Below are 72,089 nucleotides of genomic sequence, written 5' to 3'. Positions count from 1 at the left end.
TTGTTGTTCTCGATATGAAATATTGTACTATGTTTGATTTATTTATGTTGTGAATATATAGGATGTTGTGGTTAATAATGCATTTTTTGGTTTAGGTTACATTGGAGGATAAGTTGCTATATTTGTTATGTTTTTTTTAAGCATCTACTTTACTCCACAAAATAGGATGCTTAGTTGTCATTTCACTGTATTGATCTATTATAGCATCTCTAATTTAATGAATCAACCATTCAGTTTGTTGGATATTCAAAGTGTTTTTCTATTAATTTATCATGTACAATTATTGGTTGCTCTCACATGATATTGATATTCCTTTTTGATTTAGCTTTAGAAAATTCTAGAGGAATATTTAATCTCTATTTTGTTGTTATTTAAGTTGTTATGACATGTTTTCAATTGATTGTGTTTCTTAGGTGTTAAAGTCAGGCCTCGAGATAACCAAAAGGTTTCAGCTACTATAGAAGAAATCGTGCATGTTTCGCAGGTTGCATTATAGAATTGAGCGGGTTATGATTATTTTCTTTATTTTGCTTTGGTTTCCATAAATTTCTCTAATATTTCTGTAATTAATGATTTAGGCATGTCTCGGCGAGGTGAACATAGGAATGGATAAATCAGTGATGGTGTACGTCAAGGTTGATAGTCAAAATTATATCTTATAATTTTGTGTTTAAGAAGGACTTCGAGCTATCCCAAAGCCCGGAGGATGTAAGAATCTGCTTCTATGGACATGTGACTACACTGCCAGAAGCTAAAAAGAAAAGATCCTCTTCTTCGAATTTTTCTTCCTCATATTCTGATCCTGACGAGGATGAGGTATTTCTATCTCACAAACCCAATTATTTTCTAATTCATGATTTATGTACATGTCCAAATGTGTTTGATCTTCTTGTAATTTTCCTTTTGAAGGTTTAGATAATTATGAAAATGTATTCCAAACTTACAATCCAATTATCTTTTAATGTATTATTAATGTACATGTGCGAATGTGTTTCATCTAGTTGGGGTTCCTATTTGTACTTTTGAATAGTTTGTCTCTCCAGGAGGCCACTCTATTATAAAACTCCAGAATAACATGCAGAGCATGAATCAAATCATTAAGAACTTTACTTGTGGAGCATCTTATGAGCCATGTCATGATATAAGAAAAGGGAAGAACATGAAAATTAATAAAAAACCTAATCATCATAAAAATACAACTGACCTTGTTGTATCATCTAATGATACTAGTGGCAAGTCTTAAACTCATACCACCACTACTTAAGTGTAGTAATGTGCGTAACCTCAAATATTGACTTGAGAATATGAAGTTTTGATGCGTGTCTTGAGTGCAATAAATTAAATCACTTATTTCCACAAAATTAAATGGTAATATAATGGAAACAAGGATCGTTCCCACGAAGAGTAGGGAGTTTTCAGTTGTCAAATGTCACAACTGGGGGGGTGGGGGGGGGGGGGGGGGGGGGGGGGGGGGGGGGGGGGGGGGGGGGCAAGGGTTTCGTTTGTAGGTTTCAAACAAAGCAAAGTAAATAACAAAGCAAATAAATCAAGATGTAATGAAAGATGAGGATTATGATCGAGGAATACTTATTATTTATTAAACATTCATCAAAGTGATATAATTATCTATTCATCATTAATCGTAGATTATCATCAACCGTAGGGTAACAGGTATGCTTAGCTACCCCTAAGACTCCTAATATCACCGGATAACATGTATTCTTAGCTATCGGATTTTATCCGTCTGAGCCACCTTGAGGTACGCTTACAAGATGTAACTCAATCGAATTCTTTAGGATTTATGAATCTAGGTTCGGTCATAATAGTTAAACTCGGTACGATCGGTTCACTTACTAGTATTTTTCCTACACGCAATTTCTCCACAGAATCCCTATGCAAGGTCTCACATTTTCTACTTGTGTAAGGTTTATTCAACAATTACGGATATCCTAACCCATTACTAGAAATATATCAATTAAGGGATCAGTTTAGTAGGACTCCTAAATCAATCAATCAATCAATCAATCATAAATATTCTTCATAGTAGAAACAAACGATAATCATATGAAGAAATTAAAAAAGAATCATATATTAAATCAAATCGTGTTTAGAACTTATAATTCATCCTCAATAAAATAGGGGTTTAGATAATCATGAATTTAGTAAAATCCATGATATACATCAGACATAATCAAAGAAAAATAGATTTGGTAACGGAAGAACCTGAAACCCTAGCTTTCGCTCATTTCTTCTTGTCTCCACTTCGGTATCTTCTTCCCTAATCTTTGTCCGGAACTTGCAACTCTTTTTTTGAAAATATATTTAAGTATCCTTTTGTATACCAAATGTTAGAGCATTGCTCGCTCGAACTCGCAAAGGTTTCTATTTCAAGCTTGTTTTTCAAGTTTAGTTGATCAAAACTATAGTCTTGATTTCTAGTCTACCTATAGCAGTTTCGGACTAGGATAAATTGTATAGTTGAGCTTTAGACTTCACGGTGCTTACAACTGAAGATGAATATATACTGAAGAACTCAGAGGAACTTCATCAACAAAAGGTATGTGCAAACTAAAACTTATCTATCCTCAGAATTCTATTCTATTCTTACTTATCTCCTATTGAGACAAAAGTAGTATACGATATAGTCTTTCGTATCATACACATTTGATATTTCAAGTTGAGTATAACTCGCTTATCTATTTCTCGAAATACGTATTGGTAGATTTTTGTCTTAGCTACGTTCATCATTATTCTTGAATTTATTTCAAAAGATGATCATGTGGAAATTGCTTGAAACATCTTATTTGTGTGAGACAGACATTTGATGTCGACTTGGAAAGTTTCGTATTGATCATTCGATCACTTGAAAATTGCTTATTAGCTAATGGTGTATGTGAGACATCCATTGTCGCCTTCTAAGAATGTTTCAATGATTAAAATGGGAGCGAAGAGCTAAAATCCATGTCTGGATACATTAAAGTTTGTGTACTTAGTGTACGAACTGTTTTGATAGAATTCAGGACCGGAAGTTCGCATACATGTTCGCAAACTTATTCAATTGTTTAAGTCAGGGTACTTAACTTTACATACCCGTTAGAAAACTGATTTAACTGTTGAAATCCGCGAACCAAGTTTGCATACCCGTTCGCAAATGGTTTCAACTGAGTTAGGTCCATTGCTAAAGTTTGCGTTCCCGTTTGCAAACTGTTGGCTTGTGACCAATGTCTGGAACTTAACTTTGTACACCCGTTCGCAAACTTAAGTGGCTCAATCGAAAAAATATGATTTCATACTCATGAAAAATACATTTATATAATAAGGAATGCAATCTTTACAAACCATGGCTTAAATGTTCATGAATTGATTTTTTCGAATCAATCCGATTTTGCTTCGATTCGTTCATGTATTTTACTATAAGATAATGAACAATTGAACAACTCTATGAAGAATACAATTAGATCCTTTGATTATCTTTGATCATCATAGTTTATCTAGATGTGTTATATGAATGTGAATTAGACAAAAGTGTTCATCTGTCTAACTTTGGTTAACTATTATTGAATCATCCTCATGTACAAATTTTGGTACGGTTAACCATATCTAAATGAAGTATATTTCATTTGTGTGTGACAAGCTAAGTCCATCTAACAGTGGAGAGATATTTCTTTAGTTTCAATCAAAACTTAGCTGGCATCTTAAATTAGGATTTCATCTAACAGTGAATAATGAATGCTTTGTTTCTAAGCTAACTAAGCAAACCCTGATTTGAAAGTTATATAAAGGATAACTCTAGAAATTGGGAACATAAATCCTACACCTCTTGTGTGATACTAGTTGCGTACTAGAGCCGATTCTCCTTTAGCCTAGGTTTTTCCAAAACCATGTAGGTTAACGAATTGAAGACTTCATTGGGATTCTGAAGCCAGATCCAAATATTTTCTCTATGGTTGCGTATTCTGATTGTAATTGTTATATCATATTGAATACTATCTTCTATAATATTGACTCGAGATTTATCTTCGATAGGTAAGGTATAAAAAGCAGTCACAAAACTCTTTGTCTCATTCTTTCTGATTCCATAATAACTTGTTCTACTGCCATATAGTTAAGTTATTGTGAGGTGATTGATATTTCTAGGCCGTTCTTTGGGAATATAAGACCGGATTATCGATTGGTTCCTGTGCACCTTGATTTATCATAAGACGGAAAAAACTTCATGGGTATTTATGTGGTATACATATTATCTATCTAAATAGACTTATCAGTAGGAGACAGATTGGTTTATAAGTCTTCGACTTTGGGTCATATCAACTCTTGGTTATGGGTGAGAACAGCTGAGGGAATCAAGTGTGCAGAGTCTTGATGGGATTCAGAGGCGTAAGGAACGCGACTGTACCTTGATCAGTGTGAGATTGGTTAGAGATCAACTAAATTCAAGTCCGAAGTTAATCTTGTAGTAGGCTAGTGTCTGTAGCGGCTCAATACAGTATGGTGTTCAATCTGGACTAGGTCCCGGGGTTTTTCTGCATTTGCGTTTTCCTTGTTAACAAAATTTTTGGTGTCTCTGTTATTTCTTTTCCGCATTATATTTGTTTATATAATTGAAATATCACGGGTTGTGTGTATTTCAGTCAATTGGTAAATACGACCTTACTTATTGGATAGGAATTGATTGACGCTTGGAAATTGGTCTTTGGTACCATCCAAGTTATTTCTTATATCGATTCGGCTCACAGATTTATTTATGTTCGATTGCAGATTGATTTGAGAAATTGAGATATAACTCTTGGATATTTTTCCGTGATTGAGTCTGATTGTCTAGTTGATTCTCTTGGAATTGTATTGGAGTTGTCCATACAGACTTCCGAACGAAATATTTGGTGTGGTTGTTAGACCCCCGCTTTTTCAATTGGTATCAGATAAGGCAAATACGCTAAGACCTCATAAGTATGTGATTGTAGCAATCTGAATCTATTGACAAAAGTGTTATCTTTATAAACGTACCGCCAGTCTTCGATGGCTTGAATTACTTATGGTGGAAAATTGCTATGCGTGCCTTTCTCCAAGCACGTGATTTTCAATCATGGATTCGTGTAGTTAATGGCTATAATCCTCCAATGAACACAGTTGACAATGTCACTGTTGCAAAGGATATTGGTAGATATGAACCTGACAAGATTCTTGCTGCAAAGAAAAATTTTGACTGCTTAATTGTTATCATACATGCCATTACCCCAGATCTTCAACACCATCTGACTATGTGCACTCAGTCTAAAGATGCTTGGGATATGTTAGAAACCGTATTTTAAGAGAATACCTATGATAAAGAAGCTAGGCTTCAAAACCTAAATTTTGATTGGGAAAACCTTCGTATGACCGACGAAGAGTCATTTGACGAGTTTAATCACAAAGTGTCTGAAATTGTTAATGCATCTTTTGCATTAGGGAAGACTATTCCTGAAATAACATTGTGATGAAAATTTTCAGATCGTTACCATCTAGATACAAATCTAAGAGAAATGCCATTGTAGAAGGAAATAACCTTGATACACTTTCCAGGAATACACTTGTTGGAAATATAAAGATTTTTAATCATGATCTTACATCCAAAACTGGCAGGGATATTGCTTTTAAAGCACAAAAGAACACTAAATTACTTGATAAAAGTAAAAGTGTTGGCAACTCGGTGGATGATCCGATTGAAACTGATTCTTCAGATGAAGATCTTGATAACTCAGCTTCTCTGATCACAAGAAATTTTAAAGATCTTCTGTTAAAGAGGAGTAAACTTTTCACCAGAGATATGCCTAGGTCATCCGTTAAGCCTCGCGACCGTGTTTCTCCTAAAAACAGAAATACTATTGAATCTAATGATGACGATATGCCACAATACGTCAAGTGTAAAGGCTTTGGTAATTTTGCGAATGAACGCCCAAATCGTAGAAAATATATTGGAAAAGAAGGTCTTGCTGTAACTCTTGATGAAATGTTTGATCACTATGATTCAAATGAAGACGAAAAATCAAGTATAGAACTCCTTTATGAAAATATCAATTTTGATGACTGTAGCAATACTCATATCAATCTTGGTGTCCTTTCCGGAAAATCTTCTTCGAGAGCGTTGGAAGATGAAATGGATTTTACTCTGTCTAACAAAAACTATTTCACACAGGTTTCAAGCACTTCATCATGCCTATCAATGTTCATCCACGGTACATGAACCGTCCTCTACTTTGACATGTTCTTATTGTACTTTAAATGGTCATGATCTCTCTAAGTGTTTTAAGTACAAGCATAAAGTAAAATATGTCAACAAGCTGCAACGAAGAGCAAATCGTCTAGCAAACAAGCTCAAATTTGTTCTAATAAAAAATCCGTCAGAGGTAAGTAAATTTAACTCATATCCAAATAAGTTAATTTATAAAGAAAAAGTTAGACCTTTGTAGAAAAGAACTAGGTCTAAGAAATCTATGAAACATGGAATAGAGATTTCCGTTCAGGAATCACATGGTGGACAAATTATTGTTCACCCCAACACAATCTAAGTGTGTTGTTGGTTTACCTTGTCTCTCTGCCCGAAATCAAAGAGACAAGTGTGGCTGATCGGGCTTTAGAAAATAAATTTTTAGAGTTTATTTATTTTTCTTTATTTTTGATTTTATGATTAGCTTTTCATATCTACAATTGGTATTGAAAAGATTTTCCCTTTTTGATTATTAAAAGAGGGTTAAATTCGACAATTCTACCTGAATATTCTCTCAATTTCATGGAGACTCCAAGAATCATGTCTTCTGACGGAAAAGATGTCAATATGATTGTTAAGCCATCAATCATGAAGGAAAAAGGTAAATATCATCCCACTACAACTTTAAAGAGAAAAAAATGAAGAATATGAAGAAACCAAGGGCTAAATGATGGTATTCTCAATTGAGTTGTAGTAATAAGTTCATTGAGACTTGTGAAAGCAAAAGATTCTAGACTTAATAAAACTTAAAAATTAAAGAAAACTTAACTCAAAATTTGATTTCAAGATATTAAATATAACCAAGACACTAGAATCCACTATTACACATGAATAAATTATGGTAAATATTCCATAACTCTAATTAGCCTTTCAATCCTTTATTTCTGAATTCACAAATAATCAAACATATTATCAAATATTAATTGTATTCCCTAAGCATAGACTATCAATTGATTAAACAAAGTATAATCTACCGAATTGAATCCCAATTAATGAACAAAATTATGTAAACTCTTAAGAACTCTGCAAAAGCAGTGATTGAATGAATTATAATTAAAAATTAGAGAAAATGAAATAGTTACCCATTATTCATGTGTGAATAGCTTCATCCATTGCCTTGGTTATGCGAGAATTTAGCCTCTCATCATGTTGGAAACACGCTCAAAAGTTGATTTCATTTATGTTCAAATATAGTTTACAAATGATGAAAGTATGAGAATGATTAAAATTATAGAGAATTGATATATGTTAACTGTCGTTGTCATTGTAGCATATAAGACTGTCACCGGACTGTCGATGTCACTGTAGCTCATACGACTGTCCAGAGAGTGCCGCAGAGACTGTAGCTTTTAAGACTGCTGCATGAGGGTCTTATGTTCTTCGTGTTCTTCGTGCAGCAGCAGCAATGGAGTTTCTGCAACTTGATTTTCTCATTTTCTCGACTCTCTGATGCTCTGCAACTCTCCCAAAAATGCTATGTCCTCTCTCTACTACCTCAAGACCCTTTTTATACTCCACAGCGACAAGAATCTTCGCTCATTACTCCGGAAAATCTTTTCATAGCTCGACAGTAAATGAAAAATAATCTCAGACAATTTTCTTTCCTTTCTCGCCTCTTCATGCGTCTGCAGCTGTATGATTCGTGCAAAATATCCTTGATTAAGTGTTGCACGCTTCTTCAGCATGCCAACTCGATCCAAACACAAGCAAAACACGTCTATCCTTGATGTAATCCGAGATTATCTCCTCCGGTCACGTACTCTCCTGTGTAATTTCCAATGATTATACGGCCGAAATAAACACATACGAACACCCATAGAAACTTTGTTTGGACAAATCACGTTCATCCTGGTCGAAACCATTGGTTGAGTCTCACTGAAACTCCTCAAAAATCCAACAGAAAATAACGCAGTGAACTGCATTATTTTCCCGCCAAAACAAACTTCAAAGGAGGAAGGAGATGGGTGCCCTTATCCAACATCCAGGGTGCCGAATAAAACAAATGGTGCTAAAGATGAATATGGGCTACACATAGACGTGGGTGCCCCTTAGAAAAATTAGGGGTCCGTGTCCTCCGGGTTCAATTGAGTACCAACAATACAGAAAATACCTACAAACACACAAAACACCATAATAAGAATGAAATTGAGTACCAACAATACAGAAAATTGAGGACAATTTAGACACATTTTTGTGTCTATCACTAATCCCTCAAATCTTCAGAAGTTTTCTGGTGTTACATTTGTCTTGGCTTGTGCGCTACTTGTCCCGCTTTCCTCCTTCTTTGGTCGACCCCTTTTCGTTGGAACCCGCGCCTCTTCATATTTAGTGTCTTCATACTCATGTTGAGAAAAGTTTGTATTATGACTCAATAATGGGTTTTTTCCGGTACTCATTGCAACCTTAAACTCTTTCCTTTCTTCCCTCCTTTCCATGTTGGTAGGTGGTCTACCCGTCGGCGGTAGCACTGTTGGTTCTCCGAACGCTACCATATGGGGGTTAGCGGCTAGTTTTAAGTCGTCCATCAAAACCTTTCGTCCCAAACCACCCTTCTTTGAGAATTTCTCAATGATTTCTCTTCCAATATCCGTGTCCACAAAGGATTCGAGTGGTTCTTCGGTTGGGGGTGGTTTGAAAGTTAGTTGCTTTCAAAGCAGATCAATGATTTCCAAAGGAATTCCATATTGGTACCTCGAAATCATGTGACGACACGGAAATCCCAAGGCCGTCATCGCCATACCTGAACATACAATTCTCATTCTCCCCATCTCGTTTTCCACATAATATTTGTAATCCTTCATCATAAAAATGATTTCCCAGTGAAGCACCCTATAATTTAAACGGCTAATCAACCAATGGTAATCCTTGTAGATTGTGATGATTTTCATCCTATTCTCTTCCATTTGCGCGGTTATCTTGATGATATCAGCCTTGGTGTATTCATGGATGGCTTGTTGTACCGTAACCACACTATTTTGGCTCCCTCAGAACAAACTCTTCAAACGTCCATGAGATCCTTCCGCGATACTTTTCGCCTCATTCTTGTAATGCATGTGTTGGTAGGTGTAAGCATAGAAAAAAATTTCTTTGTACGGATCCAACAATTCCTTCAAGAAATAAACCACAAATTTCTCGTAATCCTTCTTCCATAGCCCAATAAAACTCTCCAAATAAGATTCAAACTCGCCCACGGAAATTGAGTGTACCATTAAACCCCAATGACGTTGAAAAGCCTTCCACAATAACCCATTTGCTTCATACTCTAATTTTTTTTTCTTCTTGTCCTCCTCTCGTTATTCCGGAGTTAGTTTTTGAAGGTGCTTTCACGAGCGGTACCTTTTTGTGGATTTGTATTTTGGATATGACCCCTACAATTACTTCTAATATTGCATTGTATGTGCCACGTGCAAAGAAAATGCTTAGCGTCCGGAAAAACCACTCATATGGCATTCATTAGTGCCTGGTCCTTATCCATTACTATGATCCTCGTGATTTGATCTCCACGGTATATATCCTTCAAGGTCTCTAACATCCAAGTAAAACTCACATCATTCTCCCGATCCATAAACCCCCATCCTACCGTGAAAGTTTGTTTGCCGGAAGTATGGCAAGCAATGTTTAACAACGACATGTTGTACTTGTTGGTCTTGTACGTACAATATATTAAAAAAATTTGATAGAAGCATTGGGCCAACTTGATCATCTCCACACGCGCAAAGGGAAATATGAGTTACTTTGCCTTCCAATACCTGCTTCCTCATTGTTTATCCGTGTTGATCGGCTAACCACTGAGATTGTTCTATAACCGCTCTACCATCCCATTCCCTCTTCCTAAAGGCTGCTTTTTCCATGTAAATTTTCCTCAAAGTGGACAAGTTATCCTTATCATCCTCCTTAATCTTCCTAAGGATGTCGCTTGGTTTACAGGCTTTCATCGACCTTACCGTTTCCAATTGATGTGGTTTCAATCCACAAACGACCGTGTGTCCTATAAGAGATTCCGGATCATCATGATTATGATAACCATTCATCACTTTAGAGAGATTGTATACCTTACCATTTGGTCTATTAACTATAATCTTAAACGGTCAATCACACTTCTTTGATTTAGTAATATATCCCCTTGTCGTCTTCTTCATGTACATTCCTTCCTTTACCCAGTGTCTTTCTTTCTTTCCACCTCTCTTACAAACTAGTTCCAAACGATCTTGACTTGAACGACGACCTAAAACTAATGCGCATTTGATCTCTATGCCATTGTATATAAACTATTGCTTTGCGTCGTTTCTTTCATTCCATTCCAAATCGGTGAAATGGTGAGCAGAGGTATCAGGACCCAGCAAATATATGGCTTTGGGTTTATCTTCGTCGAACGCCGCAAAAATCTAAAATATATATCGACAAGTTGAGGATTTAGAATCGGTTTATGTGTCACAGTCAAGACAACCGATTGTACGAAATCGGATTATATGAGCGATTATAAAGTCCGATTAAGGACTTGATGATTATACGCATACCAGAGAAAAATTCATATTTAACGATCGGTTCACATTGCATAACATGTAATCTGATTTTGGTCATATTTTTTTCTGTATCATTTCGTCTCCACAATCGGATTACATATATACGTAAATGAACCGATTATGAAATTCGTGTATTCTACTTGAATATCCAAGTGAAGGAATCGGCATATATATATATATATATATATATATATCACCAATAAAAACCGATTTTGGTCATGTACCCATCGCGCCAAAAAATTACTACAATCAGATTATATGGTGATGAACAACAACCGATTATGATACCCAATTTGGGGATTTTACCCAGAATCGGTTTATGTGGTGATGTTGAATAAACCGATTCTGGAAAAAGAATTTGATTTTTTTCCTTTTTGGCGATGGAGACGTGCAAATACATGTTTGTAGATCGTTACAACTCATACCTGTTTATTAGAAGCATTATCGCCTTCTTCTTCCGGAGAAATTGTTCTTGTGCTTGAATAATATCCTCAGGCATCATTTGGTTGACTTCTCTTCTTCATTCAACAAATTATCCAATTCGGTAGGATCGAAATCATGATTGTCATATGCACCCACTTCTTCATCACTACTAGAGTCTTCATCATCACTATAAAGTTTCATTTTCGTTAAGAAAATCACAAACCCTAGTTTTTTTCTTTTTTCCCTCTACTCCTTTTTCCCTCTAAACCTTAAAAGAGGAAATGAATTTCTACTCTAATCCTAACACTATAATCAAACTCAAACACTAATTAATTTTACTAATGCTAACTTAATTAATCATCACTAATGAATAAGGGCATATTATGCATTAACATAAATAGGAGGATTAGAGGGGTCTAGAGATTACTTCTTAATAACCTTTTTTTTTTTAGTCATAGGCCCCAATTAATCCTTATGACCCCAATTTAGCCATGAAAGTTTAGACGCCTGATGGAAGGTATGTGCGTGCCGTGTAGTGTACAAGATGATTTTCTTGCTGGCATCAAAATTTATCTATCCAAGGACGGTCCGCGAGTTATAACCCCAAAGTTGTCGCTATCCATCCACAAAAAACCCATGAAAACAAAAGTAACACAAAAACTCCAAAAAAATCAAAAGTAACACAAAAACCCAAATTTTAATATTGGTTTCATCAAATTGATGAAACCAATATTAAAATTTGGGGGTTTTGTATCAATTTTTAAAAATTTGGAGTTTTTGTATCAGTTTTATTTACGATGGAGTTTTAAAGGATCCCAGCATTTGAGTGGGGTTTTTGTACCACAAGTTTGGTCACTTTGGATTTTCACCACTAGTTTTGATCCGATGACAAAAACGTTTGACCAACGGTCATCTATATCAGCATTCTCTTAAACAACCAACCATGCAAAATAGCTACACACTACTACCAGCAACAACTCCATCACTCTTTTGCCTTCTGCTGAGAAATTTCAGAAGGGGTACGAACCTTTTATTTCTTTAATTTTTATGTCTTACGCCCCTAATTTAATGTGATTTGTGGATTATGGTTATTGAATTCGAAGAAAAAATCTGTAGATTTCAAATTTGTGCGTGAAATTATATTGTAGGTCGACGAATCGAGCCATCGATGATCGATTTGTGTACTGATTAGCTATAGAAATCCAAATAAGACACAACTAATATTCGAAATCACTATTATTATTCTTTCTAGGTTAGTATTCAACCTTATTCCTCTTTGAGCTGCTATTTTGCTTGTCAAGCCATCATTGATTTGTGTTGGACTGTATATACACACCTCAATTCAGAACCTTCACAGCGTAACATTCAGGGAAAATATAGCAACATCATCAACTGCTTATGAAAAGGAAACGCATGTCCACCATTGCTCCAACATTGATGAAGAAGAAAAGAGAATATAGAAAAAAAGTCTGGCGTTTTTAGGGGCCACTCAAAAGGATTTAGGGGCCAACAATAAAACAAAAAAGGTCACCCAAAGGGAAAATGTAGCCAGCCCTTATCTCGCGTAATTCGTAATGGCGAAATTACCCTTATATATTCGGAGGATATGATAACATTGTTACCCTCCGAATGCAATCGGAGGCCAAAATATTTTCCAGACGTCCGATTATACGAGGTGCAGTATTTCTTGGTTCGTGTTTTGGATTCAGCGTTAATCGGGAGTTAAATATATTACAAAACCTACCGATTATAAGTTGCCGCAAATTCAAATTTTGAAAGCTACCATAATCGGTAGATATGCTAAATCCAATACCTACCGATTATTGGTTTCTCCACATTCAACTTTCGTCAAATTAGCCGTTGGAGTTTTTGGGAAAAACAAAAAGAGCCGTTGGACCCTAAACATATATAAAGAAACTCATATCTATCACCCCAATTGCACCAAACTCTTTCCTCTCTTCAGTTTTAATTTTCATAACAAAAAACATGGATATTGCTTTTTTCGAAGAAGAAGATTGTGCTATTTATAGAGCGTGGGTTGTGGTAACTATAAGGAGATTGACAAACTTGAAGATGAGGAACGGTTTGTTAGGAACGCTTTTCCTTGGTGGACGTATGAAAAACGAGTAAGTATCTCTGTAACTCCAATTCACATTAACAAAAGTTAGTACTAACTTTTTACTCATTCGTAATTTCAGAGAAATCTTGCGGATCGCCGGTATGTGGACCTCTACGGGAAACGATTTAAACATGAAGGATGCTACAAAATCAAGAGGGACAATTTCTATGGTCACTGGAAGTTATGATCTGTTTTAATACTTTTATGGTAAATTAGGAGTATGGATTTAGGTGCTTTTGACGAAATTTTAAGGTTAAGGCCGTTTGAACTTTATGCAATGGATGTAATCGGAGTATTATTAATATAAAAACTAGCCGATTATACGAAATCGGTAGATTATTTTGTTAAACAACCTACCGATTGTAATATTCGGTTATTTTATGAGTCAACTTTCTTTCCGATTATGGTGTTGTTTGGTTCCAGGAAACAGTTTTTTTTGAACTTGTAATATTCGGAGGATAATTTTTTTGTAAAGTTCCGAATGTACGATGGCCCAAAAATCAGAATTTGGAAAAACTTATACTTTTCAAATTTTGTCTTTGAAATAATCGGACGTTAAATTAGTTACCAAAACTTCCGAATATGGGATGTCTAACCTTCAATATGGGCCCTTGAAACCACCTGGAGCCATGGCGTGGTTTGTTTTGAACTTGTGATATTCGGAGGATAGGTTTTTTATAAAGTTCCGAATGTACGATGGCCCAAAAATCAGAATTTGGAAAAACTTATACTTTTCAAATTTTGTCTTTGAAATAATCGGACGTTAAATTAGTTACCAAAACTTCCGAATATGGGATGTCTAACCTTCAATATGGGCCCTTGGAACCACCTGGAGCCATGGCGTGGTTTGTTTTGAACTTTTGATATTCGGAGGATAGGTTTTTTATAAAGTTCCGAATGTACGATGGCCCAAAAATCAGAATTTGGAAAAACTTATACTTTTCAAATTTTATCTTTGAAATAATCGGACGTTAAATTAGTTACCAAAACTTCCGAATATGGGATGTCTAACCTTCAATATGGGACCTTGGAACCACCTGGAGCCATGGCGTGGTTTGTTTTGAACTTGTGATATTCGGAGGATAGGTTTTTTATAAAGTTCCGAATGTACGATGGCCCAAAAATCAGAATTTGGAAAAACTTATACTTTTCAAATTTTGTCTTTGAAATAATCGGACGTTAAATTAGTTACCCAAACTTCCGAATATGGGATGTCTAACCTTCAATATGGGCCCTTGGAACCACCTGGAGGCATGGCGTGGTTTGTTTTGAACTTGTGATATTCGGAGGATAGGTTTTTTATAAAGTTCCGAATGTACGATGGCCCAAAAATCAGAATTTGGAAAAACTTATACTTTTCAAATTTTGTCTTTGAAATAATCGGATGTTAAATTAGTTACCAAAACTTCCGAATTTGGGCTGTTTAACCTTCAATATGGGCCCTTGGAACCACCTGGAGCCATGGCGTGGTTTGTTTTGAACTTGTGATATTCGGAGGATAGGTTTTTTATAAAGTTCCGAATGTACGATGGCCCAAAAATCAGAATTTGGAAAAACTTATACTTTTCAAATTTTGTCTTTAAATAATCGGACGTTAAATTAGTTATCAAAACTTCCGAATATGGGATGTCTAACCTTCAATATTGGCCCTTGGAACCACCTGGAGCCATGGCGTGGTTTGTTTTGAACATGTGATATTCGGAGGATAGGTTTTTTATAAAGTTCCGAATGTACGATGGCCCAAAAATCAGAATTTGGAAAAACTTATACTTTTCAAATTTTGTCTTTGAAATAATCGGAAGTTAAATTAGTTACCAAAACTTCCGAATTTGGGCTGTCTAACCTTCAATATTGGCCCTTGGAACCACCTGGAGCCATGGCGTGGTTTGTTTTGAACTTGTGATATTCGGAGGATAGGTTTTTTATAAAGTTCCGAATGTACGATGGCCCAAAAATCAGAATTTGGAAAAACTTATACTTTTCAAATTTTGTCTTTGAAATAATCGGAAGTTAAATTAGTTACCAAAACTTCCGAATTTGGGATGTCTAACCTTCAATATTGGCCCTTGGAACCACCTGGAGCCATGGCGTGGTTTGTTTTGAACTTGTGATATTCGGAGGATAGGTTTTTTATAAAGTTCCGAATGTACGATGGCCCAAAAATCAGAATTTGGAAAAACTTATACTTTTCAAATTTTGTCTTTGAAATAATCGAAGTTAAATTAGTTACCAAAACTTCCGAATTGGGTGTCTAACCTTCAATATGGGCCCTTGGAACCACCTGGAGCCATGGCGTGGTTTGTTTTGAACTTGTGATATTCGAGGATAGGTTTTTTATAAAGTTCCGAATGTACGATGGCCCAAAAATCAGAATTTGGAAAAACTTATACTTTTCAAATTTTGTCTTTGAAATAATCGGAAGTTAAATTAGTTACCAAAACTTCCGAATTTGGGATGTCTAACCTTCAATATTGGCCCTTGGAACCACCTGGAGCCATGGCGTGGTTTGTTTTGAACTTGTGATATTCGGAGATAGGTTTTTTATAAAGTTCCGAATGTACGATGGCCCAAAAATCAGAATTTGGAAAAACTTATACTTTTCAAATTTTGTCTTTGAAATAATCGAAAGTTAAATTAGTTACCAAAACTTCCGAATTGGGCTGTCTAACCTTCAATATGGGCCCTTGGAACCACCTGGAGCCATGGCGTGGTTTGTTTTGAACTTGTGATATTCGGAGGATAGGTTTTTATAAAGTTCCGAATGTACGATGGCCCAAAAATCAGAATTTGGAAAAACTTATACTTTTCAAATTTTGTCTTTGAAATAATCGGAAGTTAAATTAGTTACCAAAACTTCCGAATTGGGATGTCTAACCTTCAATATTGGCCCTTGGAACCACCTGGAGCCATGGCGTGGTTTGTTTTGAACTTGTGATATTCGGAGGATAGGTTTTTTATAAAGTTCCGAATGTACGATGGCCCAAAAATCAGAATTTGGAAAAACTTATACTTTTCAAATTTTGTCTTTGAAATAATCGAAGTTAAATTAGTTACCAAAACTTCCGAATATACCACACAAATCATTGTCATTTGAACTTGTCTAACTTAGTTACCCAAACAAATTTCCGAATGTACAACAAAAATCATTGTCATTTATCTGCTCTTCTTTACTTTACGACCGCGACTACCTCCCAGTCCTGCACGACCACGGGTTTGAGCACCTTCAGTTTGAGCACCTTCAGTTGGAGCAGCTTCAGCGATCGATGAAGCTCGAGTTCTTTACCCGTCTTTGATACTGCCACCTTGGGCTGATGCCTCTTCGTGACTTCTCCCCAAACTGGGCAGCATAATCTTCGTTATCCATATTATCAACTAGATCTCTAGCCTCTTTGATCTTCTCAGCTGGCATGGGATCTCCGCTCTTCAGCATGCAGTTAACATTTTGGAAACACGCTTGAACCTATTCACCTGTTTTTTATACGTAATGACATAACATCAAACGGTAATTACCTAAGATTTATAGGAATAATATAAATGAACAAAAATATAAGAACACGCACCAGTCTATCATAACCAGCTGGTTTGTCTTTGATGATACAATTATAACTTGAACCCGCCGCAGTAGTGTTGGATTTGATTTCACGGATAACCAAAGGATGTGATACCTTGTTATACCAACTCATATAGTCTGGAGAATTTTCATCACCTCGGTGGTTCGTCTACCAGTGTCGATAATGAAGTCATTCCTCTTATCCCAGTTATCAAGAACAGTAGGTGGGCCTGTGTGAACAATCGTGAGATTGTCACCACTAGAAGAACAACTCCAACTCCAATTTGTAGTAATCCCCCATTTTCTCCAGAGGTTGATGTTGTATATACCCGTGTTGTCGCATCACCCTAGAGGGGTTATACATCACATATCCTGTGGGGTGCCACAATGGTCCAAAATAAAGGGACAAGTCCGACCGAACATTTATATGCCCACTGACTCGATCTTCCTTGTATGGATCAAAGCATACGTCCGAGGCCTTCAATTGGTCCAAAATCTCCCTCATGCGAATCAACTGCTGCTCTTTTGTCCTAGAACGGTTGTCTTCAAATATATACTTTGTTCCTCTAGGAGTACCTTTGCACCACCCCGGGTTCTCTCCGGCCAACTTCAGGATAGGGAAGTGGTCATAGATCCATGCCTATATACATAAGAAACCAAGTTTTAGTAAATAGATTGTGTATATTCGGTAGTAATTTCCAAACATAATTTCCGATTATATATAATCGGAAACAAAACTGAGTACTATCCACCGAATACCAACATTCGAAAATATATGGATCATTTCCTACCGAATATGCGTCATTTGGAGTTCAGTAACCTATAGTTTTTGGCCTGTATATTCGGTTCTAATATCAAAAGAATATTTCCGATTGTATATAATCGGAAAACAATAAGTACCTAGCCACCGAATAACCAACATTCGGAAAATAAGATGGATCAATTCCTACCGAATATGCGTCATTTGGAGTTCAGTAACCTATAGTTTTCTGGCCTGTATATTCGGTTCTAATATCAAAAGAATATTTCCGATTGTATATAATCGGAAAACAAAGTAAGTACCTAACCACCGAATAACCAACATTCGGAAAAGAGATGGATAATTTCCTACCAAATATGCGTCATTTGGAGTTATGGATATGCATCATATGTATTGTCTACTGAATAACTATAGAGTGAGTTATAGAGTTAAATAAAAAACCTGCAATAGAGCCACATTCCCGGCAACTTGGAAGGTTCCTAGCCTCGAAGCCTTTCTCAACTCTTCCATCAAGAATGCTAGGCATGCCGTGCCCCAAGAATAGTCACCAACTTCATGGAGAGGATCCAAAAGTTGTATAAGGTTGGCGTCGATCCGGTTGCCAGAAGTATTGGGGAATATGACACATCCCAATACACAAAGGAGATATGCGGTGGCAGCGTGGTTCACTTGCTCATCAGTTAACGTTCCATTATTTTCCTTCTCCAAGGTGCCTCGAAACATATTCATCAAAGCTGTAATGTTGATCTGTCTTGTTCTGTAACTTGCATGCCTCCTAAACTCTGTTGTTGTTGTCTCTTCATCCCAACCTAAGCACTTGTTAGTTAGAGAATAAAGTTGTGCCCAACTTAACTTCTTTGTGTAGTTAAACTTCACAGCTGTGCCTTGGTCGGGAAGGTTAAGAATCTGCACAACATCATCCGGGGTGATCTTCATCTCCCCAAACGGCATATGGAAAGTATCGGTCTCAGGATACATTCTCTCCACGAACGCCGATATGGCCACACGATCATGTTCCAACAATGAATTCTCGGCGGCATTAGCTAACCCCGAGTTGGCAACAATTGTCTTGAACCTTTCACATTCACCGGATAAAGGCCACGCAAGAATTTTTGTTGGTGCGGCGGTAGGTTTGAGTAGACGGACCGCATCTTGATGATCCTATTAATACAAGTATTACGATATAACACATAGACAATACATTAATAAAAAATAGTAATTTTATTACCTCGGTTTCATATATTTCTCTGGCCCATGAGTCTTTGTATCCAAATAGCAATTTTCCTCCATCCGCTGGTAGTCCAAGGATTGTGCCTGCTGGAATACCCTTCTTCTTCAAGTGTTGAGGGACAAGATGTGATGCTTTCTTAGCAATATCCTTCCTTACAACATCTTTTCCTTTTTTGGCTTTTTGGGTACCACTTGGTTGTCCTTCTTCTTCTACTCTTGCCACTGGATCAACTGGTTCAACACTTGGTCCTGCACTTTGTTGAGCGGCTTGTTCAACACTTGGTCGCACCCCTTGTTCACTGCTTTGTTGTTCAACAGTTGGTTGCACTCCTTGTTGACTGCTTTGTTCTTGTTTGCTTTGTTGAGCACCTGAATTATCTTTGGCACTCCTTTCCCTCCTAGCACTAGCTGTCACTTTCTTCCTCCCTTCTCGACTTTGTCTAAACAACAAAGAAAGGAACAATATTTACAAACTATACAATCGGAAGACAAAGTATGGAAATATAACCCGAATGTACACATTCGGACGTAAGAAGACACATATTGTTCCCGAATACAAAACAATCGGAAGCTAACTAAACATATTTGCAATCGAATATACATCAATTGGAGTTCAGAAGCTGTAAATTTTTCATCCTACACAATCGGAAGAAAAAGTGCACCTCTATAACCCGAATGTACAAATTCGGAAGTAAGAAGACACATATTTTTTCCGAATGAAAAACAATCGGAATATAACTAAACACGTTTACAACCGAATATTCGTCAACCGGAGTTCAGAAACTCTAAAATTTTATCCTACACAATCGGAGGTATAAAACATTATATTGTCTTCTGAATAAATACTGGCCCCAAAATGGGATTTTTCCTATATCATAAATTTTGAGATTTTTTCAATATATACATTCGGTAGTGAGTGTTCTTCCGAATACTTTGTGTCTACTTAAATATATTCGGTAGCCAAAAAATTCATTAAACTACCGATTATTAGCAGTTTGTATCCAGGAAAATATGGCCACCAATATTCGGCAGATAATCATCAAATCTTTCTCCCGAATACTGTCGATGTTCTTGAAAAATGAAGAACACGACTACATTCGGAAGTAAATGAGCATGCATATCGTCCGAATCTGGATAAATAACCGAAAACCCTAGAATTTTTTTTTCTCGATTCGACGAATTAAAGCGAAATAAACCCCAAAAATGATAGATTCTTACCTAATTGGGGCCATTTGAAGTTGACGAAGTGTTTGAGTCTCGGAATCGCCACCACCGATTACATTGCCGAGTACTTGTTCTTCGCGTTCTTCTTCATTTGCAGCAAGAATTTCTTTATTTCTTGCTAAAATTCCAATGTTTGGATCGATACCCCGAGCAACATTTTTGGTTCTAGGTCTGTGGGTTTCATTTCTCTTATCCATTGTTTTATAATCGAATCGACGATGTTTTGATTTTACGATTCGCGGCGATGTTTCGGTTGAACGAGGAAATTTTTTTTTCTTCCACAATCGGAAGATAATATGAAACTGGAAGAAGAAGAGCTGAAATGAGTAAAATTGTTTTTGATTTGGTTTTTATACAGTTTTACCAGAAGGGCATTTATGTAACTTCAATATCATATAGGGTACCCCTTAACTAGAGTCTTTGGCTGGGTATAAATTGATGGCCCCTAAATCCTTTGGGATGGCCCCTAAAAACGCCAGGAAAAAAAGAGGACCTTCCTCCAGATTTGGTTATGGAAGAAATATTAACCAGGCTTCCAGTTCCGCCACTGCTCCGTTGTGCTGCGGTCTCAAAAGACTGGTATAGATCGATTCATATTGATAAACGCTTAACTGATGCTCACTTCTTCAAATCTCAGAAAAACCCCAAATTTGTCTTTAGTCTTTTAAATAATGCTAGTGATACACTATTCCGGGGTCATTTGTTTGAATTCCCTACTGACAGTGTTCGCGATACTCTACTCCTTTGGCCTTTAGCTTGTTCTTTTCTCATGGAATCACGTGATGAACTGGTTGGTTACAGTAATGGTTTCCCTTGTATGGCTAATGTGAATTGTTTTGGAACATCTTACACGATTCTGCAGCCAAGCAGGGGTGGTTTTATCCATATTTTTCATCCATCCATCTTAGAGGAACCTATATTTCATGCTAGCACCATCTGTCACGGATTTGGTTTCGATTCCTTAGCGAATGAGTGTTGGAAAACGATTAATAAAATTGATTTTTAAAGGTTTTAATTAATTGTTTATTTTGTGAATGAAAAACTTATTAGTCCCACATCGTGGAGTTTCCACGTTTTAATTGTTTTAAGAGACTATATAAGCATTTTAGTCCCACATCGGGGAGTTTTTCTTCTTAAATGGTATTTGTCAATTATATAAACAAATTCACTACTTTTGTAAAACATTTATGGGATAGGTGTTGCTCTATATTTAGAGGGACCCCCAAGGGAAAAAAATAGTTGCTCTATATTTAGAGGGAACCCCCAAGGAAAAAAATATTTTCTATTATTTTTTTCTTTAGCATTCGAGATTTTCCTTAAGGGTTTTTCGTAGCTGTCAAGCTCAAGTTGAGCATCTACTACGTATGCTATTAGTAGGTGTAGTAGGGTGTTTTATCCTGAAGATATCCGTCCTCTGAGGGCTATAGCATCACTCTTGAGTGTAGTCGGGCGCTAATGTCTTAAGGGCAACGTGTTAAACACGTGACTCACTCTGTTTTTTCAAAGTTTTGCCTTGTTGCTGTTGCGGAGATTTGGGGAGTTCGTCCGTTTCATTAAATCGATCACTTCCATTATAAAGGAGCTAAGTATCAATAAATTTTGCTTATTTGATTTTTCCTTGTTTTTGATTATTGCACCCAACAATCTTAAGACATTTGAATTTGTAATAATCATGGATGTTAATTGTGAAGTGAAAAACAGAAAAATGAATTTTTGGTCATCTGTAGATTTTCGACTTTATCTCTCAACATAAAAGGAATTTTGATGAACTCTTTTGACACAGCGTAGTAGACATCCTGATAGTTACCCACGTAAAATTTCAGAATTTTTGGAGTTGTAAAAGTATTTTTTTGATATTTTACAAAACAGAGAAACGTTTCTGAAAAATTCTGACGAGCAGAAATTTGTTGTTGACTAAATTAGTTTTTGTGGGGTAACCATGAGTTTTTTTTGAAACGCTGATTCAAACGAAGTTTTTATATCTAGATGTTATCTTCAAAACTCATATTTTACTTTCTGATTTGGAATTGTGATTTGTGAATAAAGGTGTCATCTCCGAGGGACATGGATAATAGGCACATGTGGTTGGAAACAAATCTTCCAAAGCTGGAAAAGGTTAGAACATCGAACCCAACTCTAAGCGTGGTCTTCATAAGAAAGGTATGTTTCGTAAACCTGAACTAGCATTACTTTAATTAAGGGTAATTTTTATGTTTGTAAATTCCTGGTCGTATGGCAGTAAATTATAGACAACGTAAAAACCTTAATAAGTTGGAAGTTAATGCTAATTTAGTTGAAACAAACTAGAACGAGTTCAGTGGCATGATGTCGGAAGTTATTTTAATAACCAATGTGAGAGATTTGTGGGTGGACTCTGGAGCCACCAAGCATGTTTGTTGAAACAGAGACCTGTTCACCTTCTATCATAGGATATAGGATGTCGAGAAACTCTATATGAGTAACTCATCTGCAACAGAGGTTGCATAAAAGGGAAACGTCGAGCTCATATCTGTAATATTTCACATTGAATGAAGTTTTCATGTTCCGGGCATATGCAAGAATCTTGTATCTTGTTTATTTATAGATGGTAAAAGATTGAAGATCTTAGAAGACTTGTTGTAACTAAGGGCAGTGATTTTTTAGGCGACGGTTATAGAACTTAGGGTCTTTATAAGCTTAAAGAAAAAATCTGATAAATTGAACATAGTTGATCATGTGCTTTGTTTTGTGTCTTTGAATGTTTTGCATGGTAGACTTGGAACCGTAAACTTATAAGTCAATGCATAAACTGCCTAGCATAGGATGCGTACCCAAATTTAGTTTGGATTTTTGAACACAGAAGTTAAATCTTCGTAGAATCAAATATGCTATAAAGCCTTTTAACTAAATTGTTCAGAGCAATTCTAAGCCTTTAAGATTAATTCAGTTAGACCTAGTTGACATGAAATCAACCCAAACTAAGGTGGTAAAAGGTGGTTTATAACTTTCATAGTTGATTGTACGAGGTACTATCTTGTATACTTGCTTAGGGATAAGGATGATGCCTTAAAAGCCTTAAGAGTGTAAATTTGAAATTGAAAGTGAAGTATATGTTACCATTGAAAGGGTTAGGTCTGAACGTGATGACAAGTATGAAATTCATATAGGAATATCACCTCCTTATTCACCATATTTTAATGGTATAGTTGAACGTAAGAACAGAATCATTAAGGAGATGATATATGCCATGTTCACTAAAGGATTAACTGCCAACTTGTTGGGAAGGTCGTGCTCTAAATTTGTCCTGAATAGAGTACCTTTAAAGGATCAAATAGAAATCCATATGAGTATGGAAAGATATGCAACCTACTTATGCATACGTCAAAGTTTGGGGGTGTTTAGCTAAGATTGTCATTCCTCTTCCTAAAAGAACTAGATAAAAAGAACTAGATAGAAACCAAAAATGCTGATTTTGTCTTCATATAGGGTATGATAAGTATACTTCTAGACATAGTTTTTTGGTTGTATGTCTGATTTTTCAGACTTTGGTGTGATTTTTCTGACTTTGTTGTGAATATTATTAAATAATCTAGGGATGCTGAGTTCTTTGGACATGTTTATTCTTAAACATGTACCTCATTAGATATGTGTCGTTGATCCCCTAGATTTATTTTCAAATAGTCAGAACTTATCTTAAAGGAAGATGAAGTTAAGGTTGAGCCTAAGAGAAGTAAAACAATTAGACTTGAGACTTCTTATGAAGCCGACTTCATAACATGCCTAGATTAGTCTGAGCCCCAGACTTGTAAAGAAGTCTTGATATCTACTGAAACCCCATTCTGGTAAGAAACTTCATTTAGTAAAATGGACTCAGTCTGTCGTAACCAGACTTGGGAGCTTACTACGTTTACCTCCATGGAGTAAGACCATAGGATGTAAATGAGTCTTTAAGAGGAAACGTTAGATAGATTGAATTGTGGAAAATATTAGGCTAAATTGGTAGCTAAAGGCTATAAATTAAAAGAAGGTGTAAATTTCCTTGATTCTTATTCACTTGTGACGAGAATTACTTCTGTTGAGATGCTAATTGATATTGTTGCCATAAAAAACTTGGAGATATATCAGATGGATGTTAAGACAACTTTTCTAAGATCGTGAATTAGATAAAGAAATTTACATAGACCAACCTGAGGACTTTTTAGTGAAAGGTTATGAAGACAAAGTTTGTAAATTGAACGAATCTTTGTATGGTTTTCAAATAAGCACGTAAAAAATTTGAGCATGTAATAATGTGTAGTGGATTTAAGTTAATGAATCTGACAAGTATATTTACAAGTAACTTGTTAAGGATGCCTGTGTGATTGTATGCTTGTATGTTGATGTTATGCTTATACTTGATGCAAACGTAGATGTGATTAATTCCACTAAAAACATGCACTGAATGAGAACGTTGGCTTGAAAGACTTAGGCCCTTTTGATGTAATCTTAGGGATGAGGATTAGAAGATAATCAAACATTTATAGTCTTAGTCATTCTCATCTTGTTGAATTGTGCTTAAGAGATACAATCAGTCTGATTGTAAGTATGCTTGTACTCCGAACGATAATTCTTGTAGACTCAAGAAAAATAAGGGTAATGGAGTTTCTTAACTTGAATACTCAAGATTTATAGGATGGATGATGAATTTAATGAACTGTAAGAGTCCAGACATTGCCTATATTGTGAGTAAGTCAAGTTGATATACTTGTAGTCCAGAGAAAGAGCATTGGAATGCACTTATTAGAGTATTATGGTACCTAAAATACTCTATTACCTTTTGTTTGATTTATGAAAGGTATCTTGTTGTCCTTGAAGGAATTTGTGATGCAAAGTGGATAATTGACTCAGAGGAGTCTAAGTCTACGAGTGGATATGTTTTCACTCTAGCAAGATGCTTTGTTTTTGGAAGATTTTCAAACAAACATATATTGCTCAATTCATTATGGAATCTGGGAGTATTGCGTTAGATAAAGCACGAGAGGGGCCGAGTGCCTAAGATGATTTTTAGAAGACATTCCTCTCTGGCATAGGCCTGTGCCAGCAATATATATACATTGTGTTAGCCAAGCTATAATAGCTAAAGCTAAAAATAACTAATCTCAATCGGCATTATTTCCATTGATTGGATAAAGTCCAAGGAGAATATCGCACAACCTTTGACGAAAGGTTTATCCAAAGAGATTGTTAAAAATACATCGAGAGGTATGGGGCTTAAGCTCATAAATTAAACTTTCCATGAAGGATACTCAACCTTGCTGACTGGAGATCCCAAGATCAAGGTTTCCAATGAGACAACTAATTTTTGGTGGGTAAAGGTAAACACTATTAGAGAATTTCATTCTCTGTCCCTTCCCTATGGTGTAGACGTGATAGTGTGACTGCATGTGGAGGATGACTTTTTAATAAGTCTTAATGAGTTCTATAGTTTCAATTTAAGATTGAAGTGGAGTGTAGAAGTAAACACTCTTGATAGAATTCACCTATCTGAATGAGGAAGTGGGTCGCTTCCTATGAGAATATGAGCTGATTCTCTAGAGCATTCTGAGAAACAGGACACGTCCAGGGCCAAAATGGACACAACGGCACGAGCTTGGCAGTAACCTTGGAGATATCATGCGTGGTTATTATCGCGGATGACACCAAACGCTAGCAGTTCAAGACATCGCCGTTCACTGTCTAGCAAGTAGTTACGGTAATCTCTCACTAAGCAAAGGTTCAAGACCTCATGGACACCTCTGCCTATAATGGTATTTCCTGTTTTTCGTTTTTATCTATTTTTAATTCATTCTGAAAAAATGAGTTTCATGTTGTTTTGATGGTTTTGGTATTATTGGAACTTAGGACCTAAGGGTCGCTAAGGGATCACTAGCTCATTCATTTTCACTTTGGTGAAAGAAACCTTTAGTCTCACCTGTGAGAAACTAAAGATGAAAGCTCTCTATACTACTATGATTGTTTGCAATCCATAGTATGACCCTGGGGTAAACACACTGTTGTGTGAGGTAGAGGACGTTGAAATGGCTAGTATGACTTCAATAAACGCACGACATGTGTGCATGTTCGGTCATGTTAGGTCGTGGGATTGGGGTGTTGATTTACCAAGATCTATCTAAATTTTTCATGTTTTATTGAGTTTTCATTCATGTGGGGGATTGTTGGAAAACGATTAATAAAATTGATTTTTAAAGGTTTTAAGTAATTGTTTATTTTGTGAATGAAAAACTTATTAGTCCCACATTGTGGAGTTTCCACGTTTTAGTTGTTTTAAGAGACTATATAAGCATTTTAGTCCCACATCGGGGAGTTTTTCTTCTTAAGTGGTATTTGTCAATTATATAAACAAATTCACTACTTTTGTAAAACACTTATGGGATAGGGGTTGCTCTATATTTAGAGGGACCCCCAAGGAAAAAAATATTTTCTATTATTTTTTCTTTAGCATTCGCGATTTTCCTTAAGGGTTTTTCGGAGTTGCCAAGCTCAAGTTGAGCATCTACTACGTATGCTAGTAGTAGGTGTAGTAGGGTGTTTTATCCTGGAGATATCCGTCCTCTGAGGGCTATAACATCACTCTTGAGTGTAGCCGGGCGCTAGTGTCTTAAAGACAACGTGTTGAACACGTGACTCACTCAGTTTTTCCAAAATTTTGCCTTGTTGCTGTTGCGGAGATTTGAGGAGTTCGTCAGTTTCATCAAATCGATCACTTCCATTATAAAGGAGCTAAATATCAATAACTTTTGCTTATTTGATTTTTTCATTGTTTTTGATTATTGCACCCAACAACGAGTACAAGTTAGTAAGTGTGTTCCGTACCTCGCACAAGCAGCTTAACATTGTTGTATTTACATTGGGAACTAAATCATGGAGAGATATCACTGCCACAAGCGCACACGTTGCACATGATGGTCAAACTATTAGTTGGATAAGAGCGTCCACCAGTAGTGACAGATCTGCCATCTTTTGTAGTTCTGGTAGTGACTGTTTTGTTTGGAAGATAATAACAACTATTGTGGGAGCGGAAGGAGCTAATGAGAAGGAGATGTTACTCTCGTTCAATCTCCATGATGAGAAGTTTCGGTTCATTCAACTCCCATCTAAAAGTGCAACTGATGAGCAGCAGCAGCACTTATCTGTTACTTATCCCCGTCTTCTGGAGTTCAAAGGATTTCCTTGCATTGCATATTTAGAAAAAAAAATTATGTAATGGAAAAAGTGATTGGTATCATCGACCTCAACATGATCATCATTGTAGTAGTAGCAGTAGTAGTTGCTGTTGGTGCTGCAAAGTTTTGAGGGGTGAAGTCAAGCAAGCCTGGGTTAAGGAGGAGAGTTTTGATGCCCATGTGATTTCTTCTTGGAAATCACAGTACTTTCCACCAGATCCCTGCTGTTTTTGCCTCGGTAGTACTAGTATACCTCCTACTCGTATCTTCAGTTCCTCTGACCAGATTTTTCTGTGCTGGTTTGATGGTTACTATTTGCAAGTTTACAATTTGTGTTCCAAAAAACTTAAGGTTGCAAGGCCCGTGGATCCTTCACCGCGTGCTTTCTTTGAAGCGAAGATGAAACAATCCGCATACATCTTAGATGATGTTGACGATAATATTTATTGCTCTAATATGGATTATCAACTGCACTGTCAAGGGGAGAACTGTCTTTCTCTGCAATCCTTTGTACCTGATGGAGTGGCAGGAATCGATGATGCTGCTTATGTGGAGTTGATATCGCAGAAGGGACACCCACCATATACAGCATGTGTGTTTGTGGAAAGAGGTTCAGGGGTATATTTCCCGTACTTAGAGGACCTATAGTAGATTGCAATGAACTTTGATGTGAATTATATCATATTGTAAAGCACGCAATGTGGTGATTTTTTTTTTTTTGTTCTCTGAGCTTCTGATCCAGATTGCACTTTGCCAGTACTTCTCAAATGCAACAAAAGCATCACATTCTAAGCTATTTGAATGCAAGTGTGAGTGACTAGAAACTTAACTAAAATTGCAGTTGAGAAGTTATTTGTTAGAGTGTCATTTTATCAACATGTGCACAAGTCTATAAGAATGATGAAGTGGCGTGGGAGTGAAAAATAGAATATAAAAAGACTGAAATGAGAACCCGCAGGCAGCTAATTCTACTAGTACTAAAAAATTCGTTGATGAACCAATAAGCGCGCACAGCAGCAACACTACCAGCACCACCAACTCCATCATCACTCTTCTTCTTCTCCTCCTCTCGTCGTCCTACTACTATCCAATACACCAGATCTCATTCTTACTCCACCTCCTCCAACATCACAATGTCCGGAAGCGGAAGTGCAAACCCTGATCTTGATTCTCTCTTCGACAGAAACGAATTCTTAGAACCGAAGTCAAGAAAGATCTCAAATCCATGCCTTCTTCTCAGAAATCTCAAGAAGGTTAGACTTCAATTTTTTTTTATTATGGCCCTAATTATTAATGTAATTTTGTGGATTACGGTTGTTGAATTAGGTGGGTTTTATGTCCTAATTAGAACAAATCTGCTGATTTTCAATCTGTGCTTGAGATTAGATTTAACTGAATCAGATTTGTAAAATGAAATTTGTTGATTAATTCATATTAAACAGCTAAATTGTGTATTGATAAGTAATAGAATTCTAAATAAGATAAAATTACTTGAAGAATATTGCTGGAAATCCAAGCTACTACTATTTCTACTTTGTAGTCTAAATTGAATTGAAGATGATGTATTTATATTATCACTTCTGGATATGCAGAAAAGACTCTTTGTCTCAGCTTTTTTATATTATTTACAAGGTGTTAATGAACCTGTAGGAACAAGCATAAACATATCAGAAAGAAATATTGAACTTGGAAATTTAAGTTGAGCGCAGAGGCAGTGTTGGTGTCCATCTTCTAACATTTGCTTCTTTGCAGATACTGCTATACAGAATCTTGTACTGGAATCATCGTGGTTTAAATCCAGTAAGAGGCTGTGTGCGTATATAAGCTGTACTCCCTTACGGGAAGTAGAAACATCACAGATTCTTGAGCAAATCTTGTCCCATCCACCTAAAGGTATGTATCATTCATTTCACATATCTATGCTCGACTTTTAAGTTCTTATGATACCCTGTAAGGTGCATTTACTGCATTAAAAGTTATTAACAATTTCTGCTAATAGATGTACATAGGCAATTAGACGTGAATGCAATTTGGCAACCTCGTGTAATTTGTGAAAGTATGAAAACCACAGACTCTGAATGCTATCATAGTATCATATAAATGAAAATCCCATGGTTCTGTCATCGAGTTCTTTTCCATTAACGCCAAAAATTTAGTTGAACAGGTTAGTTCAGACAGACACTCTGGATATAATGAAAATGAACAAATGAACCAGTATCTGAAATCTCTACCGTACAATCCATCCTCTATCCTAGATTCCCATTTAATCTTCGAGTTACTACCAACTCTAACAGCAGGATATGCCTGTATGATTAATAGTTGAAGAAAGACAAAAAAAAGAGATGGACTACCGGCTCTATGTGAATGCAATTACAGACAAGACACTGTACAATATCCAACCATGGTATGCATCTACATGAACACAAAGAAACAAAGGATATAATGGGAAAACTATACGTTAACAAAAAAACACTAAATAAAAAGAATATGAATGATACCTGAGACCTGTACACCATCGAAATTTACTTGCAGTGAAGTAAATATTCAACTGGGTGTAAAAGTAGGATTTAGACTCGTTGCAGTTCTAGTCAAGTGAGCCACATTAGCTACATAGACTCTGCCATCAATTTCCCTGCAAACTGCTTAGGTTTTAAACAATGATTGAGATTATTTAGTAGGATGCTTTAACAGGACAATGCTCATCATAATTTGCCTAGCGTAGCAAGATTCAGGTTGCCATCCAAAGTGACTATAATGCTTTGTTCTTGTGGATGATGGTGGTAGAGCTCATTAGTAGGTAGTGCAGTTTTTTGGGTTTCATTTTGATGAAAATCAGATGGAAGGTTAGAGATGAGTTAGACAGATCTGACTGGGTTGATATGTGAAAGTTGGCTCTCAAATAGCTGAGTCATGCATACCATTCCTAGACCATTTTGTTGTAAATAAAGAAGAAAGGAAATTACATGGGAGCAAAGCAGATAGTGGAAGTCAGAGATTTGTGGAGAACAATTCATATTTGAGGCTGACATTCAACAAATATTTTTTGGTCGATGAGCTGATCGTCTATTTATGCAGGAAATCTAGAATTGACGCTTCAGTTTAGCAGGCATTTTTGCCGATTTTATCTCTGCATAACTCACAGAGCCAAGGTATACTGTGCTGGATAAAATTACGCAATGATGCCCAATTAGTAGCAAAGTAATTTGAACACATCAGGTATTAAGTAATTCTTATTGATCGAAAGGAAAAACCAGACTGTAATCAGCCATCAATTCTCGGCCTTCCTATCAACCTTTCCTTATTCATATTCTTTTGCGGTTTCGCGATAAAACTATCACTAGTCATCACAAGCATGATTTACGCAGAGTTTTGGAGTCAATTTCAACCATGTTGGATCCCACATATTGGCAACTGAAATAGGACAACAATTTGCTTTCTAACTTCTAAGCAACTGTAACATTCAATTGATTTATTTATAGGATTATCAGATTCAGGATGAGTGCGTGGTTTTGCTTATATATATTTTTAACCATTTTTCATTTATATTTTTTTGTAGTTTTTGTAGTTTAATTGTTTCGTTTTCAAGGTCAATCTATCCCTCTTTTCGCCTATGAAGACCTGTATGATACTCTAAAACAATTTTGAACAGCTTGGCTGCGTGCATTTAGGTTGGATTTTTAACCAGTAGATGTAATTCTCGTCAATATGTCAAAAAATACAAGCAATTGCTCAAACATCCCGATAGTGCACCTCCTTATTCTTACTGGTTGTACCTCCTTATTAACCTTAGTATTTATTCTTTGATAACTAGCTGGTATGTGGTTATACGGTCTCAAGACTCATCTTACTGGTTATACTAAAATGTTATGTCTAATCTCATGTAATTTGTTAGTTGTTGCTGTACAGATCAAGATAATCACACCCAGATAAAGAAGAAGCTATATGTTCCAAGGATGGAGGATAAGAATTGTCATATGAGGATGTTCAACATCTCAAGCATTCATGACCTAATAGCAAACTCGATGAACATTTTGGAACCAGCACCAGAAGATTCTGATGGAAATCAGCATGAAGATGGTATGTTATTCTTATAATATATTTCCCTTGCTTCTTTATAGTTGTTTCGTTTCTTATTTCTGGTCTGGTTTTGTTGATAGTTTACCTTTTTGACACAACTCGTCAGATTTACAATGAAGCGTCCACTATTACATTGTTTCAGAAAATTCGTATGTTCAAATTTTCTGTTCACCAAACATTAGATAGGCTACTTCAGTAGTACTCTTCACCTTGGGGACCTCAAAGTTGTTTTGCTGTTAGATCACAAGTGTCACAAGGATGATAAGTAGCAGTTTGTCGTATTTAGTCTATTGCAGCTAGATAAAAAGATCACCTCTTTTGCTCATTGCTGTATTTGACCCTCTTAATGATTGATTCATTGGGAATCACACTTAAAAGATCATATTCTTTCATCTGGAATTTGCGGTCTCGTTTTTAGAGGACAACAGAACTTGGGTTGTTCTACCTAAAAGGAATTTTTGTCCTGTGCAGTTATGCAGGCAAGTGATCCAGTTGACCTGTTCATCCTGCCTGGTGAGTTTATTTCTTTTTCCTTTTTTCTTGGTTGTTTTAAGGATTATATTGGTTCCATTTTTTAACTGGGTGCCTCGCCTCCTGTTGTTTTTGTTGACAGGACTTGCTTTTGATAAATCAGGAAGACGCTTGGGTCGTGGTGGAGGGTAAATTCATGACATATATTGTGCTTACTTTTTAACAGCAATTTTTATTTTCCTTTTAGCATACTTGTATCTTGAATTTTACATTATTTTTTTGGTTGATCGACTGGAATTTCGTTTTCTACTTTTCTTATTTGTTGTGCATGGATAATAGGTATTACGACACATTTCTGCTGAAATATCAAGCACTTGCTTCCGAACGGTGGTGGAAACAACCTCTCCTAGGTAGAAACAACTATTTTCAAATCATGCTTTTGTTTTTTTTGAAGCATTTGCTCTTCATGTTGTTTTTAGTTATCAATTTATTTTCCTCGTATAAGTTTTGGCTGCATTTCTTTTCTTTTTTGCAGTTGCCTTGTCTTACTCTCGTCAAATCTTGGATGGGGGAGTCATCCCTATGACACCCCATGATGTACTTGTAGATGCTCTAGTAACATCATGTGGTGTAATTCCTATCAGTAAGACAGCATTGGAGCAGATGTGAACCGAATGATGGTTAATTGATTTCGTGCTCCTTCTATTAGCAATGTCTTCCAATTCGTATGATGTTCTTTGATTGCATTGTTGCTTTCGCAGTCAGTCGAATACTTCCATATGTATGTATAACAAGGATTCAACATTCTCATAGTAGTTTTTCTTTCTCCAATTAAACTGAACATTATTTGATAATAATCACTCTTATTGGCTCCCAAGCCCTTAAGTTTCATCCCTGTCTACGAAATACTATTGATCAATTCAAGCATTAACACACATAATAATCCGCTTACCAATCCGCCCATCCGTCTATCTGCTGATGACCAATCTTCGGATTGGACGTGGATGGACCACTCCAAAACCGCCTAAACATGTGTGTGCGCTGTTTTGGGTAGTCCTGCCCCGCGGTAATGTTTGGAAATCATAGCATAACCTTCAATAGCTTTTTTCGGTCCACCTTTATAACCTTCATATATCTCTGAACTTAGGGCGTGACAGATACTCTCTCGTCTCTCTCCGGCTAGTTATTTTTTTACCACCTACCTTGTCTCCAACAAAATCTCTGGTCAAAATATCGATCTCCGATGTAGATCTTAAGGTAACTTCGACGAAGAAAAGTTTATTTTCTTTCTTGCCTCACTGTGATGGACTATTCTGAGTCGAAATTTTGGACTCGAATTTCCGAGCTCGATTTAGTTAGAAGTTTCTAGTCCATTGATATGGATATACTTTTTAGTCCTTGAGTTTTTCACCATTCAACTTATAGTTCTGTTTTTTCTTTGGCAGGGGGAAACTGTTTGGCAATGCCTTTTGATGGACGCTCTGGGTTTGCGGATTTTGGTCCATGGAAACGCAAAAGAGATGCCATGCACCATAGGTGTAAGCATAGTTATTCTTTTTTTTAACTAGCAGGGTGTCAGATTAATGAAAAGGATACCAAAATTCACATAAATTTTTTTCCAACCAAATCCTCGGTAAACTGCTACCACATTAGTAGCTTTGTATTTGTTTTTGTAAGTGGTGTAGTCATGCTCAAGTGTTTGTATCTAAAACCCTCGTAAACTGATTTTTAGATAATTGTGTCACCACTAACAATCTTACTTTCTTCGGATTATTTTTTGTGAATTCAGAGACTTAGCATCATTCTGTTATATTTTAATGATAACAAGTGCTTAGTGCTTTACGACATTCTTTTATATTTTTTGTGAACAGGTCTTTCTAGGATCAAGGTCAATTCCTTTGACGAGAAATTCGACACTTATGTATACAAGAATATGGATTTAGCAATCGAGGTAAAAAGAGCAGCTTTGAAGGCTTCTCGGTCTATTGTGAGCATCGCCTCTACGAATGGTGTGTATCTAATTCACTCATTTATTTTAGTATTATATCTTTATTATAAGGTGTTGGGCTCAGTTTGTTGCTAATCTACCAACTAAAACTCGGTATGAGTCATGATATAATTTTTATAATTATTAAATTTAACTTGGTTCCGGAATAATTATAGCATGCGAATAGTCTGGTAGCATATTTATAAGTTCAATACTTACTTCAGCGAGTCTTGTAAGGACCGATGCTATCTCAAGGTAAGATGATTCTTGCTTTTTAGTAAATGATTTGTTAGAATATAAATTTTATCTTTTCATGATACACTGAAAGAAAAAAAAAACTAATGGGACGTATTGAAATTCCAGATTGAAGTGCAGCTTTTTGATGGTCGATTCTTTGAAGGCAAAGTCGATTTTTACGATTTACATTAAAACATTCTCATCGTCAAAATAAAGTCTGAAATAGCGTTGCCTGTTGCGAATCAGATGCATTTGGATGACTATGTTAGCTTACACCTAGAGGAGGATAATGTTAGTACAGTTGCAAGAACTATATGTCCGCCAAATTCATCTTTTTTTTAAAAATATGTCCCGGTGAAATGGTAATAGCTCTTGGTCGTTTTGAAGATGCTGAATTCATGGTAGCTCCTGGTCAATTCAGGTATATTTTATCTACGTAAATTATTTTAACAGAATGCTTTAAACGTCTATGTTGCTTGTAGTTGATTTTTTTTATCTTTTCTTTTGCAGTCTTGATGGATTGCAAAGAGCTCTTAAGAGCAGATTGCAGGACAGCAAAAATATTTTAACTTTTCATCTCTTATATGAATCGGTAAAATATTGAAAATTATTTTTAGTTAGGATGGCATCTGTATTGATAGGATTACTTTTTTTTTCCTCCTAGAGTGGTGTCGGGGGGACGCTAATCAATTGTCGTGGAAAAGTAATTGGACTGAATTTCTATAAGTAGGAAATATCGTTAGGTCCTAGAAATAATATATTAGGATGAGTCTAGGCCAGTTGACCTCTGTTTGGTCCTATTTGAAAATATAAATTATATTTTGGTCCTAAAAATAATGATTTGGTCCTAGGATGACGTCATGGATGATTTAAATGTCATCATGTAGTGGCTGAAATACCGTTATATTATTATTTGGTCCTAGAAAATAATGGTTTGGTCTTAGGGTGACCACATACATACCAAAATTACTAGAAAATATCTCATAAGATTTGTTTTCTCTCTCATCTTCTTTTCTTTTTCAGATGTACTTTTCTCTCTCTTTTCTTTTTTTTTCTTGATGATTTGACCAGATTTCATGTTAAAGACGATGACAAACCCGATCTACTTGATGAAGAAGACGACGACGATCTCATGTTGCTGCCGCTTCTTGTGTTGAAGATGAAGATGAACTCTGTTTTTAGGGTTTTTTATGTTGCTTTCTTGATAAAGAAGAAGATGAAGACGACGATGTTGTTTCTGTTGAAGACGACGATGAAGATGATGAAATCGATGAAGATGATGTTGAAGACGACGATGAATATGATGTTGTTGAAATCGATGAAGAAGATGAAGATTTGGGTGTTTTTCGTCGTTTTTTGTTGCTGCTGTTGTTGAAGATGAATGACGACGATGGATTTTGATGAAGTTCTTTGCTACTGCTGCTGTTATTGAATATGAAGATGATGTTGTTGATGTTTTTATATGGAGTTCATTCCAGAAATGAAGTCTGGTTTGTATAGGTTTTTATATGGACTTCATTTCTGGAATGAAGTCTGATTTGTATTGGTTTTTATATGGACTTCATTTCTGGAATGAAGTCTGATTTGTATAGGTTTTTATATGGACTTCATTTATGGAATGAAGTCTGATTTGTATAGGTTTTTATATGGACTTCATTTATGGAATGAAGTCTGTTTGCATAGGTTTTTATATGGACTTCATTTCTGGAATGAACTCTGGTTTGTATAGGTTTTTATATGGACTTCATTTCTGGAATGAAGTCTGTTTTTTTAGGTTTTTATATGGACTTCATTTCTGGAATGAACTCTGGTTTGTATAGGTTTTTATATGGACTTCATTTTCTGGAATGAAGCCTGTTTGTATAGGTTTTTATATGGACTTCATTTCTGGAATGAACTCTGGTTTGTATAGGTTTTTATATGGACTTCATTTCTGGAATGAACTGCTATAAAAAAATAAGTAAGAATTAATACGGAAGGATACTTTTGTCAGTTTAATATTTTTAAATAATTATGGACCAAACAGTAAAGGTGTTTTCCTAAAGGACCAAACAGACATGGGCCACCTAAAAAGGGACCAAACGATATTTTTCCCTTTATATAATTTGAAGTTCACATCGTTTCTACCGATTAACGTTGTTTCCAAACTCCTTAAAAAGTTTAAAGACTCTAGGCATGTTACAAATCATCTTACAATTGTTCAATCTAGGAATGGTTTAACTTAAAAACGTCATTAACGGTTTTAAATATTTAATAATCGGTATGTTTACACAGGAGGGTATGCCGACCTTTATATGGAATGGAGATGGCAAATCTCTATGTTGTAAGTGTAGACAAGATAGAGAAGCTGGCAGTCTCAAACAACTTCAAAGGTGTATTCATCAAAAATGTATGTCATTCATCTGTCGAACGAAACTAAATCAAAATATTTCATCTGTTGAATAATAATTACGTAGTTAATTGTGTAACCTTTTGACTAGGTTACGGCGGGATCTTCTGCTAATATCGCCGGACTGCAAGAAGTAGATCCCATTGTTAAATGTAATGAAAATCCAGTACAGAGTTTGTTAGAGGTAACATCATCATCATTTGATACTGACATTATATATTAACATGATTTCATCTTGTTTATTTTTTTTGTGTTGAACAGTTTTTAAAAATTGTTTGTGTCATAATTTGCTGCAGATTTTTGGTATACTAATGGTTAATATTGGGAAATCTGTGGAGATAATTGTGGTTAGAAATGGTGCAATTATAAGTTCAGAACTCGTTGTTAATGATGCTAGTGAAGAGAATTTTTATAGGTAAGAGATGTCTTATTGGGTTTGAAAGATTTTCTACATAATTTTTTTGATGGGTGCCTGGGGTCTTGAGGGACTAGTCAACTAGGCTATACATATACATATAAAGAATGCGTATATAGTCTGAATAATTCTTTATACATATACATATAAAGAATGCGTACATATACCAATGTCATAAACTGCAAACACTTAAGTTATTGGTGGTACATATTGATGTTGTTCTTATTATGACTAATAACTAATTATCTGTTATAATCCTTGTCTCTTAGTTGGCCGCTACCTTCAAGTCGCTACCAAAGAGTTAGAGAAGGACGGTATGGGTGATTGTCATAAGCAGTGGAGGAGTCAGGATTTCCAACTAGGAGCTAAAAATATATATACTAGAATACTACAGTAAACATGGCAGCCAAAGGCCGTGACAATCATTATTAGCTTAAATTCTCTATTCGAGTGCATCCGAAGATATTTAGAATTTTATTTAGGTAGTTTTGCTTAACATTATATTTAGGTAGAATTATGTTTAGGTAGTTTCGCTTAACATATGAAAATATTTTAATCTTTATGGTTTTGCTTAATTTTATATTTAGGTCTTCCATATTGTGTGTTGTATGTAATGCATTGCCGTATTTGTTTATGGGAGGTTACCGAATGAAAATTCAAAAATTTAATTTTGTTAACAATGTTTTTTTTTTTTTTTTTGTGTATTCAAGCAATAGTTTTTTGTGATCAAATCAACCCCGTGAACTAGTTTTCATGCTAAAGAATTACTTTGATCCCAAACAAACTAAAGTACTTAACATAGAATGCTTCCAAAGAAAAGAAACCATGTAAGCACATGAGAAGTTTGCCTTCAAATACAAAGAAGAATATGCACCCGCAAATTTTTCGATTAAAGAACCATGCATAAAAGTTAGCTCATGAATATCCAAGTATAGTTTGCGAACCATCAAGAACTGTTGGAGTTCGGTGACATCCAAAAACAGACCACTTCGCACACTAAGAAAGTGGTTCCCGAACTCAATATGTTTGAATTGTCTAGAAACATAACCAACAACACATAGTTCGCAAACTGAAAAATGAGTTTATGAACACAAGAGCAAATTTCAAAAATTGTCTGGGAACACCTTGAAATGACGTAATCCGCAAACCTAAAAATCAGTTTGTGAGCACTTATGTACCTTGGAGTTCAGTAACATCAAAAAAAATAATCATAGTTCACGAACTAATAAATCAGTTTGTGAAAAGTACAATTTGACGTTTTTAGCTATATTTCGAATACAAAGTTTTTTGAACAATAAAAATTATTCTCAACCTTATAAGTGATGAGACCTATGAACATCCAGTGCTTGAGTTGATATCTTCTTCTTTGTGGTTCATCATATAAAAGTCATACGACATTGTCTTAGAAGATTTAATGGTAGAAATAATGAGTAAATAGGATAGTCATTCTTCACATACCATTGTCAATGAAATTCTCGCACATGTCGTCGTTGTTCTTCAGTTTTAAATTTTTTGAGGGTATTTAGTGATTTCTGATACTCAACTATCATGCTTTAATCCCAGGCCGAGACTGACTTTAGTATACTGTAAATCAAGATATAGTTTTAGTCATTTAACATCGACAACAAGCTTGACATACCAATACTTGTGGGTTCAACCGAGCAATGCTTTAACATGGATCTTGATTTGCAAGAGTTGATACTTGATGTTTTGGTCTTTTCCAGTTTGATGATTTTTGTTATACTATGATTTTTCCATTAATTGTAACATCAAACTTACAGTCAACTACCATGATCATATCAATGCCAAACCTCTAGGAACGATTTTAGTAGTAGAAACATGGGCCATACTTATGGTAGTCAGAGCAACAACAAATAGACAATGATTTTTTTTTATTTTTTTTTTGCTTAATTTAACTCACAAAAACTCATTCATTTCACCCCATATTCCGGTCGAGACACCATCGTACTTGCGAAATATGATCAACAAAATCGGAGGCTTGCTACGATCCCTTATTATCATGCAGTCCATAATATTTATATAGATGCCAACCAGACGGCTAATGCACTAGGAAATCAGGCGACATACCGTCAACGAAGGTCTTTTGAAAATAAAATTTTGGGAATAGTAGATCCTGTTTTTTAAGATTATATGTAACTATGACTCAATGTGTTGTAACTTACCCACTAGTAATTTCTTTTTAGTTTAAATCTATATAATATGCTTCCAAAGAAAGAAGAGGTATTGGATCAAAATTTAAACTTTTTCAAGTGGCAATATTGATATCCATCAAATTTTTTATGAATTTACTAGAAAATAAGACACCTAAATTAGTTTGAAGAAAATTGCTTAATACATTATTAAATTCTAATGTTCTTACGTAAAAGTGTGCAAAATTAGGTAGATAGATGGAATTGGAAAGTAGTAGACGGTGCTTACAGTAAAAACAACACATAATGCTTCAAAAAAAAAAAAAAAAAAGCGCAAGGAAAACTAAAATTTTGGGCCCCAACATTGTGAGGCTGTAGGCAATAGCCTAGCTGGCCTGGCCTGGTCTATAAGACGGCTCTTACGAGACTTCCACAATTCGTCTACACCTACAAAGTATATGCCAACATCCCGGATGAGTATAATTACAACATGAACAAGGGTCGTCCCAAACTGAATACAATGCTACTTCTGCGACAAAAGAATATTTGAAAACTTTAATGGCTCTTATAAAAGTGTCTTAAAATCACCTCCTTATACTCAATCCCGATCCAACTTCTTTTCCTTGAAAATATCTTGTTCAGTTCCTGACAAATTTATACAAATTAAGGCTGCTGGAAAAAGCTGACAGCGTCTTCAGATTCATCATACGTCCAGTCACTGAGTGAAAGCTCACCAGTAATCCCCACAAGAGCAAAACCCATCCTTGAAATGATGGAATCGCTTTACGTCTCTCACCACAATCTCTCTATCAACAATCTTGGAAATGAATTTGGTTGCTTCGTGACAATCCCCACAAACTCTAAGGTTCTTAGTTATTAAAAGTCTCGCCCCAGGTCCAGTATTCAGTAATGCAAACGCAATTGCTAATCTCTCACTGTGATTAAATAACATTCTCTGCTTTACTTCTTCATCAAGATCGTGCAATACGAATTCTGTGTTTGGTACATAACCCATCTTTCTCATTTCTTGATCAAGCCATTCTAACATGGCTACAATCTTTTCATGTTGAGGGTGGCTTTTATCTTCAACTAAAAATGCGTGCAGCCTGCCATTAACCTCTGCTACACTATATCCGGGTATTTTCTTCCTTCCACTGTTCCTCATTAGCTTTCTCACGCTAGCAACTGCATCCCAGTTTCTTGCTGCGGCAAATACATTAGAGACCAAAGCATAAATTCCTGGATCATCTGGTTTTAACTGAAGAACTTTATTTGCTATTTTTTGTCCGAAGTCTATATTCACTTTGTTTCGACAACCCGAAAGTAGAGCTACCCAAACTGCAATCCCTGGTTCATTAACCATGGCTTCGATTAGCTCATGAGCTTCTTCAACTCGGCCTGCTCGAGCCAAAAGATCAACCACGCAGACATAATGCTTTTCATGAGGTTGGATCTTATAATCTGTAACCATCAGATTAAACCAATGTAATCCTTCTTCAACTAAACCTGAATGACTAAAAGCTGAAAGAAGAGAAGCAAAAGTAGCATGATCTGGTTTTAAATTTGTTTCATTCATTTGGAGGAAAATCGAAAGCGCCTCTCTTCCTTGTCCATGTACTCCATAGCCTGCAATAATTGCATTCCAAGAGATCATATCTCTTGTATTTACGCGATCAAAAAGAGAGCAGGCACTTGATAATGAGCCACATTTTGAGTACATATCAATCATTGCAGTAGCAGAGACGTGATCAAATTCAAGCCTCCTCGCAATATATCCATGTACAGATTTGCCCAGTTTCAAAAGTCCAATATGAGAACAAGCCACTAATACACTCAGAAGCGAAGCCATGTCAGGTTTAAATCCATCTCTTTGCATCTGGATCAGCAACTCAAATGCTTCCCCTGCGAACCCATTCTGAGCAAAACCAGACATCAAAGCTCCCCAAGAAACCACATTCCTGTAACTCATCTTTCTGAAAACACTGGAAGCAACAGTCAACAGGCCATTCTTCACATACATGTCAATTAGAGTGGTTTGGACTACAACATCCATTGTAAATTCTCGTCTAATCATGTACCCATGAATAGAGAGACCCATTTTCAGATCGCCCAGACTCGCACAAGACTGAAGTAAACCCACCATAACTATCCCATCACCTTCCATTCCCTCATTCTGCATCCGTCTATAAATAGTTACAGCTTCCATTGATCCGCCAATTCGAACAAAGCCTGAAATCATAGTAGTCCAAGAGACAAGATCCTTTTTTGGCATTCCATCAAAGATCCTCATTGCTTCATCCATCTTCCCGCACTTTGCATACAAATTCAGAACGGACGAACACACAAAAACATCATCTTTATATCCATACTCAATTGCAAGATCTCGAATTTCTTCACCTGTTTTCAAATCAAGCAAGCTAGCACACGCTTTAAGAGTAACAGTAAAAATTGAACTATCGGGTTTAATTCCTTCTAAAATCATCCGACGATATAGCCCTATGACCTCATCTGGTGAACCCTTACGAGAATACGCAATGATCAAAGCATTCCAAGTCATGACACCTCTGTGAGGCAAATCATCGAACACACTACGAGCAGAGAAGAAATCACCTGTTCTTGCATAGGAAGCAATTAGTAGGTTATTATTATTATTATTACTCCCAGTAACAAGAATACCAGTCAATATCATTAGTGCATGAACTTGAGCTACAGATCTTTTGTCTTTGCAAACAGATAATAGTGATTTCGTCCATGGTCCCCTTGGAATATAGTACATGTGAAAAAGACCAATGCCACAGTTAGAGGGCGTGACGTGAATTTATTTGAAGAGAACAGGTGACAAATAAATTGCATAGATCATGTGGGTTTTATAACAAGGATTTATTGGGGGCCACAAAAAATAACCTGAGGCCTCACCAAATTTATACCCACATCAGAAATGTTAAGGACTTCCAAAATGATGGTGAAAGTACCATTTTACCTTTCTCCTAAAAATAAGGACCGTCAATCTTTATAGTTATATTCCCTAACGATTTTTCATATGCATGTTATTTTTGTATGAAAAATCGTTGATCTCTAAGGTGTAAGAGATAACGACCCTTAATCTGGGTTTAAGATTTTTTTTCTCAGAATAGAGTCGTGAGTCGTCAATATATTATAGAACCAATAGACGATCCTACTATAACGACCCCTTTTTATACATTAACGACTTTATATGACTAAAAATTACCTCTCTTACCAAATAAATGGAAGGGTCGTCATCTTAATTTCATAGAATCATCACTAATAATAACGACTATTTAGTTGAGTCTTTCATGTATAAAGAAAAATGTTAACGACTCTTTCTAAATGTTAACGACTCTTATTTATGATAAAAATGACAAAATGTTAACATTTATTTCTAAATGTTAACGACTCTTTCCACTAAATGACAAAAATATTAACGACTAAATTTTAACTACTCTTATTTATCCTTCCATTAAATGAAAAAATGATAAGGAGTCGTTCATCTATAAATCAAAATATTAACAACTCTTGTTTATTATCCACTGAGTAATGAAAATGAAAACGACCCTTTTGTCAGAATGATAAAATGATAATTAGAGTCGTTATGGTATAAAATAATACCTTGACGATTTTTCATAATATGTAAAAGTTGCAGGTTTGAATCGTTAGTTTTTTCAAACTTGATTGACGATTTTTCATAACTGACGACTCGTAAGGGTCGTTCGATTATTATACACTCGACCTAACGACTCTCACACTAAGTTGCTGCATAGTGACCATGAATCGACAACTTGGAGCACCAACATGCAATTTGAAGATCTTTGGGTTCTTCATTTTGAGTATTGATTCCTTCATTTTGAGCAAAAGGATCTTCATTTACAACTAATCTAACTTAACTAATCAACTAAATTAACACTAATGGTTTTGGGGTAGTTTAGCCATTTGGAAAAATTGGGATAAGGCGTAGTCCCAAAATGCTATTGGGAGACCAACTAGTGAGGCCCCCAATTATTTGTTGTGGCCCCCAATCAATCCTTGTTTTATAAACCTGGCTAAATTGGGGCCAATACCACTTAATGGGGCTATCAAATTTTTATTCCCACACCACCAAATTACTCTAGACACCTAAATTTCTAAAAAATACTAATTTACCCACACATTAATTTCTAAAACAATCTCTCTTATAAATACTAATCCATTTTGAGTAAATCCAAAAACAAAAAAGGGCAACTTGATAAAATGCCCCGTTTTTTTGGTACACACAAAAAAAGTGCCCCCCGATATATTGAGCTTTTGTAAAGTAGCCCTAGTGTTTAGTTTTCCGTCATGGGACCACATAATCCAGTCAATCGTATTTACCTAGTCAAAAAAAGGCTTAAATTACCATAAAACCCTGTACCAAGACTAAATCTAGTCCGTGAAAGTAAATCTCACATTTTCTTCCTCATGTCGTTCAGTTTCAGAAGAGGGGAAAACATTGGCGATTAACTGAATCGCAAGGATAGTTAGTAGTATTTGATTTTGGTTTAACTGATTTATTGTATTGAAGATGAACTCTAATTATTCATCAATGACGACGACGGGAAAGGAAAAGGTGATGTCCAGATTAGAAACTTTTGATTTCTTTTAGATCTGTACTGGCATGATATAACAAAATGATTTAGAAGCTTTTTCTGTCGATTAAAAGTGGAACCCTAACTTTATTGGATTGAAATCTAACTTTTTCATTGTTTTGTCATTTTCTTTTGTTTTGTCTGTGAAGATTCTTCATTACCCATCATTTTTTTCATTTTCTTTTTTGGTTGTGACTCGATTCTGGATAAAACCTGTCTGTGAATCGAATCTGGAAAAAACATGTGCACTCGAATCTGAAAAGCAATGTTATAAAATCCAAGAAATTTTCCCCAGAAAAAAATGTATTTATATTTCTGTATTGTTGTATTTCTGTATTTGCTGTATTCCCAGCAAAAAAACATGTCCTTGCTGTATTTCTATATTTGTAATTCTGTGATGACACAATTTTATTTCATTTTTTGTTTTTTTTTGTATTTGTGTATTGCTTCTGTATTTGTAATTAGAGTGTTTGTAATATATTTGTATTTCTTCTGTATTTTTCAGTGGTAACATTGATAAGGGAAAAATCAGATTTAGAGATATAAATTGTTATTGCATTGAGAGTAAGATTGAGTTTGCTTTCAAACAATTAGAAAGAGATAAGATCAGTTTGAGGATATTTTCGCAAATGAGGCAGAAAGTTATGTTTGGAAGATATAGATGATGTTATTTTACTATGGATGTCAGAAAATGGAGTTCCATGGACTCTAAAGAATGATCATGCTTTCTGTTGGTTTTGGGAGAATGCTGCAGTAAACAGCAATGGTTGTATTCAGTTGCTTGTCAAGGTTCAGAATCCAGAATGGGATAAGGAACACACACCTAAGAAAACTGCATCAAAGTCACCTCAAGTGAGAAGAATCCCAAGACTTGAAGGTAAGAAAAACAAAAGTGTAGGTGGTTCTAGTGCTAGGAAGTTGTTTGGGCAGGATTTTTCACAACATACTCAAGCAAGTGTATTTGGTGACAACTTGAGAGGAGGAACAAGTAGCAAACCAGTTCTAGTAGATGAGGAACCCGTGCAAGTAGATGATGATTGGGATGAGGACTATTGGTTACAGAAATTGAAAGAAAATGATGAGATTGTATTTCAACTTGAGAACAAATAGGTGGATGAGTGTCACCCTGTCGAAGATCCTGAAGCTGCAGCTGCTTATAATAGTGATGAAGACAATGAAGATGCAAGTGATGCTGAACATGTTGGAGATGAAGGTCCTTATAAACTCCACCCTCATTTACTCTCAAGCAAGTTTTTGCAATTATTATTATGAATTATTGTTGTAGTTATTGTTGTACTAACACTTTAGTGTTTTGCAGACGATTCAAGTTATGATGGTGCAGAAGTAAACGAGGAAGGTACAAAATGTAGTTACCCTTTAATATTCTTTTTTTTTTATGGTTGTAATACTTCAATGTTCTTGTGTTTCATTAGGGTTGTAGCACTTTTGAATCATCTCAGCTCCATCTTGAATGTTTTACAGTTTGCTGTGGTTGTAACATTCAACATTAATTGTTTTGGCTTGTACTTGTTTAGGTGAAGATGTTGAAGAAGACCCTCAGTGGTTCAAGGATCATGTGGCTGAAAATTCAGAGTTAGAGGATGAACCTGGTGATCTGTTTGATGACACAGACCTTGTTGAACCATTGGATCCTTCACAAATGATTGAAGGTACTGAATTTCCTGATAAAAAAGCATTTCAAAGGCATTTAAAGCATTTTTCTGTATTAAGTGAATGTGAGTATAAGGCTGTAAAGAGTGACAAGTCTAGAGTTAGGGTTTGGTGTGCAAAGAGGTTTAACCGTGGGGGCCGTGTTGTTTGTCACTGGATGGTTTTTGCTTCAAAACTAAAACACCAGTCTACATTTAAGGTTAAGGGTATGAACTTAAAGCATAATTGCAAGGGGGTTGTATAAGACAAGGTGAAGAATAGATCTGCAAGACAAGTTGAAGAGCAGCTCTGGAAATGTAATTCCAAGACCTAGGCAGATTCAAGAGGATTTTATGGCCTCTCATCTCATTGATATTCCTTACCATACTGCATGGAAAGCCAGGAATTTAGTATTGGAAGCTAAATATGGAAGTTATGAAGACAGTTTCAAGGATGTTCCCCAGCTATGTAAGATGGTGTGTGACTCCAACAAAGACTCAGTTGCTAATGTTTCATACTGCAAGACTGACATGGCATTTGAGTCCGTGACAGTAAGCTTTGCTGGAGCTATGAAAGGATGGAAAAAGGGGGTAGATCAGTTATTGGGTTAGATGCTTGTCATGGAAATGGTAAGTATGGTGGTGTGTTGATGGCTGCAACAGGGTTAGATGGTCAAAATGGATTAGTCCCATTAGGATTTGGACTTTTCAAATCTGAGACAATTGAGAATCGGATGATATTTCTCACTGACTTGAAGCCATTACTCGAAGGCCATCCAATGCCATTGACATTCATTTCAGATAGGCAGAAAGGACTACTTGAAGCTGTTCCTGCTGTGTTCCCAAAAGCACATGTTAGATATTGTTGGAGGTGAGATTCTCAACTGTTTATTTACTTTATTAAGAAATAATCTTATTGAGTTTGTTATTTATATTTTGGTGTTGTTTCAGGCACTTTTATAGCAATTTCAAGAAGCACTACAAGGGACAAAAGTTGTATAGCTCACTGTGGAATGCAGCCAAATGCTACAAGAAGAAACATTTCTACGTAACAATCTAATATTACTTATATCAGTTATTGTATGGTTATATGCTGATATTTTTACTTTTTGTGTATGCTGATATTTTTATTGTTTGTGTGTGTTGTTTGCCAGAAACACATGGAAGATATAAGGAAAGAAAATCCTGCAGCTGCCAAGTACCTTGAAGATGCCGGTGTTGAGTCATGGTCTAGGGCGTTTTTTGATGACACCAGTAATGTGAACACCTAAATAACAATTTTAGTGTGTCATTTAATTCCATGATAAAAAATATTAGGGACAAACCCATCTGTTGAGTAATAATTCTTTATAATCAGTTGGTTAGGAGTTTGGTTTACCAAAGGAAAAAGGAGAGTGCAAAATGGAATCCTAAAGATTTGGTTCCAACTAGAATGAAACTGATTGGGAAGATGTCGAAGTTGGTTGGTGCATTTCAAGTTGACCCTTGTGTTTTTGGAAAACTGTTTGAGGTTACAAATGTAGGAAGCAAGGCAGTTTTTATTGTTAACTGTTTGAGGTTACAAATGTACTTGTCTACAATGGCAACTCAGAGGATTTGTTTGCCAACATGCTGTTTTTTGTTTGAAGACATTTAGACCTGATTGGACAAAGTAAGTGCATACTCATTTTTTTTTTTTTTTTTTTTTGTTTTATGTCAATTTTCTTATGCACCAATAACTTCTGATGTTGGCAGATACTGCTGTCACTATTATACATTTGCTACATATAGAGTTATATATGCACCAACTGTGTTTCCATTTCCTGATAAAGAAGATTGGCCTGAGGTATTTGTATTTTTCCTAGTTATTTTTGGATTATTCCCATTTTGTTCTAGCTATTCCCATTAGTGACTTGATTTTCAAAGGATACCATTCTAAGTATTTGTTATTGTTTAGTTGGAAGAAGATGAAAAGATTGATTTGGAACCTTCACTGAAGACAAGGAAAACAGGAAGGCCAAGATCTAAGAGGAGGAGAGCATGGGATGAGCCTAAAGCACAGAAAAAGACATATTCATGTAGAATATGTGGTTCAACTGGTCATAACAAAGCTACATGTGCAGGTGGTGATGTTGGTCAGAATCCTAAAGCAAAGAGGCAAAGAACTCAAGTGGATGGTTCTACCTTCACCAAATTTGAAAGACCTGTTGCATCTATTTCTAAGGCTAAACAAGCATCTCAACCATCCAATATTTCAAAAGCTGCAGCTCCATCTAGTAATAAAGCAGGTAGAACTTCAAAGAAGTAGAAAATGACTCAAGCAAAGAAGTGAATGGTTGCAGTTTAGTCATGTAGTTTGCAATAGTATTTATGTCTTATTTTTATGGGATGATCTGTTTTTTGGTTGATGAAAACTCTTCGTACTACAGTTTCTTTAATTGAAACTTTATGTTATTTTGGAACATACTTATTTATGAAATGAAGATTGTTTACATATTGACTCGACTCAGCGTTTCGGATCGGTGATTCAAGTAGAATCATCTCTACTCACCAGAAGGACTTTTAAGACTCTTTCCCGTTGCCGCCTAAGCTTTAACGGCTTGTAACGACCGTTTACCATTTTTTGAATAAAACGGTCAAGCTAAGGATATTTTAACAAAATTTAAAAACACGGGGCACTTTAATTGTGTAATTTCAAAAACAGGGGTATTTTATAAAAAAGTCCAAAAAATCTTAAACCTAAAAAAACTTTCTATTTCATCATAAACTTTCAAGATTCTTCAAATCCTAATCAAAAATAAATAAATCATCCTCTTCCCCTACGATCTTCGATTCCAACCAAGAAAAAGGTAAATCTCCATCAATCCATTCTATAATTTGCATTTCTTCATTGATTTACATGTTTAAAAATCTTTGATTAACCCAGAATCAGTTTATACGATGATTAACATCAACCGATTCCGTGTTTTGGTTTCCGCCATGAAGAGCATGCACAGTAATCTGTTTATATGATGATTAACATTGACCGATTTTAGGGTTAGAAACGAAAACATCACCAGAATCGGTTTATAAGTGCTTTACAATAATCCGATTCTGTGTAAATTTTTTATTTTAATTATGCGATCCCGTAATCGGGCTTTTATGTGCCTGATAATTTACCGATTATGTTTGATTCTTAAAATTCCTTTTCATAATCGGATTTTATATATGTACCACATAAACCGATTACAAATGTTTGACATTCCTGTATGTTTTGTAGTCATAATCGGATTACATATGATTACCTATGTACCGATTCTTAACCAGTTTTTTTTTTGTTTTGATTTTGTTTTATATAGATATGGACTTCTCACACCTAGCGTTTTACTCTCGAGAGCTCACATTGGAGGACGTTCTCAGGAAACCACAACGAGTGCCAGAAAGAAGCCTCTACAAGTTTGTTTATGGGCGTGAGACCAATCTTGAACAAGCCCTCGCATTGATTTACAAGCTTGCACTGGAGGAGCTTTATGAGGTCATCATGTTCGCTAGGATGAGGAGAAACATCATTAGAGTTGAGAAGGAGGTCCATGCAATATGAACTGTATGATTCCATACCACTCTTGGTATGCACCACAAGATATAGTATTTTTTTAATTTACAAACTTCAGGACTTTCACTAGATTTGGCCTCCAAATCATATTCCAAACTTCACCTTCTTGTACTTGCATCATTTGTATGCCAAAGAACCAGCACCTTGTTGTTCTTTGCTTGCATTCTCGCAATACCTTCATTAAAATGTATGACTCTGGAACGGGACATCGCACCATCCCTTTGGAAAAGATATCCTCTTCACGCGCCATTGAAACTAACATGCCTCACTATTACTTCAAACTGCTACGCTTAATATAATGGAAAAACAACATGTTCTTCCAAGCTGAAAAATGGGGGTACGACAACAACGCCCAATATTTCGCTTAGCAATCTGTATGGACAAACTCCAATATACTTTCTAGACAATCAACTAGACAGTCAGACTCAATCAAGATAAAAATTATTTCAAAGAGTTTATATCTCAATCTCTCGATTTGATCTATACTCAAGCAAATAGAAATCTGCAAGTCTTTATCAAATACTAGAGAGATAACTTGGATGGTACCAAATACCAATACCCAAGTTTCAATCAATTTAAGTCAACAACAAAAAGTTCGGATATTCTAATTGATTGATTCTAACGCACAACCTGTCATATTTCAATTATAAAGATAAACAATATAATGCGGAATAGAAATAACACAGACACCAGAATGTTGTTAACGAGGAAACCGCAAATGCAGAAAACCCCCGGGACCTAGTCCAGATTGAACACACACTGTATTAAAACGCTACAGACACTAGCCTACTACAAACTAACTTCGGTATGGACTGTAGTTGAACCCCAACCAATCTCACACTGATCCAAGGTACAGTTATGCTCCTACGTCTCTGAACCAAGCAGGATACTACGTACTTGATTCCGTTAGCTGATCTCACCCACAACTAAGAGTTGCTACGACCCAAAGTCGAAGACTTTAATAAACAAATATGTATCATACAGAAAAGTATATGATAATAGATAAATCCGTCTCCCACGAATATACCTATGATTTTTGTTCCGTCTTTTGATAAATCAAGGTGAACAGGAACCAATTGATAACCCGGGCTTATATTCCCGAAGAACAGCCTAGAATTATCAATCACCTCACAACAATCTTAATCGTATGGTAGCGAAACAAAATGTTGCGGAATCACAAACGATGAGACGAAGATGTTTGTGATTACTTTTTATCTTGCCTATCGGAGATAGAAATCTCAAGCCAATTGTACTCGTACGATAGAAACAACAAGGTCAGATCACACAACTACAAGAAAGTAGTATCGGTATGGCTTCACAATCCCAATGAAGTCTTTCAGTCGTTAACCCAGTTTGAGAAAAGAAAACCATAGGTTAAAGGAGAATCGACTCTAGCTCACAACTAGTATCACATGTAAGGTGTGGGGATTAGGTTTCCAAGTTTCTACAGTTCTCTCTTATATAGTCTTTCAAATCAGGGTTTGCAATCAATGTTAGCTTAGTAACAAAACATTCAATATTCACCGTTAGATGAAACCTGATTAGATTCAAGCTAATATTTATCAACCGTTAGATCAAAAACATAGCTTGTTATACACACATGAAATGCACGTTTCTAGGATCGTATAACCGTACCCAAACTTGTACATTAGTTGGTTTAACAATAGTTAAACAAATGGTTAATCATATGATTACTTTCATATCAACCATATTCTTCTTCACCAAAACTAGTTCAAATGACTCAAATGAACTAGTTAGAGAGTTGTTCAATTGCTTAGATCTTATGTAAGTTCACAAGACAGAATCGAAGCAAAAAACGAATTTGATTCACTCGAATCGGTTCATGAACTTTATAGCCACGGTTTTCAAAAGCATTCCTTAATCAATATAAAGATGAGTTCAAGAACCATCATTTTTATATATAACCTACTCAAGTTCGCGGACTGGGTTCGCAGACTTAGGTTCTTGGAAAGAGTTTTCAAACTCCAGCTGATATTCTTTGGTCGAGAACTATCGTCAGTTCGCGGACTGAGTTTGCTGAGTGAGTTTTCAAACTCCAACAGATATTCTCGGGTCGAGAACCTCCGCCAGTTCGCGGACTGAGTTCGCAAATTGTGCAAACTTCCGGTTCTCTTGATCTGTAAAGTTCGCAAACTTTGGTTCAAGTAATAGGACTTATACATATATGTGTTTCCACAACAATGCTTATATCCATCAATGGTTATATAATCTAAACTCTCACTTCAATCATTGGAACATTCTCAAAGAACGTTATATAGTTGTTATTCACAAACCATTTTTCGTCAGAGCAATTTTCAAAGTGATTGAAACATAACATGACTTTTGTCATTAGGTAAAGATAAACTTGGTTAAAGCGAAATCTTACCAACATATATTTCGAGAAATAGATAGGCGAGATAAACTCGGCTCGAAATATCAAATGTGTATAATCCAAGTCTATATAGCAAAACGACTTTTGTCTCAAGATAGGACATAGATAGACTTTTGAGTGATAGATAAGTTCAAGTCTCCACATACCTTTTAGTCGATGAAGATACACCGGTTCCTTGAGTATCCTTTCGTCTTATATGATGATTGCCATGGAGTTCTTGAGCTCAACTACACTTTCTATCCTAGTCCGAGACCTTATCTATAATAGACTAGAAATCAAGACTTATAGTTTTGATCATTAACATTGACAAACATGCTTGAGATAGCAACGCATGCGAGTTCGTCCTAGCAATGATCTAACACAAGCCATGATTCAATCTTAACTCATTTTACTTGATGAGATTACTTATGAATTCTAGTTGCGTTACTCCATGCTATCGCTGCCAAATGCCGACGTACTTCCATATAACTCTTAATAGAAAACTCGTATATGCCCCCAACTCCTCTATTTGCTTCTTTCACTTTCAGCGTTTTCTATTGCATATTTTGTCTTAATATGCTATGTAGCATCTTCCGCGTGAACTAGCTTTACTTTGAATGATAGAGACAAGAACTCTCGTGTAAAATACCTCAATCACTACTACCTTACATAGAGACAATTCCAAACACCATGGTACACACGACCCAAAATGAAAGTATACTCAAACTCAAATACCCTCACCAGCTGACTACAACTTGTAAGGCCTAACAAGCCTTGCAATATTGACTTCATATTCGCTTATAAGCAACACACAAGGAAGCGAGACATCAAATATTTGTCTCTAATGTAGCAATTCACTTTTCAACATGCATTCTTCTAATTATTAACGTTCTTATGCCACTCCCATAACAAAGCACAATATAATTGACACTTAGTTGAATACTCCAGAAAACTGAGGCTATCATGTTGCTTACCTTTCATGAAGATTTCACCAAGAATGACCACATACCATTCTTATGCATCACCACAAATTTATCCTTCCTTCTTCTTGCATCCACAATTCGCCTAAATTGCATCTCCAACCGCATCATGCATCTTGGCCAGGCCCAAATATTATTCGGCGCATGCTACTGTTGCATATCTGCGATGCCAGTCAACACCCGAATTTCAACCTGAACTTGTTCACCTTTGCACAACTGGAACGGACTTAACTTGGTAATTCTGAGCATCACCATAGAGATCAGCAAGCCATATTACTCAATGACTTTCGCGAAAAAATCCCTTGGACAGTTGCAAACAAGGCCAATAATCCTTGCAAATGAGGCACCTTTTGCCTAAGTTCCATGAAGCAAAAATGCCGCATTATTCTTCAAACTTGGGCTCATTTTACTTCCCATGCACAACTGGTTAGTCTTATCTTTTCCCTTCTCCAAAATCATCTTAGTAGCAATACTTATTTGTAGTTGACAAAAACATCCGCTTGTGGTTGTGATCAAATGCAGGTCTTTGGACACTCTTTTCCAAGCATATTGATCTCACTCATAAACCAGGTGCAAGAACACTCCTTGTGCAGATCTAACATCAACAAAGAACACTTTGCAAACGTAAGACCGTGGTGTATCGGTTTTTCCCTAACCTACTTTTATTTCTTCAGCCTTTTCATAAGCTTTATGCTAGATAAGAATCGGCCATCCAATCCTTCTTTTATGGCATAACATTGACACAAAAATGCTGTTTAGCAACCATATTTTGCATCAACACCAAGATATATGCATTCGAGATAGTTTATTTTAATCTTCCACCAACTAGATACGATGAAAACATCTTCTATCTATCGCATAGACAAGTTTTCATCTTCTTTGCCATTGGAAAGGCCAACAACATCTTTGAGTTCATGAATTTTGCAAAATTCCCATTATTATTTGTAATGTACTTGCTACTGATAACACCACAAAGATATGCATGTGAGAAATATGGGCTTAAACACCTGACTTGCATCATAGAAGTCAGCATACTCCTTAGTTCTGTCATGCCATCACTTTAGAATCCGGTTTTCAATGATTCTTGCGTGGTCGTCTTATACTTTGGGCCGGAATTCAGGCACCTTTTCCATGAACTTTCTTGGCTTGTAGCTACTTCAAGCTTTAAAGTTCATTCCAACTGATCTTTCCACACAAGATAAACTTTTTTCTACTCTCAATACTAATGAAACCAAAATGCTTCACTGCTTAATTCGACAAACAAATGACACCAACTAGAGTAAAAGAGAGAAAAATCAAGAATTGTGTCCCCAAACACGGCTTTGATATCTGCTGTTACATGCCCATTTAAATCCTAAAATTTTCCACTGGACATGATCGGCAATACTCTGTGGTTTAGTGAATCAACTTCACCCACAAGTACTCAGCATTGCACACTTGCATCAAAGTACGCATCCGCCTTTACTCTTAAGGTTTTACACAAAGAATGTCTTCATCTTCTTTCTCTCTAATTCTTTATGCCCCCATAAGCATAAGAGGTTTTCCATGCATCAATTCCATTTGAAAATATCACACAAATCAGAAACATAACACTACATCAAATTGTGGGATGGTCCTCAACAGATGTGAGGCGTTACGAATTTTCCACGTGGAACAGCTAAGGGCCGTTACGAATTTTATTTGTAACAGAGTGGTCGTAATGCTGGCGAGCCGTTCTACGTGGAAAGTTGTAACAGCTCAGAGCCGTTACTACGTGGCAGGTTGTAATGGTTGCAAGCCGTTACGATTTTTTTGTAACATCAAAATTTTTTACTGCCAGTCAATATTGACCTGGTCAAAATTAGTCAATACTTACCAATTTTGACTAGGTCAGTATTGTCCGGCAGTACATTTTCTGCCGGAAACAGGAATTCCAAATACTACCATGTACAAACCTTTCAATCCATCCACATTCAACAATAATTTCTTCAATAAATTTACATCAACACTCGTTCAGTTCTATTAATAAAGAATACAAATTCTTCTAAGTACCAAAAAAGATCCTGTTAAGTATCAAATTCTGATAAGTACCTAAACACTCTTTTACATTCATTCTATGCTGGAAAAGTTGTCATCGTGCTTGCTCAATAGCATTCAAATTCAGTTTCATAATTCATACTCCATAGTTGTTTACTAAAATGAATAAAAGTGTTTACACAACCACATGTTACATAGCTCTTACGATATATGTTGCACTAGGTTTTAATATTGATTTCAAGAAAGTTAATACTCACTTCTCTTGGTGCCTCCTTTACTACCAGTTTATCCTTGTGGCTATCTATTGCTTCAGTGCAAGCTTGGATTGGTATCAGGATCAGCCACAATCAACTTGAATGCCTAGTAAATAATAAAATTTCAGATTAAACTAGAGCAGTAAATAAAGAGTAAAGACCCAACATGAGAGTTTCTTTGCAGCACATTACCTCAAATGCATGCCCATATCTTCGATATAGAGGCCAGCCAACATGAATATACAGATCCCTTCAATGGAAATTATCATCAGAAAGTAGCATAATGTCAGCAAATCCATTACTTATATAAAATGCAATAATTCCTCTTAACATAGCATTCCTTTGGATAAAATGCAAACAACTGACCTTGTATAAGTACCGTATTAACATTAACCAGCCAACAACACTGATCTGCATCTATCATACATCCACGCAATGAGATGAGATGCCATTTTAGATTCTCTTCATAAACCAGGAAAATGTTAAGCCAGTGCATATCATGAATATTACCTGGTCGATTATAGGCATGAGACCAATGGCTTGAGCTCGGAGAAAACATCCAGGAAGATTACCTGTAATCAAATCCCAATTAACACCTAAAATAAAAACTTGGGTGGAGAAGATAGGTAAGAAAAAGATTGTTGATTAACTTGATCAATCCAGTCTATTTTTCCAGTTTGTATTTCTCACCATCTTCCTCTACTTCTTTACCCTCTATGAAACTCCTTTCAGCTGTTTGCAAGAGTAAAACCATATGAGAGGAGTTCATGTATGATCGTCAACTAAAAGTCAAATGTGTAAGTACGTACATGATTCAGCTTCGCTGTCATCCTCGCTGTCATCTTCAATATCCACTTCCTTGGTTACATCATCCGCAGACACCAATTAGATCATACAACCTAGAAGAAAGAAGGAGAAAATTTTCTCGATAATGTTTTCGTTGGCACGCTAAGGGGATGGAAAGTAAATACCCAACATAATTATACATAAAATACAAGTGATCACTTTAAGTTTATCTTCCTCCCAAACTCCCCAGCTTAGGTGCAACCTAATTTCAGTTCCTCGTCCTAGTGATTTATTCAATTCATCCTCAGAAATAACAAAATCTTTTCATCAGCCTTAGACTCCCATATGTACCTGAAACCAGTATTACAAGATTGTATTTGAGATATTTTTAACAAAGATCATGAAAAATATCTAGCAAATGCAATAATGTAAAACACCTACTGTTTGTGATCATCATGCTTGCTAATGAATTCGACATAATCGGCAACAAGATAGACAATAAAACCCAACTCCAAACTGCCCAATTAAATTAAAGTCGCCAACTGTATGCATTTTCTCCACAAAGGTTGTATGTATAGAAACCAATATCACCCATAGTTATTCACAATCAAATTAAAACAGGGAGGTAAATGTAAATAAGAAGCCCCATATGAGGTCACATCAATAAAATTGGATCGTGTACAAAACAATCATTTGAAGTAACTCTATAAGAATCTATGGATTTAAAATTGAAGACACATAGATACCTTATCTGAGGTCAAGTGACATCTTTTTATTGGCAATCCCTTCACAACGAACAGTTGCAACCATTATCTGAACATCAAAAAGAAAAATATGTTAAAAAAACTGAAATCAAAAATAAAACAAGAAATTGATTCCCTACAGAACAATTTATAGACCTATGAGGAGGAAGGTTAAGGTGTTGTCTAGGATAACTTTACATATCTGTTGTGCACTAAAACCAAATCCTGAAGCTGGGACTACACACTGTATATCACCGGCAAGCCCTCCCTGGAGCAATAAAGTGGATAAACCTCTTTCTTAAGTGCTCAACCTTATAAACAAACAAGACGACTTAAAACACTGGGGTGATGCATACGGTAATATGATAGACCCAAACAACACTTTCAGGGTAAAAATTCTGAAACATAAACAAAGGCCGTGACAAGCAATTTGGTCGGAGCATAGTGTGAAGTACCTGCTTTTTGAACTGCTCCTCCTCCTCGTACCTAGATAGTCAAATTGCAAATCCATTAAACACCATAGTCAAATCTAACTCAATAGTTCTAGTAACATTAACACCCATATTTAACAATAATAATACTTTACTTACAACCATATATAGCATTTGATTCAACTTCTCTAGTATTGAATTGGCCTTTGAGCTTAAGATCTTAAGCATCTTTAAAGAAAGTATGTACCTTTCTGGGCAAGTACACCAATCACCATCTCTGGAGCAAACCATCGTTACCCATTTGAATGGAAAAAATAATAAACCTGAAATACCAATTTGAATGTAAAAAATTAAAAATCAGATGACAACTAATTTGGCCAACCATATACAAACTATCATGCACAAATAGTTTTCTTTTTAATGGATAACGTATGGTGGTGTTTGTCTTTTTATGGCATCTGAATCTAAGTTTAGTAAATCGAGAAATGTTAAAATATTCCAAGCTAGTAACATTTAAAGATAAAAGCACCGAAATTAGAACCTTTTTGTGGAGATCTGCATATGTTTCCCATCTACACCACTTATGATTATGGGTGTATATGCTCACATCCATAAGCATCTATCGACACTGTTATCTACACTGCAAAAATTAACCTACATCCTCTGGTTTACCAAGAAAAGTACTCGTTACATGAATAAAATATTTACAAAATAAAGTATTACGAAAATTTACAATAACTGAACTTGTTTCCACCCTCAGAACTGGATGTACCTTTTCAAAGGACCTACACTTGCAAATATCATCAGTGTCGTCATTCATATCAGTTTCATTCTCTAGTCATTTGGACTGGAAAAAAGATGGGTCAGCCTTGAGTACATGTATATCCTTTGACTGTGGCACCGTATTCTCGTATTCTTTATTAAGCCAAGTTGCTTCAAGACCATATTCAGCATGCTCGTGTATTGTCTACAAAGATAACAAATTATACAACCAAGTTTGAACTTTTCAGCAAGGAAAAATAGCAATAACTTGGTAATTTTATAGTCAGCGTATACACAAAACAGGAAAATGGCGCCCCTGAGTCCTTATCTGCAGTTCTAACGGCATCTATCAGCACCTGTTTCCTTATCTGTGTCGATGCGGGGAGAGACTGCATCAGTAATCACAACAAAAAATAAAATGAAAACCGAGTCTTATCATTAAACTCATCAAATGATACACCCATATCAATCAAATCTGCATTTTTTTTTCTTTTATGAACAAAATTCTGTCCTCTAACGGAAATGCTAATTTCTGGAACTTAAAAACAATATAATCAATTCAACTATATCACCATACTCAACTGTTTCTTTTGTAATCCTGAACACAAGAAACCTTAATTCCTAGTTTGGGGAAAAACTAAGAGTACACCCTAATTCTGTGTTAAATCCAAAACTGAACCCTAAATATCCATCCATACTTCAATCAAGAAAAAAAGCCCTCACAGATTATTCAATTTACACATCGATTACACAGAACTCATAGTTAATTTGAGAAACCCTAAATCAACTTACCATTTCTGCTGAGTTGAATCAACACTTGATTTAACAGCACCACCATGAATCACCGGGGTTCTCAACAGATCCATAATCTTTTCATGATTTCTTCACCACAAGAATAAACCCTAACCCTAACTCTCTCCCTGATTCATTAACTCACACATAGAACCTAAAATTCCTACTTATTCTCCTTCGTACATCAACAATTATACCATCACCCTCATCATCTATACAGATTCATTCTCTGTTTTTATATAATCAATTTTCACTTTTCAGAGAGAAGAAAAGAATAAGAGAAACGAGAGCATAAGGAACTGCCAGGGAGAAGAAGAGAAGAACAAAAATGAATGAATGGTCGAGACAGGAGATAAATACCTAAGGATAAGGATGGGGAGGAAACATCCTCTAGTTCAGTTTGTTGTGGGTGGGAAAATCTATCGAGCATGTGAATGGCACGCGCACATACTAAAGGTGTTACGACTGAAGTGTAACCAAGTGTGTGAGTGGCACGCCTATAAAATTTTTTGTAACGGCTTAAGCTTGTTACGAAATATTGAAAAATTAGTAACGTCTGTGTCCTGTTACGAATTATTCGTAACGACCATTTGTAACATGAATTTTTTAACGGCCACTAAGCCGTTACGAATTATTGTTACGAATCCAGGAATTTGGTGTAGTGTAAGAACACAAAGATATACTGCAACAAACCCATTTCATTGGACTCCCGAATATAGAGTAGCCCAAAATAAGATTTTGCAAAAGTTCTCAATTTTTTGAATTTTGGTTGAGCCTATAATTGGTAGTAAATGAAGTTATCCTGAATTCTGATTATATAGTAGATCTCTTTACTGAAGTCCTACCATAATCGGCAGTCAAGATAGTTCATATAACTATCGAATATAGAGTTGCCCCAAAATATGATTTTGCAAAAATCCTCAATTTTTTGAATTTTGGTTGAGCCTATAATTGGTAGTAAATGAAGTTATCCTGAATTCTGATTATATAGTAGATCTCTTTACTGAAATCCTACCATAATCGGCAGTCAAGGTAGTTCATATAACTACTGAATATAGAGTTTCCCAAAAATGTGATTTTGCAAAAATCCTCAATTTTTTGAATTTTGGTTGAGCCTATAATCGGTAGTAAATGAAGTTATCCTGACTTCTGATTGTACAATCACTCTCTTTGCAAATATCCTACCATAATCGGTAGTCAAGGTAGTTCATATAACTACCGAATATAGAGTTGCCCCAAAATGTGATTTTGCAAAAATCCTCAATTTTTTGAATTTTGGTTGAGCCTATAATCGGTAGTAAATGAAGTTATCCTGACTTCTGAATATACAGTGGATCTCTTTACCGAAATCCTACCATAATCGATAGTCTAGATAGTTCATATAACTATCGAATATAGAGTTGCCTCAAAATGTGATTTTGCAAAAATCTTCAATTTTTTGAATTTTGGTTGAGCCTATAATCGGTAGTAAATGAAGTTATCCTGACTTCCGAATATACAGTGGATCTCTTTACCGAAATCCTACCATAATCGGTAGTCTAGATAGTTCATATGACTATCGAATATAGAGTTGCCCCAAAATGTGATTTTGCAAAAATCCCCAATTTTTTTGAATCTTGGTTGAGCCTATAATCGGTATTAAATGAAGTTATCCTGACTTCCGATTATACAGTGACTCTCTTTGCAAATATCCTACCATAATCGGTAGTCAAGGTAGTTCATATAACTACTGAATATAGAGTTGCCCCAAAATGTGATTTTGCCAAAATTATCTATCTTTTGAATTTTGGTTGAGCCTATAATCGGTATTAGATGAGGTAAAATCCTGACTTCCGATTGTACAATGGCTCTTTTTGCAAATATTCAACCATATTTGGTAGTCAAAATAGTTTATATAACTACCGAATACAAAGTAACCCCAAAATGAGATTTTACAAAAATCTTTTTTTTTTTTTGAATTTTAATTGAGCCTATAATCGGTAGTAAATGAATTTATCGTTAACTTCCGATTAATAATAGCCCCAAAAGCGCATTTAGCACAATTTTGTATCAATCGGTAGTATCTTTGTATTACTTAACTACCGATTTAATATTAACAATCGGACACAAAATAACTTCCGATTACAAAAGGACATTAACGTATTCTTCTATCTTTTAGACATCCTAACCTTGACTATGGGTTGGGAATAAAAAAGTCGCCCCTAATTTTTTCGGGATCACCTCTAAAAATGCCAGGCTTATTAACGGAGGTATACCCAATCCGACCGGTTAAATCTTTTTATATGTTGCGCATAATTTTTTTGATTTTACCTATTTCCTATCCTCACTTTCCTAAATCCTATCCCAATTAAAACAGTCAAGTTTTGGTTAACTATTTTTAGATTGGGTAGACAAAACCTCAAAATACTCTGTAATATCCGTGGTTTATCTAAACTCTCACAATCGCCCCCCCCGCGGCCGCCAGGTTAATTGGGTTCATAAATAATTTGCAAATCACCATGGCGATCGAATTCGTAAGAAAATCCATAGTTTTTTCTTTATTTTTGGGTAATCAGATCCAATGGAAACCTGATTGAAAAAAGAATCAAAAAAAGAGTACTCATTCATCTACAGTTAGTCATTCTTAAAGATGCAAAAACGAAAAATCCAATAAAAAAATATTGAATAATCAATTTTGGACTAACTATGGTACGAACCCTTAATTAGATCATACGATACGATCTGGACATGTATAATGGTGATATAGGCGGCACATGAGTCATCCTTTACCATCAAGCATATGCATCATGGAAATTAAGAATGGATATCACTTATCAATGACGGTCTAATACATTTAGGAGATCCGTAAACTTGACATTGTCGAACAAAACACATATGATTATTGCGTATTAACAACAGACGATCATACAGGTTGCAAGAAAAGAGTTGGGTCGAAATTTGAGAGGAAGGAAGAAAGAAGACGGTGATTGATTTGATTAGTGGGTTTTGTTTACCCAACATAGAAAGGGTTACACAAAAATTTGGTTTATCTTGTTGGGATGAGATTTAGGAAAAGAATGTGATTGGAGATAGGTAAAACCAAATTTTTTTTTTGATACAACCTTTTTCCAGGTGATATAGAATTTCACAAGCCGTGGTCCAAAGTTGAGCAATTATTACTAAAAACAGGAACGTCGTTTTTCGTGCGTCACGTTTTTATCACCCAGCTGCAGTGGGTGATAATTACCTGCTGTACAAGTGCAACTCGTGTCTCTCCGGTTTCCGTCTCTCTCTTCTGCGTCTCCATCATCTTATCTAAACCTAATGCACCCTAGTTTTCCTTCAGTAATTCTACTCACACAGATGTTTCGTCGACCAAAGTTGATGGTAATTTCTTCTCAGTTGCAATAACAACACCGTTGGCCGCTGCAGACATCATCAAAATAAATATGTAGTAAAGAGGATATGAGATACTTGATGCCGATCGAAATTGCTTTTCAGAGAAACATATATTCTTTGAGTTGCAAGTTACGGAAGTTGTGGTTCTGATGCTGCGACCTTACTGACTACAGTAAAGCGAGTAATATTGCTACTGCATTTGCTTCTACTTTATTTTGTTTGTGTGTATGTGGATTAACTTCTGATAATTGTGGGTCCATTATTGTCTAAAAACCTCTTGGGTTAGTAAGCTATATCCCATTTTCCTGTCTAAATGCAGGTTCCCATTGTGCAGAGAGGTGCTTTGCAACCTCTGATTGCGACACTTCAATCTCCAAATCTACAACTGAAGGAAATGTCAGCTCTTGCTCTAGGAAGATTGACTCAGGTTATTACTTCTATAACAACCTCTTTTCTCGTTTGGTTTGCAGCATCATAAGAGTGAAATTGATGTCCAATTTGGTAGTTTCAATGTATGTTGCATTTGTGTAATAGTGTTTATGTGTTCACTGTTCAACTACAACTCTTCTATTGTTAGACACTGGACACCCATGACCAAGCTGGTATTGTTCATATTCATAATGGTACCTTTTTGCCTTTGTTTAAACTTCTTTATGCGAAAAATAGGTTTTTGCAACACAATGTTGCATTCGTTCTTTATGGTTTAGCTGGCAATGAGGTATAGTCAACACTCATGGAGCTGCAATAAATTCACTGTTTAGTTTATTATGTTTGAATTTTTTCTATCCTGACGATTTATGTTATGGAGCCCCGGAACTTACTTTTGGGGCTATAAACAATGGTATAGGCATTGACCTATGGAGTGCTACTGGTTACATTCTAGGTGAATCACTGACTGGAGCCAATCATGCCCAGGCGTACACAAGTAATTTTTGTTGTCGCTGTTTTTCATCCCTGACTATTTCAATTCCTCCTTAGTTTTGCTTTAGTTATTCATTGCTTGAATCCAAGATGTTAAAAACTCTTATCATGAAATCTACATTTCTTCTCAGCCTTTGGTGAATAATAACTGATACGGAGTATGCTTTTTCCTTCACCCTGGTCATTTAGGTGGAGCAACTGCACAAGATTTGCGAGCTCCGTGGTTCCCCGCCGGCTGGAGAACCTCAGCTTTATGAACAAGCTTATGTATGCCTCAATCCCATATAAACGATGCATAGTCAAGACTTTCTAAACTTGTTCACCAGCATCACTGCAATTGATCTAATAAGTTAAAATTTTGATTAGTGTTTTCTTCTCAACAGATCTTATATTTTATTCTGGTTATCAAACAGTGGTATCAGGTCATAACTCATAAGAAAAAGTTACTCCACTTCTGTGCATACCTTGCCTTGCCTAAATTAAAACCATAGTTGATTTGAGTGCAAGTGAAGCCGTGAAGGAGGTAGCCACGAGTCAAACCAAAAAGAGGTTGTTGATCCACATTCAAGAGGTATGATTAGAGGATGAGTTAGTGGAGAAAGACCACAGTGATATATCGTTCCAATCTGAACATGCATAAGCTTCTTTGAAAATAGAGGGGAATCAATACAATGATTTGTATTTCATGAATAATTCTGCACCGTAGTTGATCTGAATTATTAACACCATTTTGATAGGAGAGCTACATCCACGAGTTTCGAGTTTTTTATGAACGACTTAATCATTGAACCCATCAGACAACAGCTGTAACACGATCCTTGCTTCTTACTTTGAAGTCTATGACCCCCTCCTTTTTCGACCTCACTTACATTTGCTGATGAGTTTAATAATGATGAGCTGGTGGAGGAGACGATAATGAAGAACTGGGTGAATCGGGAACGTGTGCCACGGTTGAAGAAACAGGAGAGAGTTTTGCTGGTGGTGGACATGGAAAAGGAAGTCTTAGATTGAGAAAAATGATTCAATATTATTTCGATCTAAAAGGTATGAAACTAGTTTGATTTCTGTTTCTTATTAATAATTTAGCATATTCATGTATTCTGTCATGTCGAACATTGTAGTACTGCTAGGATGGTTATGATAGTGGATACACCATAGTGGCTTCAATATCTTTGTGTCTGTGAGCTCCAGATGTGTGAGTGGTATTATCTTGTTTGTAGATAGGGTAATACATTATTCTGTTTCGGAGGGAGTTGACGTAGTGTAAAACTAAAACATATTATGGTGGAATGTGGTTAAATATTAGGTATTAAAATTGCGCTGGTTAAGAAATCTAAACATTTGATGTGATTTTATATTGAAAACACATTTGCTCTGATATCTGAAGTTAAATATTGGGAGGGTTGATAGGTCATAGTGTATGCGCTTCTAATTTGTGTGAATTGAACGAGGCATTGTGGAAGTGTTATCTTTTCACGTGTTTATTTTGAATAATGTTAGGGCCTACAAGAGTACGTGAAAAATGAGATTCTGTGCTAGGGAAAGTGTTGCGTTTTGTATGGAAAGTTTGGTACTGGGTAATATTCATGGGAAGCTGGATTTGAAAATGCAATGTACAAGATATTGACAGGGCAGCGTTGAGTATCATGTTGCAGTGGTTGTTCATTATCAGGCACACCAGGCATATGGTGATTGATATCAAGCCTTTCTATTTTGTGTTTTGAATGAGTTCTATTTGAAATCTGTAATGAAATGTTTATTTTCTACGAGGCATATTGTTATGTTGTATTAAAATCTTACCATACTTGCGTGTTTCAGGGGTAATTTTCCATTTCTGGAACACATCTTATTCTGACTTCTCATTTATCTTCAAAGAAGTTAAACATCGTTGAGACAAAATAATTGCACGAGCAAGTATAAAAGAAGCCTGACGAGAACCAATGATTTCGAGAAACCTGAGACAGCAAATGTTCTCTGCAGCAAGTTATAGATATGAGTTTTAGTAGTATCGATTCGGTATACAATTGTCCCTATATCAGGTTTCAAGGTACAACAGATGCGTCGGACACTGCACATCGATTGCTGCTGTGCAAACCATTGTATAAATAAATAGCCACATCGATTGATGTAACATGCACAACTTATGTCGTATTTTTTCCATTTCAATCATGCGTCCTGGCTAAGATTGGGGAATTGGGTGCAAAGGTGTTTGCAACATCTTAAGGATATAGCCTACTTCACTCTAGGGTTTCTCTATCTCCCTGTAAGTCTAATCCATCCCTCTTTCACTCTATGGCTCTATTTTAATTTTGAGATATGGTTCATAAATTTGACATCTTGGGGGAAAAACTAATGGATTTAGTTTTGGGATCTAATTTTCTCACAATAATCCAGAAAAAAATTATATACTCAGACGCTGTGGACAGTTCATATCAAAGATGGAAAGGGTGGTCAGGCGTTTCTTATATCTCTACATAATATGGGATATTCGATTTTTGTTTATGAAAAACATGAGTAGCATATACTATCATATTCATTTTGTATTTGATCTTACAATGATCTGACAGGAGAGAAAGATTTTGATAGACATAAATATTATGTGGTCACCTATAGAAATTAGGAATGCCTCTTCAAGCTTCAGCTTGACGTTTTTCATGTTTCTTTTTTGTCTCTGTGGTCACTGACTTGACTTTAGCAAGGGAGAATTGGACCAACTTTGCGGAGTATTTCAGCGGTAATGCACAAGCAAGTTCTAGGATTGATTTGATAGGAACTGTCCTTACCACTGGATTATGGCCAAACTATAAATCGTGCTCCCTGCAGTGATCGTAACAATATAATTACTTTTGCATTACTCTATTTAGAGTTCATGTGCTTGCTACGGATATTAATTTATGAAGACATGGATTTTTTGTCTACAAGTGACTTTGTTTACCATGCAGGTATATAGGTTGAAATATGTGCATATATAGGTTGGAGTATGAAATTTGTTTTTTCTTTGCAGGTGAAGTGTTTTGAGGTCTTTAAGGATATCTAAGAAAAATCAAACGGAGGAAGCTTACTTGGATATACTCACTGGGTACCTGTAACCTCCTTAGAAAATTTGATCCAAAAGCTAGGGAGCTGATTGCTACAACGTACCAGGTTAGCCATAAGCAGATATCATCTGTTATAACCTATAAATAAAGCAATGACATTACCAGACCTGCTTTTCTCTCCTGCGCAAAATATTAGATTCTTATCAAAGAACCAGAATCTCTCCCGACCAAGGTTTTTGATTTCAATTCTAGTTTTCCTGACACATTGAGGAGAGTAGGTGAGAATTTGTATGAAGTTTATTTTTTGTCTTATGCTTCTGATATAAGTTATATTTATCCTAGATTATTGTTGCAAGATGAAATAATACTGATACGTCAGCAGAATCCTTCCTGACCTGTGTGGATGAGAGGAAAAAAGTGATCGAAAATGTTGCTAAGATAGACAATACGCCTTTGATGCCTCAATTTTTCTGATCATGAAAAACCGAAAGATTTTGGGACATCAAAACATGGTGATGGACTGTATCAAGCAGTTAGGCTGCATGTTTAAGGTAAATTCTTACATATTACATTTTGCGTTGGCTCAATTTTCATGCCTATTTTAATTCAATCAAGTTATTTCTTATTGAGAAAGTTAGAACTTTTTTAGTGTTTATATATACTGAATTATTTGTTAATGAAAACCCTTTTAATTTTACCATGCTGTCATCCTTGCATGTTTTAGAATGAAGCTTCAAATGGAACAAGATCTGACTTGGTGCTAGTTATGAATTAGACGTCTCAGGCAAAGTTTTATAACAAGTAAAGATTGTTCTTTCTTTTATTTAGTAGAAGAGCTTTTCTTAACTTCCGACTGATAAAAATAATTGTGAATTCGGACCTGTAGCGCAATGGGTAGCGCGTCTGACTCCATGTCAGAAGATTGTGTGTTCAAATCACACCAGGTTCAACAATCCATTGGTCAACATGTTAAAAACCAGTTAACCCATGCTTCGGATCCTATTTATAACCCATTCTTACTTATAGCATATTATAAACCAGGTTCAACAATCCAAAACCAGTTAACCCATGTTCCGGATCCTTACTTATAACATATTTGTTATATGGTACTGACCCATTAAGTTTACAAATCATTCAAGGATTTCGAAAATTGAACTCTAATGCTAGTTAAGAGTCTGACCCCTTGTGCTATTTAGTTCTACATTAATTGGAATCCAACACTCTATTCTAATCATAGCCAATTTGAAGTCACATGGTGCAAGACAACAGTTGAAGTGGCACTGCTTTCAGTTCAGAGAATTCAGTAATGTTGCAAATTGTGCATCTCCACTGGTAGTGACAACATAGTTCATATCTTTCATTGCTTCAGCCAACCCTTCTCTTGCCAAAAGAACTGCAACTGCTTCAGAACCTGCTAGTTCACATGGGCACCATTACAACCATAAAGCTTTTAATTAAAAATTTCCAGTGTAATGAAACATGGGATAAGCAAGAAATCCAAGGACGACTTACCTCTGAGTAATCAGAGAATGGCAGCAATCCCTGGCTCCTAAGAAGACTCTCCACCTCTTTCTGCATATCAGCTAGTTGAAGCAGATTCCGTTTTGGATACTGACCCTGGTACGAAAAGATTATAACAATAAGCATCGACAGAAAGTAAAAAATTACAAAAGAAGGTGAGGATTTACTAAGTGTTAAAAATGGACGCTACCTTAGATATTTTGTCAAGGTAATTAGTAATTAAACTCAATTTACTATACAGAGCAGCACTGAACAACTCTGGACTATCAAGATCCTGAAAATTCTCTTTGACTGTTGGTTGTCTAGCTGCTGAAGCCTCAGGCTGCACTTCCAGATATTGTGAGACAACTGTCTCGCATTTTGACAAAGTCTGGGACAAAAGAAAAAACTTCGTGTTCAGAAACTATGATTTTAGATATGCCTTTTGGTCTCAGCTGAGCAAAATGTAGCATGTTAAACAGATCATTACCTGGTACAGGAAATGTAGGTTTTCAGCGGCATACTTCATGTCCTGGTTAGCATACCAACCACGTGCTTGTTGGGAAAATTTTCTAAGGAAGTTGAATACGAGGGAGTCATACTGGGAAAATTTTCTAAGGAAGTTGAATACGAGGGAGTCATACTGGTTGTCCTACAAGAAGAGCGAAAGGAAGGTTTCACTTCAGAAAGGTCAGATTTTCCAACAACTGAGAATGATATGCCATCTGGAAGCATTTCTCTGGCTTTGCAGAGCCTATTTTACAAGCTTCACACAGTGACAACAGTGTTGCAACTAAAGAGCTGAGAAGATCTTTCGGATGGGACACATAGGATTCTTTAGTGCAACATGATATCAAAATATCGAAACAAGGGAGGAGTGATCAGTGGAGTCACAAATGTTGACAGCTTACCTGAGATGCAGCTGAGGGCTTTATCTTCTTCTTGCACTGGAGCTTCGTAGTTGTTTTGATCCAAGTTTTTCTTTCTCCTAGTGCTTTTAGAGAGACAAGGCTGTCTGCATGTCGAACTGGCTGCAACGCACGACTCTTTTCTGGATTTCGTCCCAAACCTATACCATCAGGATAGCGCCTACAAATGAAGTAGTGCTGCATCCAAATGAACATTTGGGATTTCGTCGGAAGTGTCAGTGGGACACCAATTTCTGGTATGACTATGCTGTATGGTAGTGTCCACTTTTGACTCTGCAAAATCCAGATCTCAACCTTGCTCCGCACTGACATATATCCTTCAACCCAATGGGACAAGCATAGTGTATCGTCTTCCAAGGAAGTAAGTCTATCTCTACAAACCGAGTGGTGTCTACCCGAACCAATTGGTGGATAAGTAACAGGTGTGAAGATTTCCTCTCTTAAATTGAAGGCTATAATCCTCCGTTCGGGCTGACTGATATTAGGAACAATACTCTCAACTAACCAATATATATCTTCTCCAGCATTCACTCCATGCAAAGGATGTGGATCAGCAGTACTAAACATGGTTGGAGAGATATTTTTTCTCTCATTCCAACTCTGACTCGCATTTCCCAAAACATATACATGGTAACTAAAAGTGTTTCTGTATTTGAAAACCGATATAACCTTGTACTGTTTACTTGATGCAACATACCCATACCAGTTAGCATCGTACTGTGATTGTAGGAGTCTAATTCATATTGGGGAACATAACTAGGAAGTGTCAAAAATTCTTTTAATAGGGGATTGATAACCCTAATTCTTTTCAATAACTCCCTTTCCTCTCTTTCTGCGATTAATAAGATTCCATTACATGATCCGAGTGCAACATCAAGGATATCAGAGTCCATTGGGGGAACTATCGTTTTCTGTCTAGGGATACTAGATGAGTCTCTAAGGTTTAATAGCAGGTAATTATACGGGACGTGATTGATGAGACAAGTACCGCATATTTCCAAGAGATTCACAAAACCTAGATTCTGACCTGTCATCTCTCTATACCGGTGATTACCGGAGGAAAAATCAAAATCTCTTGGCCTTAGCAGAGGTGATATAACTTTTAGCCATGATTTTGCAACAAACATGCATTCGATTATAGTACTTACAGGAAGACATTCTATTATCTTGTAGAACATATCTAGAGGTAAATCTTCGAACTTACCCATTTCTGTGTTCGATCGTTGAGACTTGAGTTCCGATTAAGTGCACCAACAGCTGCAAACGCTGAATGAATTTGAAGATGTGATTGTTGTGTTAGAAACACCAGCAGAAGTAGTTCAAGAAAGTAGAATCTTTGTGTATGAAATCTGTTTCGAAATCTTGATTTTGTTGGTGATGATGAACACCAACAACAACTGGAATTGGAAACGAGATGAATGTAAAACGGTTTTCGGAATATTAGAAGTAAAAGGATCTTAATAGAGAATAGAAGTTTAGGTTTAGCTTAGGGTTTTTTCTTGAATTCATTCTGTGTGTTCTTTCTTGTTTCCAATAAAAAGGAACGAGTTAATGAAGGGGACGTTTTAGAGGGAGGGAAAAGAAGAAGCGCGGGTCGGTGATATTAATTCGGGTACGCCAATCGACCCGACCGGATCGGTTATACAAAACCCACTCCTCGATATTATTCCAATGGGCTCTATTTGCCGGATGGACCTTCCCATCGAGCGTGTGGAAGCTGGAGTGTGCAACAGACGAACGGACGCGGATTAGTGGTCATCCGTGTCCAAATCGTTAAAGTTGCGGATTTGGAAAATTCAACCGTGTCCGACCCAATCACCCGTGGATTTGACATTCACCAACGAATGATACGGACCGGATGTGAATTAATCACGGATTTAATCAAAAAAATATAAATAGTAGAACAAAACCTAAACCCCAACGCTAACCTCCATTGGACAAATTCTTCATTAATATATCGCACCAAAAATCTGAAGCTTATTTCTTTGGGGAAAAAAATGTTGTAATAGGAGAAGGGAACAGAAAATCGGGAGAGAAGTAGAGAGAAGTAGAGAGAAATTCTTATTAAGCTGTGTAGAATACAAGATATTAGACCTCTATTTATATAGATAGAAGAAACCCTAATATTAGACACGAGGGCATCTTAGTAAGTAAATAATGGTTTATAACACTCCCCCTGATGACACTGTGTCTAAGCTAATTACATATGTAACAGGAAAATTCAAAAGAGAAAAACCTGAAATTGCATAATCATGTAAAGACTCGAAACAATGTTTGGACACGCAAATGCTGCCTCATTAAAACCTTGACAAGGAAAACCCAGTGGGACAAAACCTTGACGAAGGAAAAAGAGTAAAACGTGATAAAGTCCATGTGAATGCACCTTAATTTGATGATGGCGCTCCCCCTGATAAATACTTCATTCAAATCTTGGCTTGCAAATCTTTGAGTCGAGACCTTCCAATTTTGAAGAACGAATTTCTTGAATTCAGAAGATTATAGTGCTTTCATGAAGATGTCATATAGTTGATGCATTTGTGTTTCCCAGGCAATATTGTCTTCGATTAACACTTTTGCAGAGTATAAATTCTTCTTCAACATACTGAGAACTTGTGTCATGGATTGCTAGCTTCCCGAGATGATTTGCAGAAGTTGTTGATGTAGTTTCTTCAACAAAGTGCCAAGATGTAGATAAGTTACCATGAGTGAACAAAACTGTATTTTTGGCCATACCTTATAGACATCTGAATCCCCGAGGGTTTTCTATGTTGATTTGGTCAAACAAAATGACCTATTTAATGGTGAGAATCCACTAAATAGCCTGAATTGATACAACTCCTCCTTGGATGACCACCATGTTGAATTAAATTGCTTCACTAAAACCTTGCCAGTAAAACCCAATGAGAAAAAATATGGACAAAGGAAAAAGAGCACAAATATCAACATTACAAATATATATATATATATATATATATATATATATATATATATATATATATATATATATATTAAACGTCAGAGATGTTGCCTCGTTAAAACCTTGTCAGGAAAATCACATGGGACAAAACCTGAAGCCTGTGGAAAAGACTACAACTTTTGACATATTTATCGATGCTAACTCAACTACATGAGTTTTTCAAAAAATAAACATCAAAAAATAATAACTCTAGTCTATCTTAAAGAAGAGTTTAAGCTAGCATAATTCTAACTGCAGATTTAAGAATGAGAAAAAGAAATAGAATTTATGCTGCTAACACGTGGATTTATGTGTTTTTAAGGCTCCTCAAGAGACCTATAAAGTTGATAGCATCAACTAATTCATCTGGATTCTTGGTTTTATACCAAATTCTAAAAACACAGAGGATTGTTCAACCAGACATAATCAAGTCAGGTGGCTGCTATAATATATTTTGAATCCTACAAGGATAACAAATTTGAATATGTTCTCAACCACATTTCTTGTGTAAACGCAATACGAGTCCTTAAAGGACTACCACGCCAAATGCATCATACATGGAGAACAAAAATTATTGAATCAATCCTAGGGTTTGAGAAAAAATAGAACCCTCAAATCGTTTCTACAACAAAGAAATTTCTCGTATAAAGACACAATATAACTACACCAACCTATAATTAATAGGCTTGGCATGTTTAAGGTGTTAAGTTTGGATCCAAAAATTGCATCAATCGAGAAATTAATCCAACCTAACTTGGATTATATGCCAACCAATCACATATGTCGATATTTCTCTGCATAGGGGTTAACAACCACCATCTTTTATTGTTTTAGTAGATACTATAAATGAATATCCGACAATAATTAGCTTATCATATGATCCCACAAAATTCTCAAGTGTATGTTTATCTTGAAAAAATTCACCGAAATACTGGTACCAGTGCCTTTAACGGGCAAATGAAGAGATGTTAACGTGGATCTTGTTTTGATTACTCTATTGGAGCATTATTTGTAGCATGTACTCAAAAGATACATACTTTCTAGATGTGACTGGATTATCTCTTCAAGAGGAAAAAACTTATTAAAAGTAAAATGAGACATTTGACACCAATTGATAGTAACAGCCTTTTTCGATTTGATCATGTTGGGAGAGCAAGATATAACATTTAAGTTAACTGACACAAGCTTCTGATAGTGTATCTCTCCCCTGATCATGGTGAAATTTTTCATCTCATATACGAAAATACATCATGTATAGTATTATCCGATTAAATCAAAGACATATACTCATAATATATTCTGTATTTTAAGAATAATACCAGTTGGACTATAGATAATGACTCCAAAAGCCATAAAAAATTTCCTTAAAAACTGTAGTCTACTTGACATACAAATTTAACATCAACCACATAT

At 35.9% G+C, this 72,089-nt stretch overlaps 2 protein-coding genes, 2 long non-coding RNA genes, 1 other non-coding gene and 1 pseudogene across 23 annotated transcripts; 3 read left to right on the top strand and 3 right to left on the bottom strand.

Moving 5' to 3' along the window:
- The first annotated feature begins 28,200 nt into the window (after positions 1 to 28,200).
- On the top strand, positions 28,201 to 32,633 carry LOC113317479 (annotated as a pseudogene).
- A 6,690-nt stretch (positions 32,634 to 39,323) lies between these two features.
- On the bottom strand, positions 39,324 to 41,795 carry LOC113317591 (putative pentatricopeptide repeat-containing protein At3g25060, mitochondrial). The gene is made up of 2 exons (XM_026565755.1): positions 39,569 to 41,795; positions 39,324 to 39,421 (listed from the first exon to the last, which is right to left on the bottom strand). Exon 1 carries the CDS (start codon positions 41,754 to 41,756, stop codon positions 39,711 to 39,713), a length of 2,046 nt encoding a protein of 681 aa, XP_026421540.1. The 5' UTR covers positions 41,757 to 41,795; the 3' UTR covers positions 39,324 to 39,421; positions 39,569 to 39,710.
- Positions 41,796 to 43,425: 1,630 nt separating this feature from the next.
- LOC113318762 lies at positions 43,426 to 47,723 on the top strand. Its single transcript, XR_003344795.1, has 8 exons — positions 43,426 to 43,580; positions 44,105 to 44,812; positions 44,918 to 44,956; positions 45,135 to 46,119; positions 46,200 to 46,296; positions 46,403 to 46,899; positions 46,983 to 47,073; positions 47,185 to 47,723. It is a non-coding gene; the product is annotated as an uncharacterized LOC113318762 (long non-coding RNA).
- A 6,471-nt stretch (positions 47,724 to 54,194) lies between these two features.
- Positions 54,195 to 58,253, bottom strand: LOC113317338. 19 transcript variants are annotated; one of them, XR_003343445.1, is made up of 15 exons: positions 57,955 to 58,253; positions 57,173 to 57,551; positions 56,942 to 57,063; positions 56,560 to 56,723; positions 56,425 to 56,455; positions 56,168 to 56,280; positions 55,973 to 56,039; positions 55,668 to 55,768; positions 55,446 to 55,577; positions 55,250 to 55,339; positions 55,131 to 55,172; positions 54,951 to 55,012; positions 54,807 to 54,857; positions 54,633 to 54,690; positions 54,195 to 54,546 (listed from the first exon to the last, which is right to left on the bottom strand). It is a non-coding gene; the product is annotated as an uncharacterized LOC113317338 (long non-coding RNA). The 19 variants fall into 19 exon arrangements; XR_003343452.1 differs by having other exon boundaries at positions 56,126 to 56,237; XR_003343449.1 differs by having other exon boundaries at positions 56,168 to 56,237.
- Positions 58,254 to 66,167: 7,914 nt separating this feature from the next.
- TRNAW-CCA lies at positions 66,168 to 66,240 on the top strand. Its single transcript has one exon. It is a non-coding gene; the product is annotated as a tRNA-Trp (tRNA).
- Positions 66,241 to 66,404: 164 nt separating this feature from the next.
- On the bottom strand, positions 66,405 to 68,287 carry LOC113315451. Its single transcript, XM_026563728.1, has 5 exons — positions 67,703 to 68,287; positions 67,282 to 67,443; positions 67,003 to 67,182; positions 66,804 to 66,908; positions 66,405 to 66,702 (listed from the first exon to the last, which is right to left on the bottom strand). The coding sequence occupies exons 1-5, from the start codon at positions 68,285 to 68,287 to the stop codon at positions 66,649 to 66,651; spliced, it is 1,086 nt and encodes a 361-aa protein (XP_026419513.1). The 3' UTR covers positions 66,405 to 66,648.
- Between the last annotated feature and the right edge of the window lie 3,802 nt (positions 68,288 to 72,089).

Source organism: Papaver somniferum, chromosome 10 (genome assembly GCF_003573695.1).
Source record: "Papaver somniferum cultivar HN1 chromosome 10, ASM357369v1, whole genome shotgun sequence".
Taxonomy (NCBI): domain Eukaryota; kingdom Viridiplantae; phylum Streptophyta; class Magnoliopsida; order Ranunculales; family Papaveraceae; genus Papaver; species Papaver somniferum.
The sequence above is the reverse complement of the archived record's forward strand: the minus strand, read 5'-3'. Positions and strand labels throughout refer to the sequence as shown.

What these genes read in the sequence shown, in the direction of transcription:
- LOC113317591 (XM_026565755.1), bottom strand. Translation starts at nt 41,756, where the DNA reads ATGTACTATATTCCAAGGGGACCATGGACGAAATCACTATTATCTGTT.
- LOC113315451 (XM_026563728.1), bottom strand. Translation starts at nt 68,287, where the DNA reads ATGTTTAGTACTGCTGATCCACATCCTTTGCATGGAGTGAATGCTGGA. An exon ending in AGCCCTCAGCTGCATCTCAG is followed by an intron (nt 67,444 to 67,702) that starts GTAAGCTGTCAA and finishes CTCTTCTTGTAG; the next exon opens with GACAACCAGTATGACTCCCT. An exon ending in ACCTACATTTCCTGTACCAG is followed by an intron (nt 67,183 to 67,281) that starts GTAATGATCTGT and finishes CTTTTGTCCCAG; the next exon opens with ACTTTGTCAAAATGCGAGAC.